This window comes from Chlamydotis macqueenii, chromosome 1 (assembly GCF_036417535.1).
Source record: "Chlamydotis macqueenii isolate bChlMac1 chromosome 1, bChlMac1.mat, whole genome shotgun sequence".
NCBI lineage: Eukaryota > Metazoa > Chordata > Aves > Otidiformes > Otididae > Chlamydotis > Chlamydotis macqueenii.
The window spans coordinates 24,024,197-24,096,285 of NC_141556.1; the positions used below are offsets into that span (position 1 = coordinate 24,024,197).

General features: G+C 41.4%; 2 protein-coding genes across 3 annotated transcripts; both read right to left on the reverse strand.

Moving 5' to 3' along the window:
- Positions 1-21,544: 21,544 nt before the first annotated feature.
- Positions 21,545-53,199, reverse strand: LOC104474737 (ADP-ribosylation factor-like protein 8B). Of its 2 annotated transcripts, XM_086739985.1 has the most exons (7): positions 52,951-53,199; positions 48,525-48,605; positions 30,990-31,063; positions 30,547-30,640; positions 28,311-28,378; positions 24,679-24,749; positions 21,545-21,935 (listed from the first exon to the last, which is right to left on the reverse strand). In XM_086739985.1, the coding sequence occupies exons 1-7, from the start codon at positions 53,137-53,139 to the stop codon at positions 21,886-21,888; spliced, it is 627 nt and encodes a 208-aa protein (XP_086596111.1). In that variant the 5' UTR covers positions 53,140-53,199; the 3' UTR covers positions 21,545-21,885. The 2 variants fall into 2 exon arrangements, with proteins under 2 accessions (XP_086596111.1, XP_086596112.1); XM_086739986.1 differs by lacking the exon at positions 24,679-24,749.
- Positions 53,200-61,812: 8,613 nt separating this feature from the next.
- Positions 61,813-66,828, reverse strand: SPAM1 (sperm adhesion molecule 1). Its single transcript, XM_010121556.2, has 3 exons — positions 65,860-66,828; positions 64,257-64,346; positions 61,813-62,427 (listed from the first exon to the last, which is right to left on the reverse strand). The coding sequence occupies exons 1-3, from the start codon at positions 66,826-66,828 to the stop codon at positions 61,813-61,815; spliced, it is 1,674 nt and encodes a 557-aa protein (XP_010119858.2).
- Positions 66,829-72,089: the final 5,261 nt, after the last annotated feature.

The window sequence follows — 72,089 nt, forward strand, 5'->3', positions numbered from 1 at the left end:
AATTTGGATGAGACCTTTGAAGGCTTGAGGGTTTTTTTTTTTTTGTGAGATGGTTATTTAAATATCTTTAAATGTTTAGTGAAACGGTGGTTTAGTTTTTGCAGCAGGTGCATCAATTTCAATCCTGGCAATTAAGCATGAAGCGCTTGTCAGACTCATGAGGCTGCATTTCAAAATGGGGGGTTGGACTAGATGTCCTCTAAAGGTCCTTTCTAATCCAAACTATTCTATGATTAAAAAAAAAGTTCTCTTCATAGCCTCCCATGGAAGCCACTCTACACCAAACAGTGAAGTTAGTTGGCGTGGTAAACCAGTCCACTAATTCTGAGTTCTTAAAATGTTTTGCCATTCTAGACTTCTTCCTAATTTGCTGAAAATCTGGTGCACATCTGGGAAGTGTTCCTATACATCACAAATCTGCTATTCATGACAGGCCACCAAGTAGCCCATCTGCATGTCTGGACTATACAGACGCACCATACACAGTCTTCAACACAAACCAGTCTCAGTCAGAGGCTGAGTAACCTCACATCTGGTGTTAGAGGCTCCTCAGTAGAGGTCTCTGGGGGATGATAACTACATGTTTAGCTTCCAAGATGTGAAAGGTGTTTTTATTTAATACAAGAATAAAAGAAAAATATTTCAAATATTTTGCTAAAAAGGGAATTGCACTGAACTATTCCTAGAGGTGGAATATGGCAGGCATAGTCATAGAGGCATAATATTGATTCAAAGCAACTTTTCTTTTACTGCCCTGATCACTTTCAACCAGGGAGGCCAAGAAATGAAAAGAATTCTTCCACCTCTTGCCCTAATGCCCAAATCACCAAGTACAGTCTCTGAGGAAATTTTTAAATGCACTTCTACACTTCCATGAAACTTTTTGGCTTAAATGAAACATACTTCAGAGACATTTTTATCTAGCAAAAATGTTCTGAACGGCTCTACTCACCTGATATCCTCATGACCGGAGCTCATTCAAGTGGTGAAGCTTACTTTCCTCTTACAAACAAGCAATATTATCTCTGAAACTCAAGAAACTCCCTACCCACCCTCGTGCTAGTCATCAGCTCCTCTGTGTCATGCCCTCTGTTCCTAACCAAGCACTTACAAAAGCTACTAACGCTTCTCTCCTCAAATCTAATAACCTGTGTTTATCTTTGGCCCTATCTGGATGCAGGCAGGGCGATACATTCATACAGCTTTGGTAGCCCGGGAGAAAAACCTGCAGCTGTTTGTGGATATTGTGCAGGCGCTCCTTTCCATCTTCCTGACCTTCTGCACCATTAATACCATGAGGATATCTCTGCCTGGCATGAGAAAGATTAACAGATCCAGTCATCACAGACCATTCCTAGGGCAGTGTACATAAAGGTCTTCTAAAAATAGCATGCGCTCACATAAGCAGACTGAACCATGACATCCCCGAACAACTGGGAGTGTGTAGGTATCCTTGACACCAGCAACTTTGGAGTGCCTAGTTTCGTACCTTAACACTATTAGAGTTTTGCTTTGTCTTGTATGATTAGATCTAATTTGGATGAGGCCTTGAGGGTTTTTGTTTGTTTTTGGTTTTGTTTTTGTTTTTGGTGAGATGCCATGGTTATTTAAATATCTTTAAATGTTTAGTGAAATGGTGGTTTAGTTTTTGCAGCAGGTGCATCAATTTCAATCTTGGCAATTAAGCATGGAGCCCTTGTCAGACTCATGAGGCTGCATTTCAAAAACAGCAAATAGCTGAGAGATGGGAAATGAAAGACTTTGATTGTTGAATGGTTTCTCTGGTGAGCATTTCCATTTGTAGCATCTATATTTAAGAGCCACTTTTGTCAAACAGGTAATCTAAGAATATCCTGGAAAATTCAGATAGGGACTGAAAAGCCCAAAGCAAAGGGCAAAGAAGTTACAGGAATAGAAGTCCTTTCTATGTCCTTGTCATAGCCTCCTTAAATGGTAAATGCTTTTACATTTACATGAATGGATTTTAATTAAATATATTCATAAATAGAATACTGAGATGACACATCTTGTTGCAAATACAATCTGTCAGCAAACAGGATTTGGAAGAGATGGTGCTCTGTCAGCTAAAGCAGATAGAGGAAGCCTGAGTCCATTCCCCTGTGAAGATGAGAGGAATGTTACCTCTGCTAACTGCAGACGACCCAGGTGGTCCCTTATTTCTCCGAGTTACACTGAAGGACCAGGCTAACGAGATTTCAGTAACAAATTTCTGATACCCCATGTTGAAACCTACTCCGAGAGACTGTCCACCTATCAGCATCCATCAGCTGAGGTAGGAAGCCTATCCCTCCTTCATCTTTTGCTGGAAGTGTCTTCATGGCAATATAAGAAGATGCAGATATATTCCAACAAAAAAATAATGTGGACATCTGCTCTGGGCCTACTTGCATTTTAACATCATAGGCACCTGTTAAAGAATAGGATCATTTTGAATAATGAATTTGAACAAACGAAGGATGGCACACAAGAAGGATGGGCTGTGTGCCAGTACCATCACTGACTGCCACACTGTGCACACACAGCCGCCTGCCATGTGTGATGGAGGTATTTTAAGCTGTGCTAACACCCCTATTTTCATAAATTTTGGTTTTGCATTCTTCCATGGAATAATATTTTTTTTTACTAACTGTTCTAAATCATTTCCAAAATGTAGTGACAACCACTGCAGGTCATTCACGGTTAAGTACAAATACTCCATTGAGATTTTCCCTTAGTTTATGTATCTGAGATGAAGTCACTTTACATGTTAGCAGGCTGTAGGTGTTCACCTTGGTACCTGGTGTGATCTACAGTGCACATTACCACAGCAAGACTTGCAGACTGGGGCCTCTGGGCTCTACTGTCCTGTAATAATGGCACTCATCATGTCTGCACAGGTATGGGAGAAGGGAGGAATAGCATAAACCCAGGCCAGCAGGGATCCGGCAGTTTTTGTGTAAGATACTAAGCAACAAATACTGGCACAAGGTTTTTGAAGATTACTTTGGTAATAAAATAACTGCAGCTTTTGGTAAGTGTATGTAACTAGCACAAAGTGACACAGGTAGTAGGTATACATTCTCCAGGAGAAAGCTATTTCCTCGGTACGCCGACTGTTTCTTGTTATACTAGATCTGAGGGGAAGTTGTCTAGACTCAGTATTGCATTCCTCCATTCATTAAGACCAAGTAAGGCCCTTCCTGTAGTCCGACTATCTGTCAGCAGGTCCTTTCTTCCTAAGACAATGATCTGTGCTTTTATCTCCGCTTAAAAATAGTCACTCTCTCCTAAAGTCAGGGACTTTACTCAACTGCCCAGTTTCTTGGAACATCTTTTCTAACAAAACAAAACAACAACAAAAATCAATTATTGTAAACTCAAATAGATCATACATCCAGACCTTGAAAAGATTGCCATATGTTTTTGAAAGCATATACACACTAATAAAAGCCAAAGCCAAATACATAGGGAAGGGATGGGAGATTCTATTCTGTCATCAGTGTTGGGAGAGAGATAAGACATAATCCTGGAGACTGTGATGTATTTTAATGAAGACCATTTCTTAACTGTTATAATGATTGACCCTTAGCCCTATATTAGTCTTTTATTATCCATCTGGAGTGCTAATTACCTGTAACATTATCTTGAGTCTTAAATACTCACAGCAAATTTGTCTCTGTGTCAGAGCATATTCTTAAACAAAAACAAGCAGAAAAAAGCAAAACAAGAAAACCTGAGCAGTATTAAATGAGTGCAGATGGGGCCTTGAACAACCTGGTCTAGTGGAAGGTATCCCTACCCTGGGCAGTGGAGGTGGAACTAGATGATCTTTAAAGTCCCTTCCAACTCAAACCACTCTATTATTCTAGGATTCTATGTTTCTATGATTTTAGGATTCTGTGATTATGTGTGGTTACATTGCATCCATCCCTGCAGTGTGGCACAGTGCAACTTAGTGCTAAAGTGAAATGCAAGAGCATGTGCTGTAACTTTGATTTACGCTACTGCTTGGGCCCTGCATTGCAGAGCTGCTGACCACATGAAATTGCTGAATTAAACTACAAATTCAATATTTATGAAAACTGAGCAGCAGAATGTATATTCTTATTCCTAGATATCCAGCATACCCTTGAGGAACTGGTATCCTTTTACATTCTTTGTTCATCTGGTGAGCTGTTAATTAAGCTTCTGGTTCCTATTAACAATTGCTAAGTGGCATATGTGATGTTTCTCATGGAAAAGACTGCAGTGAATACAGCCTGAATAGAGCGGCTCCTTTCCCCAAATTTTATATTTCACCAGTAGCTATAGATTTGCAATCATATTTCTGTTATGTTTCATTAAAGGCACAGAAGACATGTAGTTGGACAAAATTGTTTTGGGCATTAACAGAAAGATAGAGCCCAGGAAAGCTGGGGATGCAAAAGAGTTCAGTCTCTTGATTGTAGACATCAGCGTAATCAGAGGCACATCAGTTTCTTAATGTATAAAAAACTACACAACTTCCACACAGAGTGTTATAATTGCCATTTCACAGGTGGAGAACACCGGGAAAGTGAACCTTAATTGGATCGCACCCCATCCCAAGCTTATGTCCAAACTAAGTTAATCTTAAAGTCAGGCAGTTGTCCTTTTAAATGTAATGCAAGCTGCACAGAAAACATGCCCAGATGCTTTAAATGCACAATAGACAGAACAAGACAGCTCTGAACACCTCCAGACAGCAATTTAGACAGCCTAAATCAGGAGTTTGCATCTCTCAACTTTTCAGTGTACATAAAGACTCCAAGTGCCACTTGTCCCCGCATGGCAGACCAGGCAGCCAACTAGAGCCGATCAATACCAAACACTAAGCACAGGCCCTCAGCCCTTCTCTTACCACATGAAACGCAGCAGTGCCACTGCTTTTCTTCCTGCACGGCGGTGTGCTGTCCAGGGACCCTTGCCATGCAGAGGTGAGCCCCGAAGCCAGGCTGCCAACAGCCTGGAAGAGCTTCTCCCCAAGCTCTCTGCTCCGAGGAGGGTACCCAGGCATTGGAAGAGGAGGCATTCATGGTGGGAGCACTCCTCCATCTCCCTGCTCAGTCTGGACCACTATAAAGCTGGGGAATATAAGACTTGGGCTGGGAGAACGGCAGCTTGAAAGAGGATGATTTTTACCTAGAAGATTACACTCTTATTAGATGATTGCAAAGTCCTGTGATGTCTTGCATGCTTTGAGTTATTTCTGCTTTTGTCCTGGAGATGTCAGACGTTAGATGCATAAACACTCGTGGGCAGGTGTGACTCTGACCTGCAAGTGTGTGCGTGAAGCAACCTTGTGTATCCAATTGCTTCTGCTGATCATTGGATAACATGACCTTTCCTGACACGTAACGTTACTTCATCGGTTGTATATTTGCAGTATCTGGGTCTGTGCATCTAAATAAGATCTTTGTCTCTGCTGTGGTATGGCAAGACCAATAACAGCAATAACGACTGACAGGACTACAGAAACTTTGGCTTTGCAAGCAACAGTAGAGGAGATAAAGGCCCTGTCTTGCATGACTTTAAATGTTACTGTATTAACAGCTATTATAAAACCAGTGGGTGAAGACACTGTTTTTCCTATTCCAAACGTTGTGGTTCTCTTGCTGAAGGGATTAGCCCAATAAAAGTGCACATGAAGGGAACCAATCCCTCGTTCCTTTTTTCCAAACTACTGTAGCGTTGTTTTCTTCCCTTTACCCCACAGCAGACAGCAATTAATCTCTTTCAGAGGCTATATTGGTGTTGTTTTCTTTTTTTACACACTGTACTACCACAGAAGGATTGCCGTTTTAGAGGATGATGCTCTCTATTTAACTTGTAGTTATAATGCCTCTCTGGAAATATTTCCTTCATGCACCAGTGTGTTTGACTTGACTTTTTAGAAGCTCCACTGAAGAGGGAAAAAAAAGCCACTTTAACAAAACAAACAATTACTTTCTTATGATTACTGCCATTAAACAGAGAAAAAAAAACCCAACTGTGATTATTGCAGAGGAGCACAGCTGGATAACCATCCATTACTTAAAAAGTAAATTTGCAAAACAAAGTTTCCCGGCAAATCATGAACACCAGTTGAAAAGGAATCTGACTTCTTTTCACAACAATGTCAGTGTATTTTAACTCTGGAGGTTAATATATATATACGTAGAAGTCTACAGAAGGGCAAAAGCTTACCAGAGAACCTGCCTGATTTCTTTGTTAATATAAAAATGTATTGATAACTTAATAAGTTCTTGATTAATATAATACAACTGGAGAACTTCATTTATAGTTCTTTGATTATATTAGTTTACATAATTAATGGCAAAACTGTGAACTTTGGTGCATACCTTTTTGAAATTAGATTTTTCCCCTCTTGCAACGTTAGCTTAGTGCCACTGACTTCCCAGAGAAGGCAGAAAAGCTAATTCCTCGCTCAGAGAACTTTAAAATATCATATTCTGTTTGTCAGTACTTCACTGCCAGTTCATCTGGGCCAAAATTAACAGTGGTATATACTGTGTTTTCTGGATTGGAGCTCAAGTTATTGGAAACCTAAGAAGACTCAAGTCCGATCTGCTAATCTTAATTATCCTATACAATATATTGCCATAATACTAGATTATATTAATTAATTCTAAATAGCAGGTTAGGTTTTGCTTCAACACACACAGCCTGATGTACAGACTAATGAAAATGGGGGCATGATGATACTTCAATATATGTTCAAAATTTCAGCAATTTTTCTGGCACTGATAAGCTTAGTTGATTTGACCTCATAGGCTGATCACTGGATATACCCACCAGGAGAATTGTTTTTTTCCTAGTTACTAGCTGTAAAAAACATATATATGAAAGACTAACCAAAGATGTTTCCCAGACGGAAGCTTCCCAAATTCTCTGATGTCTCTTAGTTATTGGCAACTTGTTCATTTTCCATTTTAGAACAATTTCATGTCTTCCCACCCACAGCAAAGAATTGATCTCATTTTGACAAAGATTATTAAAGATGTTGTGGGTTAAATCCTGGCGTTATTGATGTCAGTAGGCATTTTGCCAGTGATTTAAGCAAAGTCAGGATATTACCTGGCTGTCTATAATGCCTGGAGCTTTATAGTAAAACTAAAGTTGTTCATTTCTCCCATCAGAGATAACTCTGCTCCCCTACTCAGCAGTCCAGGTCTTTGAACCATGCACTAGCTTTTGAAATAGAGCTCCCCATTACAGGAGAGAGATGTATAGGTTTTAATGGCCCTCCCACAACACACCATTTTTTTGTGGAACTCAACCTAATAAGGCTTTGCTGAACTTAAGCAAATTACTCAATAGTTATCAAGTTCATGTGAATATCCATAATAATTTTAGTTAAATAAGAAAAGGTTGGAAGAATCTAAGTGTTCAGGCTGTGGATTACAAAGAATATTGACAAGGGTTATTTGATCACAGTATGATGTTTGATTTCGTTGCATCTTCTTCAGAATTGGCACAATGGGGAAGATTGTAAGCAACTGGAAAAAGTATTAGAATTTAAATCTACAACAATTATTCACCTATATACCTATTGTTCTTGCTTACGCCCTTGAGATTTAATACCCTTCACTGGTTTCTTGAAACAACATATTGGAAACACATAGATTTGATGTGTGTACTAGTCTCCTGAAACATGATAATGACACGATTGCCTTTATTATTCCTAATAATATAGTTTTTACTTCTATTATGCCAAGAACATATGAAGATGCAAAAACTCTTAGCCTGAAGGGGAGATTGCCAAGCAGAGGCAGTTGGGAAATGGTTGACTAAAGCAACAAAAGAAAATATTCTTAAGATAGCTGAATTCCTCCCTGCTTCAGTCTCTTAAGAAAACAATGATCCCCAGGATAAGACTCGTAGAGAGAGACACACCAGGTAACCTTCAAGACTGTCTGAATATAAGTTAGTATTTCTCTCTATCATGTTAATGCCCGTGACCTGACTTGGGGTGCCTATTATGCTAGACATCACATATGCAGATAACAGATATCTTTCAGTATAAGGCTGACTGCCTGCTCGGAACGGTCACCAGGACACATCAATCAGTACCAGCATGGCTGTTCATCCCAGCTAGCATCTTATATGTATTTCCAAGGCCATACTGATTGTGGTGCTTCTCAGAAGCAGCTACTGCACACAAAGAGACAAATCACCACATTCCTCCATCTGTGTGGGCAGACAGTTGTTGCTATGCCATATGCTCAAAGACTCTGACTGGATGTTACTGTGCACATCGTATAACTATCCTGTCACATATCGGGTACCTGTCTGGGATGATGGACACCCCTCCAGGAGTACTGTGTCCATGGCCTCCAAAATCCTGAATGCAGTCCTGACGGCTATTCAGAGAATTTACAGCTCTCTGTGGGTAGTAAAAAAAAAATCCAAAACCAAAATAGATTAGATGAGGAGGGTAGGAAGCTGATTTTTTTTTTTTAGAAAAAAAAAAACAAAACAATGGAATTTAACAGAAAAATGAATCTTTGTCCAACTTCTCCCACCTAAAGGATGTCAATTTTATTATGATACAATAGGTGGAGGGGAGGTTGTTAGCTTGAGTACATCAGGGATTATAGTTTGCAGAACAGCAGTAAAGAAGATACTCAACACTTTTTATTTCTGTCTGTCCAAAATCTGCTAGAGGTATTCCAAATAAATGATTAACTGCTTTGTCTGGAACGGCATGAGCGGAGGCAGTATTGATCCATCCCAAACCTGTGGGCTCTTTCATCCCACCATGCCTGAAGCACCAGCAGGATCTGCCTGGTGCCTGCTCTATAAAGTCTGCCTCACAATCCATTACATCCTACACCAAGCCTGTGTGTCACTGTCACACTGCAAACAAAATCAGCTCTGTTTAAAGCTATTATTTTTTCCTTTCTTTGAGTATCGCATGATCCCAGCTAGTGTTGCAAGAAGGGACAACTTACATTTTATAAAAGTATTTGCTAAAAGCCACCACTTTAAGATTATGTACAAAAAACAATCTATTGTTTTTAAGGAATTGTGAAGAACGCACAAAGTTCCTGTTTCCACTGCTTTTATCCAAATCAGTTAAGATAGGCATAGACTTTCCATAGAGTACAAAGATTTCAACATTTTCTCTATTTCTCTCAAATTTTAAATACGGAACTACAGGTGATGGTTCCTGTTCTTTTCGCTGAAGAGACAGCATTTCAGCAAACTCAGTGGTCTGTCCAATAATAGACATAGCGTACACTCTAATAAACTGCCAAGTGGAGTCCAGGAAAGTCTCCAGAAAAAAAAGTACCCCAAGCCCTACTAGAGATTTATGTTGTTTTAAAGAGATTTATCTTGGTGCAGTACCTGAAATTCAGCTCAGGGTCTTTCACAAGCACAAAGGTAATGGCAATCTCACTATTAGTCTCAGGGGAAAATGATGAAGGTACATCAGCTGGTGGCAAAGAGAACAAGTGAGTTATTCCAGATAACCAATTTATCTTTCTGCCACTCAGCTCTCCTAGCTTGCAAATACATAGCTGTAGTATCCATCCTCAATGCTGATCGCATTATCAGGAGCAGGAAAAAGCTTGGCTTGCGTAACTACTATATTTTGTCACCTCTATATATATATATCTCAAAACACCTTAGTTTATTTTTCTCCTCCTGGAAGAAGAACAGGGGACACATTGCATTGCTTACTGGTTTTGATACAGTGCATTTATCAGAAGAATTTCTTCAGATTAAGTTTTGTGTTACATTTTTAAAAATTCAGCTTCTAATAGACAATAGAAAAGAAAAACAAGAAATAAAACTTACAGTCCATAGACTTACAAAACAAATTTCATTTATCTGTCACTGCAAAAATAATATCTGCTGATATTTTCTATGAGTCGCTGTCTCTACATGTAACGTCAACTAGAGAAAAAGAGTGGTAAAAAACATCTTTCGTACATACATATCCCCTTGTTACCCCAAAGCTATCTATTTCAGCAATATCTAGGCCAGCACTTTAATAAACACAGCAGGACACAAATGCCTCTGGGTGCCAATGAAAAGAAGTTTCTCCAACAGACAGAAAAGAGTTCTTGGCTATATCCACTCCACGTTACATGTATGTTAAAAGGACCATCACTTGTTGAAAAAGAGACCGAATCCAGTGGATAATACTCAAGGGACTCTCAGATAATAATCCCAAAGGTATAAATAACAGCTTATGCTGTGTTGCTGAAACTTCCGAAACCAAATGATGGTTCGATTGTGAAAAGCATGTGCAATTTATGCACGCTTTGGCTTTGTAGTCTGCAGATTCTGAAGTCTTTTTCTTTGAGGTAGACCTGCCAAAGACCCAGGCAAATGTTAATCCACACACATAGATTGCTAATGTTTCCATTTCTATAACAAAAATCCATGGATTTGGTGAGATTAATGAAGAAAAGCTTTTTTTCTGAGGACTGGTAGGTTGCTTTTTTTCCTCACCCACTCAGTATTTAACAGATGTCTTTGCAAAGAGAGTGGACACAAGTCCATGGAAGAGTTTGGAGGTCTTTACTGTCAACTGTGGTGACATTTGCTTAAAATATTTTTCGTACTCCCAAATCTTTTGTGAACAGGGACAAACTCTTCAAATTTATTCAACAGCAGATTTCACAAGCCTTCTCAAGAATGTAATAGAGTGATTGCTATAACACCTTGAAAACTCTTGCACTTTACACGCACGCCTCACACCCTGCTATAGGTCAGCAAGCTTCCCTGCGCTCTGCCAGTCACAGGAAGACACATCTACTTCTTGGATTCCCACACCAGTAACTTTGAAACCAACCTGTGCAGGTAGTATGAAAATGTATGCATCACTCTTAAACACTCCCCACTCTGGAGCAAGGCTCTGGGGAGTCTAAGAATTGTTAGGTTTCTCAGTTTCCTACTTCAAAAGGTGGTAACACATACAGGGAGGGGATAGCTTGACATCTGAAAATGATCTTAAAAATAGCTTTATCTTATGGCAGACTGAGGTGAAAGCAAATAAAAGTGCTTTTTTTGCTAAACACAAAGCAGAAAACACAATTTGCAAAATACAAAGACACAAATGTGCAGAAATGAAAAAAAAAAAAGAGCACTTATTTATAATAATTATCCCATACTTGAGTAAGGAATTCAGCAAGTTACCTGATGCTGATGTTGTTCACCACAATAGCCCTTCACACTGTGCTGTGAAAAGCTTAAACTTCAGGCTGAAGCTCATTAATACATTATATCTTATATTTAAATGAAAAGTGCATCAACTATCATTCTCTCTCTCTATATATATGTATGTGTGTGTGTGTACTTGCACATCTATTGTTTAGGTATGTTCTGCTGCTTTAGATTGAGAGTAGATAGGACAGTGACCAATAACTTTGGAACAACATTTGAGGTGAGTTGTCGCTGAACCCTGTCTTTGAGTGACAAGGGGACAACTGCCTGGTTTTCCTCAGTTCTCCTCCCTTTCCCTCCCTGTTGTTTCATTATTTTCTCAAATAGACCCTGCTCTGTATCAATATCTTCAGAGAAATCCACCATCCACCTCACTTCATCAAGCAGGTTGCCTATTTGCCTATTACCAATTGCCTTTCATTGTCAGGAAGTAGCTGACAGTACCATTCCCAGAAGGAACGAAAAAGCTCTAGGATTAATTACTGTCCAGTTAAATGCAGAAGACAGATTTTTCATGGCATATTTATCATCTCACAACATTCAAAAAGGCTAACACCTTGCACTCTAAATGGAAAGACAAGGAATTTGTTCTAAGAAGCCTGAATCTCGTTTTAGAGGCAGCAGAGTGGAGATGATAAGGAAGGATGGTAAGAAGGAAGTTGTTCTGGTTTTGTTTAGTAAGGAGGGCCTAAGGTGGTAGCTTCTGTAGGAAACTGCTAGAAGTTGCTCCCCTTTATTCAGTGGACTCGGCCGGGCCTAGGGCGGACCCGCTGCTGGCCAAGGCCGAGCCAATTGGTAGCAGAATGTCCCATGATAACGCCTGTGAGATAACGTATTTAAGAAGGGGAAAACAGGAAAGAAAAAGAGAGAGACGATGTGAAGCAGCTGAGCAGGGGGCAGAGAGGGGGAGGCACGAGCCTTGTGGGCCTTGCAGGCCTTACCCTCTGGCCTCCCGCCGGGCAGCCAACTGGGCCCAACTCGGCCCAGCCTGGCTGCAAGAAGTGGAGAGGAGATGAGAAATGAATAAAATGTAAAAAGGATCCTGAGAGGCATCTGCCAGCTTGTTGTGAGGAACAGCTGCAGACGCCAAGGTCAGTTCAGGAGGAGGGGGAGGAGTAATGCGGCTCCTGGCCAAGATTCCCCTGCAGCCTGTGGTGATGACCATGGTGGAGCAGGTTGTCCCTGTGCAGGCCATGGAGGTCCATGGAGGGGCAGAGATCCACCTGCAGCCCATGGAGGACCCCACGCCAGAGCAGGTGGAGGCCTGAAGGAGGCTGTGGCCTGTGGAGGGCCTGCTGGGACAGCTGTTCTGGGGGGACTGCACCCCATGGAAGACATGACCTACGCCGGAGCAGTTTCATGAAGGACTGTGGTGCGTGGGAGGGATCCCACGAAGGAGCCAGAGAGGAATGTGAGGAGTTCTTCCCCCGATGATGAAGCAGCGGCATGAAACAACGCGTGATGAACAGACCGCAACCCCCATTCCCTTTTTCACCCTGTGCCGCTTGGGAGTGGAAGGTAGTAGAGATAATGTTAAGCCCGGGAAGAGGGAGGGATGGGGGGAGGTTATCTTGTTCCCTGTCTCATTCTCCTGCTAGTTTTAGAAAAAAATGAATAGTTTTCCACAAGTCAAGTCTGTTTTGCCCGTGACAGTAACTTTAAGGATTTCTCCCCGTCCTTATCTCAAACCTTGAGCCGTTTTTCCTTATATCATCTCCTCCTATTCTCTCGGAGGGTGGGGGGAGCGAGAGAGAGACTGCGTAGTCTGGTCCCGATGGGGGCTGAACTACGACAGAAGTAGAGAAAGGTAATTGCATTGATTCTCAGCAGTTTTCTGTGCAAGATGGTGGGACAGAAATGAAGGCTTGACTCATGTGTTGCTCAAGTGGAACTCCTTATTCTTTGTAAGTGTCGCAGCAGAATTGAGTCTTGTGGATAATCTAAAGCCAATGTCCTCTTTTCATTAAAAGCAGTAGGAATCTCCCCGCTCATCTTCACGGACCTGGGCTGAAGCCTCAGCAGCCTGGCTCTGCCTCACCATTTTTGTCAGATTTAAGCCTGGCAGGGAGTAAAACAGTTCACCCAAGGCTCAGTCACCTCACAGCCTGGTTTATGAACTTGAATTGCCATGCATTTCTGTTGACTGCAATACCAAGGCTATGATCTGCTGCGGCTGCAGTGCAGGGCTGCTGCCCATCCTATCACCTTTGCTGTGAGGAAATTAGCTCTGGCAGAAAGGGAGCGTGAAGAGCTGGGCCAAAGAGCTTCCTCAGCTGCAACAGCTCTATCACCACAAAAAAAAATAATCAGTGAGGATCAAGAATGAGAGGCCAGGAAGGTGCAGCCCTGTGTGCCCGTCGGGGGCCCTGCATACAGGAGTGGCATAGGAGGAAGGGCAGGCAGCGGTAAGTGAAGCAGATAAATGAGCATCATTATGGAACAGCACAAAAAACGGTATCCAGATGAAAGGGATGAAGGAAACAGTCACATAAATCTTCACCCCCTTCGTGTATCATACTAATTTGCATGGTTGTTATTTTTGTGAGGAGATATTTTTTCCTGAGGATTCATCTGTCAGTTTTCATTAGCCCCTGCACCAGCAAACCTCAGCCAGTAACGACAACCTCCAGTTCTCCTCCCCGAAAGGTGCCATGCCCACACTTCAGGTTTTGCACAGCATGATTCTCTGTTTACACTCTCTAATAGAGCAAATCAGCTGCACTTGATGCAAAATAAGGGACTTGAGCCTCAAACTGTGACCCCGCTGACTTCAGCAGCGTTTCACTGATTTACAACAGATTGACATTGAATTTTATTGCATTAAAAACTAACGATGGCAAATATTTTACCGTGCTCATTAAAAATCCTCTATTAAAGGCTTAAAGTACAACAATTAAATGTAATTAAAACTATCCATGACAAATATAAATATATTTTGTTCTGTACTGTGTGAAAATATCTCTTGCTGTTCCCTCATCTTTCATCTCTTATTTTGAAGACATTTATTTATTAGTTCACAGCTTCAGTAAATTGAGAAAGCCTGATGCTCAGACTTCTTACATGTGATTTCTGAGTCTCATTTCTCAAATGTACTGCATGGTTATTTTGACAGTTATGCTACATTTAATTAGGAATCAGTTTTCCAATGGTTCAAATACTGCAGGATTATTTTGTTAGTGTTTCCCTCTTTTATGCTTAGTTCAACGCAGACTGAACTACAACTTTGAACTTTGTTTTGGTATGTGTAAGGCAGTGTGACAGCTTTGACTTTATTCTCAATGAAAACCAATTAATACATACCAGTAAGGAAAGCCTCAGAAAAACAAAGTCCTTTTGCATGACGATTCCTCCCCTCAATAAAGCCTTCCTTGTTCCTCAAGTCCTTTAGTTTGCCTTTTTCACAGAAACCTATAAATCCACTTGTAAAATATTTAATGATGATCATATAAACACAAAGGCAAAAAGGACTTTAAGGACCTTACTATAATTCGACTTCAAACAAATACTCTAAAGGAAGATTTTAAGCAATGAAATTGCAAATATGTATAGGCCTCACCGCTAATCTCTTTAGCAGTATCTCTTAAAAGTCCTACATGTATTCCATGCTTTTTCTCCATTCCTGTATTTCCAAAACAAAACATTTCCAGAAAGAATGGCTGGTTGTAGCACTACAGATCTGAGTTGTCTTTATTAAATACTGCTTTCTTGAAGCTACCTCCACTTACAGGCCATTCAGCTCTGATCTTTGTGTAATTGATGCAAATGAAGCATGTAATAATAGAAAGCATGTAATAATAGAAAAATGGCTTTAGGACTTTCTAGTTCTAGGAGAAATGAGAATGAAGAGAATTTGAGAAGTTAAAGAAGGTTAAGAACATGTTAGGTGATTTCGTTCTTCAAATGCACAAAAATACTTCTGCCTTGTCTACCTCCAAGCCTGAATGGATATGCTAACCTTACCTTTTTGCAGATAAAATAGCTTTACTTACCCAACAAATAGACCTAGTATATTAGCAGCTATACGGATGATACCTAGAACAGGTCATTGCATTTGCTGGTGATTGTGGGCAAAACACAAATTACTTCTGGGTGTTAGGCACATATCTAAACATCACTGTATTAACTGAAAAGTATCCCGAAACACAGAGATTTTATGTTGTATCCATTTCTTTTTCATTTAGTGCATTTACAAAAGAGGCAGTGGCTAAACCCTAAGGTTGAAACTCACAATTCATAAGGTTTCAGAACTTCATTACATGTTGGGCCATAAACACTGAGAAAATCTCAGTGTAGGGAAGACTACTCAAAGAGGTAGGACCTGAGGTAATAAAAAGGCTAAAAGACTCACTGCCTGGAATATCTGACTTCCTCACAAGCAAAACTAAGAAAATGAAGCTCTCAGGTCCTGGAAATAGAAGACAGCCCTCCTGAGTAGTTCATAATGAAAACATTTTTTTCCATTTCATTTCATGGCAGACTTGCTTTACAGTGCCAGGAATTCATCTTTCTCAAAGATGAGGAAGGTAAAACTTACTTTTTGACCAAGCCAGTTCTCCACTCCTCAGGAGGTCCTCCAGCAAAGTGGTGGAGTTTTTGGTACAACATGAGGGAATAAACTGGCTGATACACAAGTGCATGATAAAACTGTTTTCCTTCACTTAGTATGGAAGCTGAGGTTGTAGAAACATGAAAGGTGTCTTAAGGTGGCAGTCTTCAGGTTAACAGCCTCAGAGTGCTAAAGGCATCTTCCATCTGCTGCCTACCAAGCACCAAGGAAATGGGCGGACTGATGGTTTGGGTGCTGAGCTTTGGAGTGCCAAGGAATGGGACTTTGATCCAGGATGACACATACTGAAGGCTGTCAGATATGGAGTGGTATCAGGGGCTCTTAATTAACCTGATCTGGAAGCTGAATTTGGTGGCACAGTGTATAATAAATACTGAAACATATCTGGATCATCTTGCCAGGTTCTTTGTGGAGCACTTACAGATCTCCGTACAGCATGAATACAGCAAAAATATTTACAGTATTTTTATATTTATTTATATCTGCCTTAATCTCTATAAAAGAGAGGATGTGTTCGGCTCTTTCTTCTTTGCGACTAACAACGTATTCTGATTAAAATCTGATTAATTTTGACTTTATTCAAATAGACAGGTAGCCAACTAGCCATCTGCCTGTAAAGTACTTGTTTGGGGTTGTGCATGGATCAAGACTTAGTGTGTGGATTTGGCTTAAAGGTTTAAAAACAAAGGTAAACCCAGTTCACTCCTCTCCATGGACTGAAAATGAATTACTGTTTTCCCAAAGGTCTCATTTTGGCTATTTTTTGAAGAATACACTTAGATATTGTTCAACAGATGTCAATAAATCCTTTTCCTCTGTAACTGATATACATTCTGACACTTCGTGCACTACTATATACCTTTCCATGCTGTCTTCTGAACTGCAGAGGCATCAGATCACCTCTTCGTTAGCCAGAAAGTTGTATTTCTGGGTATAGAAGCAGCTCTTTATTCTGCGTGAAATTTACTCATCCCTAGGATTTCTAAGTCCTTATGCAACTAGAAAGGGGAAGAAAAGCTGACTCACAGTATCTCTGCACTAGGCTTCACCACACCTGCCAAAACCAAAATACAGCTATTTTAGTGTTTTAAAACACTCTATTCAAGTCCTACTGCCATAAGCTTGGAGGAGAAGAAGACAGAGGAAGGAAGGTACAAGATGCTGCATAAATGGTCTTGATATTGCCTTGGGACCTACTCCAGTCTCTTTTCCAGATTGGAGGGCAACTTCTCCACAGCATGCAAGGAGGAGAACCTTGCGTAGGGGTTACTTATGATGCTATCAGCATTAGGGGAGACACTGATTCAAAATACAGAAGCTCTTTTGCTCTCAAATCTCTGTAACAAGGTTCTTGGTCCAATACAGCTGTACAGTGCAGCCTCCAAATCAAGTGACATGCTGCAAACTTGCATTCTTTGTCCTTTAATTGGTAAAAAACTTTAAATACCAGCAGTGCATGTGCCTGCTTTTACATTGAAGGATTAGGGAACTTTATTGACTTGTTTTCCACTTCAGTGAAAACACTTTCCATGCAATCTATAGATAACAATGCACAAAGAGTCAGGCAACGCTGCTTAACAAACCCACTTACTTTAAGTGCACTTATCTGTAAATACCTTATTCCTGAAAAAGTATACTGCTAACATAGGCGTATCATAGTGCTTCCATTTTTGAAACTGGAAGGCAGATGAGCTACCCTCCTTGGGGACCATTTTGCAAAATTATGTGCACTAGGTGCAATCTGGTCCACTCAGTCAAAAAACAAAAGCATTTTCTAAATGCCTGTCTGTGAGCCCTAGGGAGGAGTTGTCTCTGGCAGGAGGTTTTCAAGATTAGGTATTCAGAGATGACAGAGAAATCACTCCCCTCTTTTTTCAACTCATAAGTGTGGAGCTTTGACTCCATCACAGGACGTGCTGGACACTACCGCACAGCCCATGAAAAGTAGAATCATCCAGAGCAGCAATTCTCAAACAAGGGCTTAGGCACCCAAAGAAATATTTGAATTGCTATGATGCCCCATACCTTGTCCACACTACCATGGCCTTGGAGAGCCATTGGGAAAATCTATGCAGAGGTGGCTAACCCTTCCGAATGTTTCTTTCAGCACAAATTCAAATGCTTATGCTGACACAGCTGCCTCCAGAGGAACCAAGGCCACCAGTCCACACCCAACAGCAGCAGGGCAGAGCCTGTACCACTGGATGCCATGGGACTGCCTGTCCACCCTCTTAAAAGCTGTGCTTTTGCAAAATCTCTCAGACACAAGCAGTGATCCCAGCCCCTTCTGCACCAGCCTGAGCATGCTCCCATGCCAGCAACAGGCACCTGCAAGGAGAATTACCAAACCGTGCCATGAGGAGCCTGGCACCCGGCTCACTCCAGGGGAGACTATCCAGCAGGGCAACAGCTTTCCTCATCCTGCTTCCTCCCAAAGCAGAGACCCACAGATGGCTGCTGTGAGCTGCACATCTCTTGTCCTTTTGCCTTTCCAAGGCAGCAGGCCTTGCAAAGGCTCAGCAAGCATTGAGCCCTGAAGGGCCTGCTGGCCCCGGTCCTGTTAGCTGCCATGTGGCTGTGGTGGCATTAGCCTTCCTCCCTTTCACACTGACCAGCACAGACCTGCTCAGCAGCCACAGCTGGAAAGGCAAGAGAGGCAGCATTCGCCAGAGCCAGGTGGCATAGAAGACACCATCACACAGGTAGAGAAAAGGCTAAGAGAAGGCGGGGGCAGGGGGAGGGCGCGGGCGGGTTGGACATTGCATGCAGCACACAGGCGCTGCCATTGCCTGCTGCTTGGCTTTGCCCTGGCTCTCAGTCTGCTCTTCCCACCCTGCTCCCCCTGTTCTCCTTCAGGCCAAAGTTGCTGACAAGCAGGGCACTGCCTACAGAGACCATGACCATGAACAACCCTCACAGAAGTGCTCCGTTTCCAGTCCAAGTGCTTATTACTTTAGATCACATCAGAAACAGAGTCCACTCTCCAAGAAACGTTTGGCTGCTCAGCTTGCAAGTGCTCACATTGCATGGATTGCTCTCAGAATGGATCTTTTCGCTCAAATGACCATGCTGACCAAGGCAAAGGAGACATAGAAGTGCTCTGTATTCAGGCTGAGAACATCCATAATCATGACATGGGTCAGCTGCATTGCTCCTGTTTATCCATTTTGAGATTGCTTACAGGATATCCCTTGTCAGGGATAAAATTTGATCATATCACATTTGATGACACATGATGTTGTTCTCATTCATTGTCCCACAGATCTTAAAACGATCCTTCCCCATAAGTAAGGAGGATGTAAGGACATCTCACACTTCTTTGATTTCCATATCCTGTCCCGCATCACTCCACACTGATGACTTCTGGCTCTAGACCAGGTTTGCAGGCACTCCCCATAAGACAGCGTGTCAATGTTTTAGGTCCCAAGCACAAAAATATTATGGACAGATACCATGGCTCCTGTCACTGCACCCCAGGGAATAGTATAAATGTGTCCTGCTCTTTGAAGGCATTTGAGTAAGACAAATGCAGAGGAAGAAGTGTTGCACAGACATACTACATAAACTGCCACATATTGACTCGTAGGCATGGACTGGCCTGGAAATCATGATATAGAAAACAAACAGCCAGAAGCCAGTCCTTCACCCATATCCCACTTCCCTTAATTGCCTTTAAGCCACGACATCATGGCCTGAGCCAGCCAGAGTTTGTTATGCAGGCCCTTGCAGGATCACAGGGTACGTGCTACGGACCAGGCTGGGTCATAACAAGAGGCAGAAGAGCCTCACGGGAGATGCCAGCCAAGGGGAGAGTTTGTTCTGTTTCACCAGCTTCAAAATTTTGGGGTCACTGTACACAATTCTTTTACATGTTCCATGGGCCTGCTCGAAAGTCTTGTGACAGCCAGTTTGTACACCCTGTCCTAATGCACATTTGATTTAGTATGCTGCTCAGGTGACTGAAGTACCAACATTTTACAAAACAGCTTATTCAGGAACAAATTATGTATGTACCACTGCTCTCTGCCATAAATGTAGAAATTTTTATAGTGCATTTGATAAAAAATTTGACTTGGATTTTTTTTTCATATCATTTAACTAAAATTTTATGTTCATGATTGCTTTCTACAAGACACAATGCAAATGGAAAAGAAATATGGGGAAAATTACATCGCTAGCAGGAAAAAAAAATAATAAATAAAATGTGCTGGAAGTAAAACAGATGTTTGGCATCTGGTGGTTTTGTATAGCCCTGGGCGACAGTTAAGCTGTTCCTATGCTTGGAGAAGGAAAAAAGGGAAGGGAAACATGTCTGTATCACTGCTGCACTTATACTATTTTAGGGCTCTTGCCTTTGTGGAGTCTGGGGCTATGAGCTGTGCCTAAACTGAAGATTAATCCTCATTCCTCAACTGTCCACATCCCCCAACACCACCCTTTTCCCATAGCCTGGAGGATGCTGTGCATGTTGGCCAGATTACCACCATCACACATGCGTAGGGACCAGGATGTCCGAGCACACCATGGCACTTACCACTTCCCAGTCAAAGCCAGAGCACGACAGCAGCCTCTGCTGCTCTGTCTTGCGAGCACTGAGAAGCGGAAAGCAATCACAGTGTGGTCACTCCACATACCTCCATGCCCTCCCTGCTTCTGAAACACACCTGATGTGGATCCATGCAAGGCACTGTGTTATATATTGCTGTCTGCAAAGTGGAGACTCCCTGCACAGAGGCTCCTCTGCAGACAAAGTCTGTGACCTCTCCAAACAACTTTGCTGCAATACTGTCTCCAGCGATCTAGATCTCTGTAACACGTTATGGCCATATGCAGTCTCAGAAATAGGATGTCAAAGTTGTCAGTCAGCTACAATTCCTCTTTCCCAGAAAGCTATTGAGTGTGACAGTAAACACTCATCTTGAGCTAAGCCCGTTTTGAAAAATTACTTCAAGGCAAGTTGTTGAAAAACAGACAGGCTGTTTCAAATGGGAACAGTGAGGTCACTGCCTGTGCTAATTTGCCTTAAGTTCAGACACAAGGTCACACAGTGGAAGAAATAAGAAAAAAAAAATCAGGGCATGCTGTATAATGGGATAATTTTAATAACAAAATTGCTCATTCTCATCTCTTATTCACAGAGATTCATTCAGTCAACTCAGAACCTCTCCTCCCTCCACAGCTTGTCTTTAGTTTGCGTTAGTACTTGGTGATGCGTATACCACATATAGGAAGTTAATTTCTTTGGTCCTCTCCCTAGGCAGTACTACATTGAACAAAGCAAGGGAACGATAGGAGCCAGCACCGCTTTTCTCACTCGTGCAGTCTTGGAGAACTGGCTGCAAAGTTCAGGAATGGAAGGAGTAGTCCAAAAGCACTGTGAAACTGACTTCATTTACAATAAAAACGCCTAGGAAATTCATTCATTTTGGGGGTAATAATGTCAGAAAAGATGCACGTGATCTCACCTGCTCTCTCTGTATTTCGTTCTCTGTTTAAGAGAGAAAAACATTCAGACTCTTTCTTTTCCCAACAGAGAATTTGAAATTCCCAAAGACTATTCATATGAATAATTTACATTAGTGACTGGAAAAAACAGGTAACTACAGATACACTGCTCTGGAAGTAACTTCTCACCAATTTGACAGTGTTCTGAGCATTTTGTTCAAACAAGATGCTTTTAATTATGGTTTTAATTGATCATTGATATTTAACTACAGGTGTTTGCAGGGAAAACATTCAGTGTTAATAATTATATGATACGATAAAAAAACCCCAATCATATCGGTTTCCACTGTGCAGTTTATTCAGTTTCAAATTAGAAAAAAATTACTAAGTATTTGACAATTCACATGCATAAACTCAAACACTTCAGCCAAGAAAAGTATTGATTTCTTTCAGTTTTGTGTTAAGGCGCTCAGGAATTTCACCTAGGCAGACAAGTATCTGGATTTTTTTAAAAAGAACCAAAATAGAGAGACAAGCTATAACTCAGTTTTACTTCTGTTAACAAATATGACCAAAGTGAGTCCTGGTAGTACGCAGTTGCATTCTTTATCTTTTCAGTCGTGTATAGCTGATAGGAGTCAAAGTGATTGGGAAGAGTTATCTTCAGCAAGTTTTCTTCAACAGTGTCTTGATTTGGAGTGCTGAATAAGCCACTGTAATGTTATGTCTGCCAGGACAGATAAAATAAAATTAAAAACTCAACAGCCTGTTTGCAGCATGTATAAGGACAGCAGAACACCAGTAGATTCATACAAATTTTAAAAACCCAAACAAACAAAACCCAGAAACCATAGGCTCTCATTTACACCTAATTAAAAATTCAGTACTTAAAACTACAGGTAGGTTTTTTTCTGGTGTTTTTTGTTTGTTTTCAAATTATGTGTATTTTGTATTCTCAAAGTATGATGACTGACATCAAGTTCTTCAAGCCACACATGAAGAACTGTTGGAAAAGCAAAGATTTAAGATGACCATAAAATCAACTGTAAAATCCAGACTGGAATAAAATGCAGTGTGAGAACAAAGGCAGAAATACACGACCAGAAGGAAAGAAAAGGGCAAATATCTGACAAAGCATTAAGAAGCCACTTAGGCAGGTTGTAGAAGTCCAAGGTCTCTGAAAGACAAACACTGGACTCAAATTTGATAGCTGAAACTGGTACCTCTCCTGATACAATCTAATGCATTGGGCTGGAAACTGCAGCAGTTCACAAAGTGATTCACGAGCAGATTAGACGTTTTTGCCTCAGGGCAATAACATCTGTCAGGGAGGTAGGAAGGATGTCAGGGGACAGAAACAGCTCTAGCCCTCAAATTTAAATTTGTTGCCACATCTGTCCTAAGTTCAGGACAGCACTCTATTAATATCCTGGTAGACCAGCTTAGGCATTGAGACTGCAGACAAAAGCATCCCATGACATCTAAACCAAAGCCAATAACTATATACTGATCTTCCACTGTCTCTCAGCACACAGAAACTGGCAGCCTTACATCTACACCTCCTGAGGAGACCAGGTAGCTAGGCTGCAGTTTGCACTGAAAAACGACTACTATCTCATTCAACTGCATTGACATCAATCAAAAATGCACAGAAAGCAGACAGCTCCCATTCTTCTCCTTAACAACCTAGTAGTTTCATCACTTTAATAAGTTAAATATTATTTCGTTATATTTTTAAATTATAAATGGTATTTTCCAGTCCTTTGGACTCCCTAGGTTCTTGCCCAACTTCTTTTCAGTTTCTCAAGATCTTCACCAAAATACGGCACACAGTACTCCAGTAATGCCTGCATAGTTCCAGACAGATGTGATATACACTGCCTGCTCCCATTTGTTATTCCTTTGGGTAAATATTCAGGAAACAGGTTACCCTTCCTAGGCACAACGTTACACTGGAAGATATTTTACTGATTCTCAGTTAGGATTTGAGTCTTTTTCACAGCTACTCCCAAAATTTCTACAAGTAAGTGAAGTGATCATTCTTTTCATTAATTTCCTATTTGCAAATTCCAGCATGCTTTTTTTGCATGCTTTTCTCCCCTGGACCATCCATATAAATGAACCAGGATCAAAATCCATTTTCTCCAGGATCCTTTCAGAAATTAAGTTGTTTTTACCAGTTTCTAGTCACAATGTCACTTGTAAGATCCTCCACTGCAGCTTTCCCAATTTGATGAGGATCAAGCACTGTATTTCTAAAACCTCAGCCACCCTCACTGCCCTTCACCGATGCAGATAATCCTGACGATGTTGTCCTCCTCAGTCCTTATATCCCAGTTTAACAGCACATTCTGTATATTTCCCTCACTCAGAGATAACTGTTGCACCTCAAGCTGCAGCAAACCTAGGTCTGGTCTCCTCCAAAGCAACGTACCAAAATCGTGTACACCATTTCCAAGAGAAGCCCTCACCACCTAACACGTCCCTGCAGACAGCTGACCCAGCTCTCTGAAGCCCAGGTGTCATGGCATAGTCTCCTCACCACTTCCACTACCTGGTCCTCTCTGCCTAGGATGGAAATTTTCCCTGCTGCTGGGAGAAAGTGGTTTTCTCCTATTCCCACTCCCACCGTCTCTCATTCAGCTGAGCCCTACAGAGCTGCTTAGCTCTTCTAATGAGTCTGGCTTCCTCAAGAAGCAGCTATAACTATCTATCCAGGCTGTATTCCTCCCATCCAGCATCACTCGTCTTAGCAGCCTGGAGGGGAGAAGGGTGGCACAGAGGCAGCATGTCCCCAGGCAACTGCTGCTGCTGGCTTAGCCTGTGCTTCACCCCTTTCTCCTTCCCTGTGGAGGGAACGGAACGGGAGAACATGACAGAGGAAAGGGACAGGAAAGAAAAGGAAACCAAGGAGTGAGAGAGGAAAGGACAAAAAGCAAAGGTGAGGTGGGAGACAACTTCACTGACTTCAGGATACGCTCTGTGCATCTCCAGCAGGACAGAAGCACTAGTCCCTCAGTCTGAGGAACACTACCATACAGCCACACGCACGCAAGGCCTGCTTACAAAGTAAAATAATGTACAGAGCAAAACACTTACCAAAATCTATTAAGCACCACATAATAATTGGAAGGTCTTCATATCTAGTTATTATTTTTTCAAAAGTAACACAGTTTTTGTGAGGGATTCAATTACTTTGATTTTCAAACATACTTTTCCAAGGCCCTGGTCAAATTAATTTCTTTACTTCACATGGAACTAAATAATTAGACAAGTGACTTTTAAATTACATGTGATTCTATATTAAAACAAATACAATTGCATGCAATATTTGCAACAAAATCTTTCAAAGTAAATTGAGATTTTTCAGTTATATGTTGGAGTTAGATCTCAAATCTCATTAACATTTTTAGCATCTCACCCAAAGTACAACGTATACACTGATGATGCTGTAAGAAAAGGAATCTTACCGATGTTATCCTTCTCTTTACATGAAATAGAATAGCAACAGATTTCTCTGTCTTGAATAGCTGAAAGGTTTCTATAGAAAAGAAAAAAAAAAAGTAGTGTTATAACTCCACAAAAACTGACAACAGAAATTTCCATTAAATTACATGTTTTCTGCTTTTTATTCAATGGGTTCAATTTTATCCTCAGATATTGAATTTTTAAAATATGCTACTGCACACAAAAAAAGTCAGGTTTCTTAAACTATAAAGATTAAAAGGATATAAAGTCATTTCACAAAAATTCAAATTTCTCATTAAGTCAGTGTAACAATGAATAATAAAAACACAGAAATCCATGAGCTGAAAATAACATTTTATAGTGGCAATCAAGTAATATTATGATGTCTTTCCATTCACCTTTTATTCTTTTCACTTAGAGTTCAGAGTTTTTATCTCTAATACCTCTTATAAGCAAATAACAGTACTCAAATGATCACACCATTAATCTTCAGGTTGCTTATTATATCATACTTAAATATACCAGATCTGATTCCTACCAAAAGGACACCTCTACATTTAGGAAGAAACTGATTCTTAATTAACTTCTGTTTCTTTCTGGGAATCTCCCTATCCCCCTCAGAGTTTCTCAGCACTTCGTTATTTTTTCATTTATTTATCCTCACACAAGTGACGCAGACATGCAGGAAACAAATTACACTCCTGGAGCAGATGAGAAGTGGAGGCACCCAGAAGGAATGAGTCTTGAGATCACACAAAAGACTCTAATAAAGAGAATTAGTGACCTCTCTGGACTTCAGGAGAGTAAACTTGGCCTCTTCAGGGATCTGCTTGGAAGAGTCCCATGGGATAAGGCCCTGTAGTGATGAAGGGTCCAAGAAAGCTGGTTAATATCCAAAGATCACGTCCAAGCTCAAGAGGAGCCCATCCTAATGCGTCTGGAAAAAAAGCCAGGAGGCGTAAGCAGACAAACGACAAGCAGCTGGCGAAACCCAGTCACAAAAAGGAAGCACACAAAAGGTGGAAGCAGGGACAGGTAACCTGGGAGGAATACAAAAACATTGCTCAAGCATGTAGAGATACAGTTAGAATAGTCAAAGCCCAACTGAAATTGGATCTTGTGAGGGATGTCAGAGGCAACAAGAACGGCTTCTGAAAGTACATAAGTGACAAACAGAAGACAAGGGAAAATGTGGGCCAATTGCTCAATGAGATGGGGGACCTGGTTACACAGGACATGGAAAAGACAGAAGTACTAAACGCTGCCTTTGCCTCCGTATTTACTAGCAAGATTAGACTTCAGGAATCCCAGGCCCCAGAGACCAAGGTAAATTCTGAAGCAAGGAAGTTGTACCCTTGACAGAAGAGGATCAGGTCAGGGCAAACTGGACACAGAGAAGTCCACAGGCCCTGACGGGATGTACCTATGAGTGGTGAGGGAGCTTGCTGATGTCACTGTGAGGCCACTGTCAATAACGTTTGAATGATGATGGCCATCAGGAGAGATGCCTCAGGAGTGGAGGAAAGCAAATGTCATTCTTACCTTCAGAAAGAGCAGGAAGGAGGACCCAGGGAACAACATGATGGTCAGCTTCACCTTGATCCCTAGGAAGGTGATTGAGCAACTAATCCAGAAGACCATTTCCAGGCATGTGACAGAGAAGAGGGTGATCAGGAGTAGTCAGCATGGATTCACAATGGGGAAATTGTGCTTGACCAACTCGATAACCTTCTACAATGAAATCTACAGCTTGGTAGATAAGGGGAGAACAGTGAATATTGTGTACCTTGACTTCAGTATGGCTTTAACACTGTCTCCCATACCATCCTCATAGGCAAGCTGAGGAAGTATGGCCTGGATGAGCAGATGGTGAGGTAGACTGAAAACTGCTGAACAGTCAGGCTCAGAGAGTGGCAATCAGTGGCACCAAGACTAGTTGGAGGCCACTATCAGTGGACCCCAGGGATCAATACTGGGTTCAATCCTGTTCAACATCCTAATCAATGATCTGGATGATCAGGTACAGTTTGCTCATGTTTGCAGATGGTGCAAAACTGGGAGGAGTGGCTAATACACCAAAGAGTTGTGCTGCCATCCAGAGGGACTTCCACAGGGCTGACAGAAGTCTCATGCAGTTCAACACGGGGAAGTGCAAAGTCTTGCCCTTGCGGAGGAACAACCCCCAGCCATGAGTACAGGCTGGGGGCTGACTGTCTAGGAAAGCAGCTTTGGAGAAAAGGATCTGGGGGTCCTGGTGTAGTGGACACCAAGTTGAACATATTCCAACAATGTGGCAAAAAAGGCTAATGGTGTCCTGGGCTGCAGTAGGAGGAGTGTTGCAAGAAGGTCAAGGAAGGTGATCTTTCCCCTCTACTCAGCACAGGTAAGGCCACATCTGGATTGCTGGGTCCAGTTCTGGGCTCCCCAGTACAAGAGGAATATGGAGCTACTGGAGAGAGTCCATTGAAAGGCCACTAAAATGATCGAGGAACTGGAGTATCTCAAGTATGAGGAAAGGCTGAGAGAGCTCAGACAGTTTAGTCTACAGAAGGGAAGGCTGGCAGGGTATCTTATTAATGTGTACAAATATCTGAAGGGAGGCTGTAAAGTGACAGTACAAGAGGCAATGGGCACAAATTGATACAAAGGAGGCCACCTCTGAACATAAAGTAGTACTTTTTACCTCTGAGGGTGACCAAGCACTGGCACAGGTTGCCCAGAGAGGCTGCACAGTCTTGGGTCTTGCAGATACTCAAAAGCCATCTAGACATGGTCCAGGGCACTCAGCTATAGGTGGCTCTGCTTGAGCATGTGAGTGGACAAGACGGGCCCATCTCTGGAAACGTTCAAGGCCAGGCTGGATGAGGCTCTGAGCAACCTGATCTAGTTGGGGATGTCCCTGCTCCTTGCAGGGGGGTTGGACTAGATGACCTTTGAAGGTCCCTTCCAACCCTAACCATTCTATGATTCTATGATTCTATGACCTCCAAAGGTCCCTTCCAACTTCAGCTATTCTGTGATTCTGTGTCTCCTAAGTACCAGTTTAGTTGCTTAGCCTTTGGACCATCCTTGTATACTGAAACTACACTTCTCTTCACCTCCTACTGATTAAAATTATGTGATTTGAGATACAGCATCCTACTTTTCAAAATTATTCCTATACTGGCCATTTCTACAAATTTTTGTATTTCCTTTACAATGCATCAATTTAAGTTAGTTTCAGTAAACCATAAGTATCTGCTTTGGATATATGCCAAAATACCTGAATTGCTTACATTTACAGAGAGTAGTTTGAAATGGTTCTGTTCTAATGCCGTTCAAGCATTAAACTGCCACAAAGATGTACTCTGAAAAGTGTAAGTAAGCCTACTACTATCTATGGCAGTTGTATCTTCAGTGATGGGGAAACAGGATTATCTGAAACAACTTTACAAAACTGAAATAATAGTCAAGAGAGGTTCAAATCTGCTGCAGTCTGTTATCAGACTAGATTGACATTTCAACTGCCAGCAGAGCTCAAAGTGGAATATCTGTAAATGTAAAATGGAATCTGTTATACCCAGTTATTGCCATAGACTACCAACAACTTTCTCTTACATATCAAATTTCACAGTGTCTCAGGTTTTTCACTTACAATTTCTCAATTAACTGCTTTTCATCCAGTGCACCTGGGAGGTCTCTTTTATTTCCAAGGACTAACACCTGGAAGAAATAATTCATATTCATGTTAAATCTAGGAGCAATAAAAGTTTATTTTGTCTTTAACTATTTGCTGGTATTGTTTTGAATCTTGCAGCCAAGTATTTAGAATGCAATAGTGGACATATTCAATATGACCAGCGACTATGGGAACATCACAGAAATCCCTCTCCCAGTCAGGGCCAGATGCTGGATGCACACCCTCTGAAAACTGGATCCAATTATTTCTGGGTGTATCAGTATCAGAAATCTCCTCTGGAAGTGAATCTCTCCATTCCAGATGGCATTATGGGATGTTGTCAAATTGCACTAAGTGGATTCATTTTGCATGCAACTAAACAGGAGGATAGTATGCACCAGGTACACTCAAGCCACTAGCGGATACTCAATACACAGGACCAGACTAATGCTAATCACAGGTAGGGCTCCAGAAATAGAGGCTGGGTCCTCAAGACCCAGATGTGAATCTCTCTACAGTTTTGCTCCCCTGCTTCTTAATGTTGGCATACTAAACTGCCAGACACCCAAACCACAGATCACCCAAGCACCAGCCAAATGACTGATTCCTCCTGCTCCCCTTTGAGCAGCCATGGTAGAAATCAGAAGGGCAGCCATTAGGAATTAAGTCTAAAAAATGCAGAAAATTTGCAGAATAGATGCTGGAACTTAAGAGTTCCTATGCAATACTTAAGGCTTCAAGTATAAATTAAGGTCAGATAAATGGATTGAGCACATTCTAATATAAAATAAGCAATGGAAGGTTTTTCTAATTATGTTTGCTATATTGTTTTCCAGATGTGTTATAATTCTGACTGAAGACTGTCCCATTATTATCCACAAATCTGGAACACATTAAAACTCATTACTTGCAGTCTCAGACTAATAAAGCTACCTTGAAATCTATAAAGCCAAAGCCTGACTACAATAAATTGAAGGAAGTTCAATACTAGTTACTACCTATGAAATAAAAGTAAGTGAAAAATACATTACTGCACCTTGGAAATTACCGTGCTGGTCAGGCTGGGCAATTGAAATGTGATATTATAACATATGAAAGGAAAGAAACTTAATTAAATATTTCTGAAGATACGGAAGACTCATCATTTCAGGAAGGAAAAGTGAGAAGTAAAACTGAATGTGAAGACAGTACAAAGGACAGACAAAGTCACTCGCCGTGAATAGCATGACTGTAGATTTCTTTAGGATTTGTTCAATACGTACTTTACCTACAAAAATGCAACAATAATAGAAAATCTTATTAAAAAGATGGAGAGTCACTTGAAAAATTCTCCTTCGAGAACGAACGCGCAAGAACTTTATTCTTCCAGGGATTGCATGTTGGCTGTCTGTTTACTCATCCTAAGATGACTTGCATCACTTGCACTGGCCAAGTGTCCAAATATTTGCTTACAAAAAAGGGGCCAAGCAATAGCCATCAAGTTGTGAGTAACTTCTTCCTGATTTGTAAATACTATCGTTTTCTTTCTTATGATCAAAAGCATGAACTCTTGCTTGGTGACGTCAGCACCAAAGCTCAATGCTAACCTGATTGATTCCTACTAGGTGTAAATTGGTTGATTACATTTAATTAAACAACATTAGTCTCCATCTCCATAGTTCACCAGAATTTCAGCAGAATACACTATTCTTTGACACTTCCTACTAGAGAACAGATGCATATTTGCATTTTTGCCATACAGTTTTGTTTGAAAAACTAGAAAGTCAAGAAAAAAAAAAAGTCAGAACACAGAAAAAGGCAAGCTCCTCCACAACCACTGGAAGCAGAGGACACTATTTGATGTTAGTGTCCTCCAACCTTCAGAAATCCAAATCTCACATGCCTTAAGATACTGCCAGAAACATATCTGGGTCACTGGTTCAAATCCAGCCAACAGGGGATTGACTGAAGTAATTACTGTTTGATAAGGCCACATGTGAAAATGAATTTTTTCCAAATCTATTCTGACCTTTAAACTAGAAAACATACAAACACACTGATAAGATTTTGAGTCCTCTGAAAAAAAAGTCACAATAATTTTTCTAAGAGCACTCAATGTATCAAGGCTGCGTCATATTTTAACTCCTATTTTCAAGAGTCCAGAGGAACGAATTCATGAGGATTTAGGCTACACTGTCTACATTCAGGTAAGAATAACAATCAGAATACTTACTGGAATTCCATGCAATTGTGGCTTGTCTATCAAACTGTGCAGCTCATTCTTTGAAGCTTCTACTTTTTCTAAGTCTGCTGCATCCACCATGTAACTGCAACAGGAATATAGTTATTTATCATATTGTCCATTACTTGCAGAAAGTTGCATTAAAACATCTGAGATGTGACAAATGTGTTCGCACTGACACAGCATTAAAATAGTCCTGAGTTGTGTAAGTCCTGAATTTATTAATACAGGAAGATACAGAATTAAATGTGGGCTGTGGGGGGGAAACAGCCTGGAACATGCAATTACTTATATACCTGAGTTGCTGGATGTGCAAAACACACTACTTTTATAATGTTCTTATGTGATGGAGGTGGACAGGAAGAAAAGTGTTTCTCTATTAATAACATATACTTTAAAATACATTTTGTATGGGCATACCAAAGAAAACTTACACAACTGCATTGACTCCTCTGCAATAACGCTCCCACATGCTTCGAAACCTTGGCTGCCCTCCAATATCCCATACCTGGAAAAAGTAAGAACACCTCAGTCCCAAAATTTTCTTGAACTACACAGTACTAACAGAACAGAACAGAACAGAAGAACTCTTATGTGCAGCATACAGGTTGTACTGAGAATGCCTAAATGTAGACAGTTTTGTAAGTGGCCTTCCTCAGGAGACTGGTCTTCTCAGCCCCTTCCAGTTGATGGAGGGGGACAGGCACATTTATATGGCAAGACAGTCCTGTGACCTTAGCAGCTCCAAATGTCCACCTGGGAGAACTCTACACTTTCCCACTCACTGCAAGAAAAGTCTTACTCAAATACCAAAGTGAATCCTGCAAATATACAATCTAAAACCCGGAAAGAATAGCATCGTTGTAGGAAAATAGTTATGAAGTGGGATTTTTTAATGGGGCTATGGAGATCTGAGTTAAGAATGCAGCAGGCATTCAGCAGGATAAAGTTGGGTATTAAGTAAATAAAGAGTTGGCTGGAGAGCAGATTGAGTCCACGTACAGGATGATATACTCTAGGGAGCTCCAATACCTCCACAACTCTCCCATTTGTTCATCAAATGTGCTTTAAAAGACACAGGGATTAACTGATCAGAACCAGAAAGGAAAGAGAAGTGTAGGGTAGGCCTTCAGTGATTAATCAGTGAATCTTAAGGAAAGGAAGCTCAATTTCTGCTTGGGATTTTATAAAGCTCCAATCCTGCAAATACTTCCGCATGCTATTAGCGTCCCGCAATCTGCACAAAAGTTACTTATTCTGCTCTGCTTGCGAAAATTCAGTATCTTTGGTGGATGAAAATAATCTTGTTTCAAAACTGTTTCCGACATCACAATACCGGGAAAAGGACCTAAATCACACAGGCAAGGGCTGCATAATGACGTAGCTTTTGCAGCTACATCCAAAGACAGTTGTGTTACAAGTAACACACCCATTAAAACAGTGATGAACATTGAAAAATAAAATAAATGGATCTGTTCCTATGTCAAGGACAAAGAGAAGTAATTATGTACTTTAATCTGATTTAACTATCAAAAAAACCCATGTACTGTATACGAGATCTAGGAAGTATACCCATTATAGCACAAACTAAATCCGGAAGCAACATACACAGAAGTAAAATTTTCTTAAGAGTTGTTTTCTTATTCATACTTTAAAAACCCAAATATATTAAACCTGCTGTGGCAACAAGACTTGCACAAAAGAGCAAGACTTAATAGACCTATGGAATAAGGTCTTTTTCAGCTAACGGGGACTGTATTTTTAGTTCCACAATCCATAAATTGTATCTATGTATCAATTTCTCTATCATTTTCAACACTTTATGTTCATATTTTAGAAAGAAGTATTTCCCAATTCACCACAAAAATGATTCCCTGATTGATATCTTACCGTTCTCTCTGGCATTAAATTAGTATACCACCTAAATGTCGACTGCCTTTGATCCCCTTTATAAGATCAAGAATTTTACACATTAAAGAGAGTTGAGTGAACTTCTGGCCATGAACTGGGTATCAATTATTATCTGCACTGACATTTGAAGTGCTCTTTCAAAAGTATTAATAAAATAAGCCTTTTATTTTAAAAGCTTGAAAGAGATGAGTACACAGTTCAGTATTACAGTCAGATGACAAACCTCACACCAACACTAATTATCCCAATAACTCATCAGGACCTTGAAACTATGAGTAACCATCTGGTGCACATCTGTGTGCCTGGAAAAAGAAACTAAATTATTTTCCTGGTAGATCAGAGAAGAAAGAAGGGGAAAGAGGACTGGGAAGGCCAGCAGTAAGATTAGATTTTCGGAGACTGACAGTTATTATTCCTGGTAGAGAGAAAAATCTACAAGATTATGTGGCCTGGACTAATCACAAAATAAAAAATACAAGATAAAGACATACTAGGTTTGTCTCTGATGATATACTGTATCTGTAATATATTAAATTGCACTGCACAACAAGCATTATTCTCATTAGGTGAAAAAGTCACCTTGAAACAATGGAAAGATAAGTCATTTGCAGTCAGTTTCCCTAATAAGGCTTACAGCTCTCCATTAAAGTACAACATGTAGGACACAAGATAGACCAGGTGTTTTTATTAGTGCTTGGGAACCCAGTTTATGTCAATATATTATTATAATTATCTGAAATAGAGAAAGAAACTAAATGCAGGGATTAAATAAATAAATGGTCACTTCTTTGCCTATGAAAGTGCTAACAGTGACTTTGTAATACTCTATTATATTGAATAGCCAACGACAGAGTTAACTACTTTATTCAAAACACAACTCTCTGCCCCAAACCATTTCCACTGTACATGACTGAACAGACAGAACTGTGAGAATACAAGAGGCATGCAGAGGTCTTAGCGCTAAAGAAGTTTTCTTGCACGAGTGTCGTAGTTCAGCCCCGATCGGGACCAGACTACGCAGTCTCTCTCTCACTCCCCCCACCCTCCGAGAGAACAGGGGGAGATGATATAAGAAAAACGGCTCAAGGTTTGAGATAAGGACAGGGAGAAATCCTTAAAGTTACCGTCACGGGCAAAACAGACTCGACTTGGGGAAAACTATTCATTTATTTCTAAAATTAGCAGGAGAATGAGACAGGGAACAAGATAACCTCCCCCCACCCCTCCCTCTTCCCGGGCTTAACATTATCTCTACTACCTTCCCCTCCCGAGCGGCACGGGGGGGGAAAAGGGAATGGGGGTCGCGGTCAGTTCATCACGCGTTGTTTTACGCCGCTGTATCATCGTCAGGAGAAGAACTCCTCGCATTCCTCCTCTGCTCCAGCGTGGGGTCCCTCCCATGGGCCACAGTCCTTCGTGAAACTGCTCCGGCGTGGGTCATCTCTTCCACGGGGTGCAGTCCCTCTAGAACAGCTGCCCCAGCGGGCCCTCCACGGGCCACAGCCTCCTTCAGGCCTCCACTTGCTCTGGCGTGGGGTCCTCCACGGGCTGCAGGTGGATCTCTGCCCCTCCATGGACCTCCATGGGCTGCAGGGGGACAACCCGCTCCACCATGGTCTTCACCACGAGTTGCAGAGGAATCTTGGCCAGAAGCCGAATTACTCCTCCCCCTCCTTCTTCACTGACCTTGGCGTCTGCAGCCGTTCCTCACAACAGGCTGGCAGATGCCTCTCAGGATCCTTTTTACATCTTATTCACTTCTCATCTCCTCTCCACTTCTTGCAGCCAGGCCGGGCCGAGTTGGGCCCAGTCGGCTGCCCAGCGGGAGGCCAGAGGGTGAGGCCTGCAAGGCCCATGAGGCTCGCACCTCCCCCTCTCTGCCCCCCGCTCAGCTGCTTCACATCTTCTCCTCCTCTTTTTCCTGTTTTCCCCTACTTAAATACGTTATCGCAGAGGTGTTATCACGGGACATTCTGCTACCAATTGGCTCGGCCTTGGCCAGCAGCAGGTCCGCCCTAGGCCCGGCCGAGTCCACTGAACAAAGGGGAGCGACTTCTAGCAGTTTCCTACAGAAGCTACCACCTTAGGCCCCCCCTCACTAACAAAACCAGAACAACGAGCCCTGCATGTTTTGTACATCACCTATTTTTGTATCCCAGTATTTAATACACAGGTGAAAAGTATATTCTGGCTGTGAAGTGAGAGAGGCAGGAGACTACACCTTAACAGCAGAATATACAGCTAGCTATAGAAAGAAGTTTGTTTTGTCTCGGTGTTTTTAAAAAGAGACTGGACTTCAAATTGCTCCCATGGCTTTTGTTGGTCCCTCAGGAATAAAATTTTCATAATACTTAAGAGATAATTTTATCCCTAGAAGACCAGTTGACCTCACAAATCAGAAAATGCACACAGAATCACCAAACCAAAGAGAAAAAAAAAAGTTCCTTTGATGCCCAGTACCACTGCCTCAGAGATTAAAATCTCAACTTGTTGTGGTTTAAGTTTGGTCTTGAAGGCATACATCTTATTCCTACTGCAATTTATAAATCACTATTTTATCTGTTCCTGTCTACTCCTATAGGGTAGTAATTCTTATTGTGCTTGCAGGTCTACACACTCATAAAATAATGCAATGTTTAATTTGTAAACTAGATTAATCACTATACTCTGGAATCATCATTTACCATAGTGCTTATACTTACCTGATAAATCAAATTCTTCTAAAACAGGAATCTCTGTGGTTCTCTGTCTTGTTCAATTTCCATACTTCATGTGGCTCTAAGGCTCCATCTTAAGACTGCAGCTATCAGCTATATTTAAGGAGCAATTTTTTTTTCTTTTGCACACAGGTATCATTGCAATTGAGCAAAAATGCAGCTGGGGAATATGTTCAAAGGTTTTTGAAAGCTTTCAGTTACAGGAAGGCTCATTAACACTCTACTTGTGTTTCTTTTAATTAGCTCATATTGTGGGAGGGTTTGACAGTTAATAAGAAAGTTGCAGGAAAGGAAAAGTAGTATTTTCTAGATGTCAATTTTATATTATTTTTTTCAAACATGCTGGGTAGGATATTTCTTGAGGATAGAGATGTGTACAATGACACAGTTGTATCTTGATGTCGATGCACGGGTTCAGTACCTCAGATCTCACTGCAGTCAGTGAAGCCTAGAGAGCTATTCAGCTGACCAGATGTAACATCTTCTTTAGGATCACAGAACTATGCTCCAGGCTTAATGGTACTGACTAGAGCTCCTCTGATGTTATTAAAGGAGCTTAACCCCCATTGCAGACATACAGCCATTTACATTTAGGCATCTTAATTTGCAAGCTAAGTCCAACACTACAAAAACCAAGACTCAGAAATATATCTTTCTGGTTGGAAGTATTCAGAAAATAGCAGCCATAAAACTCAATCTGAACAAACAGGTGAGGAAATTCTAAATACAGAAAAATGTTTGGGCAAAATAAGGTAGCAACATTCAATACCATGTTGTACACAGACCAGTCCATGTATACTGAGATGTGACTAAAGAGCTTACACACACACAGCAAGCACAGTCATAGCATTCGAAGACAACCCAACATGTAACTAGAAAGCATGGGATCCGTTTCTTTCAACTTCAACCACCTAAAATGCAGGCATCTAATCCAAGCGACTAAAATCTCCCTGTGGTTAATGAAGACTCTGTTTTACCCACCTTGCCTACCAGTTGAACCATTCTTGCAAAGCACACACTGCTCTGCATTGAGTTTTGACAACTGGATCAAACTGGCTTCCTCCTTTTCACCCAGCTAAGCTCAGGGGAGACAAATCCTAAATAGTCACCTACTCTAGACTGGAATCTTCATCCAGTAATACTTAGCTTCCCCATCTAATAAATAAAAAGAATAAAAAGAGCTAAATCAAATAATCTTAGAATTTTAAATAAATCGCCCGTGGATGCAAAACTATAGAGCATTACTTGTAGTACTAACCATGTAAACTATTATGGAAATTAGAACGCTCTCATAGTTCTGTTAATTGTAGTTACTGCCTAGCTATGATCCTGTATACTGGAAATGCCTTTACAGTTGCTCTTAGAGTTGAAAAAAATGAGCCACATCGCTACATTTTCTGCAGGCAATACTTCCCAGAACACTATATTATTTGAGATCAGCCTTGGTCCCTGTCGTGGTTTTGTTAGTGAGGGGGGGCCTAAGGTGGCAGCTTCTGTAGGAAACTGCTAGAAGTCGCTCCCCTTTGTTCAGTGGACTCGGCCAGGCCTAGGGCGGACCTGCTGCTGGCCAAGGCCGAGCCGATTGGTAGCAGAATGTTCCGTGATAACGCCTCTGCAATAACGTATTTAAGAAGGGGAAAACAGAAAAAAGAGAGGAGAGAAGAGAAGATGTGAAGAAGCTGAGCAGGGGCAGAGGCGCAGAGGGGGAGGCACAGGCCTCATGGGCCTTGCAGGCCTCACCCTCTGGCCTCTTGCCAGGCAGATGACTGGGCCCGACTCGGTCCAGCCCAGCTGCAAGAAGTGGAGAGGAGATGAGAAGTGAATAAGATGTAAAAAAAGATCCTGAGAGACATCTACCAGCCTGTTGTAAGGAACAGCTGTAGACACCAAGGTCAGTGAAGAAGGAGGGGGAGGAGTAATGCGGCTCCTGGCCAAGATTCCCCTGCAGCCTGTGGTGACGACCATGGTGGAGCAGGTTGTCCCCCTGCAGCCCATGGAGGTCCACAGAGGAGCAGAGATCCACTTGGAGCCCGTGAAGGACCCCGTACTGGGGAGGTGGATGCCTGAAGGCAGCTGTGGCCTCTGGAGGGCCCGCTGGGACAGCTGTTCTAGAGGGACTGCACCCGTGGAAGAGATGACCCACGCCGGAGCAGTTCCACGACGGACTGTGGCCCGTGGGAGGGACCCCACGATGGAGCAGGGGAGGAATGTGAGGAGTTCTTCCCCCAACCATGAAGCAGCGGCGTAAAACAACGTATGATGAACTGACTGCAACCCCCATTCCCTCTTCCCCACCCTGTGCCGCTCAGGGCGGAGAAGGTAGTAGAGATAATGTTAAGCTTGGAAAGAGGGAGGGGTGGATGGAGGTTATCTTGTTCTCTGTCTCATTACCCTGCTATTTGTAGTAATAAATGAATAGTTTTCCCCAAGTCGAGTCTGTTTTGCCCGTGACGGTAACTTTAAGGATTTCTCCCTGTCCTTATCTCAAACCTCAAGCTGTTTTTCCTTATATTTTCTCTCCCTGTTCTCTCGGAGGGTGGGGGGAGTGAGAGAGAGACTGCGTAGTCTGGTCCTGATCGGGGCTGAATTACGACAGTCCCTTAAAGAATCATGTTGTCGCTCCCCACTGGTGATAAAAGTCCAACTTTTAAACATTTTTTGCAACTAGGTATTTAATTTTAGTCACATCAGACAGAAAAAAAAACACTATATACACACTCCACAGTTTATATTATTTAATTTAATAATAGCATTTTCACTGAAGAACTGGAAATGGACTTAGACTTGCAACACAAAATTCTGAGTATCTTGAACTCCTGAAAATAAGCACAGAGGCATTTTAGCTGGAGGAGGTGTTTCTCAATGATCAGGGTGTGTGTGCCATATTATCAGAGACACGAGGTACAATGTTGGAAGGATCAACAGGTAGATTTTAAACAGGACACAAAAGCAAAGTCTGTTCCCTCCACATTGTGTTTTAAGGCAGGAGAACACCAGGGAATCCAGTTTTAGAGGCAAGACTGTAATCCCCTCAATCAAGACATAACACAATTCTAACGAGAAAAACAGAAGGCATCAATCCATCGTAGCCTCAATATTGTGTCCTCCCGCAAGGAGAAAGCCCTGATTCTGCGTGACCACATGCAACCCTGTTCAACATCTTTGTCAGCGACATGGACAGTGGGATAGAGTGCACCCTCAGCAAGTTCGCCGACAACACCAAGTTGTGTGGTGCCGTAGACACGCTGGAAGGGAGGGATGCCATCCAGAGGGACCTTGACAGGCTGGAGAGGTGGGCCCGTGCCAACCTCATGAAGTTCAACCAGGCCAAGTGCAAGGTCCTGCACCTGGGTCACGGCAATCCCAGGCACAAATACAGGCTGGGCGGGGAATGGATTGAGAGCAGCCCTGAGGAGAAGGACTTGGGAGTGCTGGTGGATGAGAAGCTTAACATGAGCAGGCAATGCGCCCTTGCGGCCCAGAAGGCCAACCGCATCCTGGGCTGCATCAAGAGAAGTGTGGCCAGCAGGTCGAGGGAGGTGATTCTCCCCCTCTACTCTGCCCTGGTGAGACTCCACCTGGAGTACTGTGTCCAGTTCTGGAGCCCCCAGCACAAGAAAGACATGGACCAGTTGGAGAAGGTCCAGAGGAGGGCCACGAAGATGATAAAAGGGCTGGAGCACCTCTCTTATGAGGACAGGCTGAGAGAGTTGGGGCTGTTCAGCCTGCAGAAGAGGAGGATCTGGGGAGACCTGATAGCAGTCTTCCAGTACCTCAAGGGGGCCTACAAGAAAGATGGGGAGAGGCTGTTTAGTAGGGCCTGTTGCAATAGGACGAGAGGTAATGGTTTTAAAATAGAGGGGGGTAGATTTAGTATAGAAATTAGGAAAAAATTTTTTACGATGCGGGTTATAGAACACTGGAACAGGTTGCCCAGAAAGGTGGTGGAGGCCCCATCTCTGGAAGCGTTCAAGGCCAGGCTGGATGAGGCTCTGAGCAACCTGACCTAGTCAGGGATGTCCCTGCTCCTTGCAGGGGGGTTGGACTAGATGACCTTTGAAGGTCCCTTCTAACCCTAACCATTCTATGATTCTATGATTCTAATCTTTTGTACCCTCTTCTCACACAATCATGAATCAGCCTCTAGACAACAAAATCCAAGAATTCTGGTGAAAACAGGCATATAGAAGTTGTAAGTTGTAGGAAGAACTTGCATTTGGAAGACTGAGGACAAGGACACCAGAGGTAAGGACACTGCTAGCTCAAAACAGCCAGTCAATATCTACCTTATTGATTATTAATTTAGCTTGTAGTTGAAGAACATATAACCATGAAAGCAAAAATGAGTATTTGGTCAGTATCAGAGAAAAGCCAGTAGGATGTGCAGCAGTGTGTATGTGGGGAAAAGGTAATCTAATATTGGTAGATTAGAAAAAAAAGGACATTCTCCCATGACAGATTTAACCCCACAGAGCAGCTCCCTGGTACTCTCCTCACGTGTCCCCATTGCCCTCTACCTCTCGAGTCTCAGCAATCCTGACAGACTCCCAGCATTTATCAATGAGGCAAAGCTGCTGAGGACAGAGCTAACCAGGGACAGCATTTACGGTTCCCAGATGTCCCAGAATCAGAATCCTAAAGTATCCAGACCAATTAGAGGGACAGTCTGAAGTGAGGCAGCTGAAATTTAACACAAGTTCAAAATGGTACATTTGGACAGAGGGAACCTAATGCACTAGCAGAAAACGGATAATAACGAGGTAGAGGTGCAGGACAAAAAGTCTGAGCAATTCACAAACTAAATATGTGTTTCAACTATGTTGCAGATCTTAAATCAGGATTTCCTAGCAGAAGTATCTTATGTATGATTTTGGAAGTACGTACTGCCCTGTCCTTAGTGTCAGGGAGGCTCCTATATTGGTTTTGAGTATCAGTCTATAGAACAGACACAGACAAATTTTTAAAAGTCCAGATAAGAACAGGAAGGGTGAGAATAGATTTTGAAAATACGACCTAAAGAGGGGAGAGGGGAGCAAAACCATAATGTTTCCCAGGAAATGGCTGCCAGATACAGAAGAGAAGAAAAAAGCAGCTCAATTTGTGACGACAGCAACTCATGTAGGAAAAAAGCTTTCTAACACTTAGAGTGAAAGAACACTGTCCAAAACAAGGGATATTAAAGAATTTTCTTCATGAAAGAACAGATTTTAAGGTATTTGGGTAAATATCTGATTCACCTCAAAGCACAAGTTTGGTTTAGATGACCCCTTGAGATCAGCTCTTGGTCTTCATTTTTAGGAGTCCTAACAGTTACTCTGAATGACTGGTGAGATATCCAACACTGCCTGTTCTGACTCAAGACACTGGCTTCTGGCCCCATCTGTTTGTCCTGACCACTGCAGAGGCTCCTATCTAATGCATGATCCTGTCTCACACTCGGCAGCGCACAGCTCCCAGCACAGATACAGTGTCCAAGGCTTCTGTTCACAAATAGACAGGAAGAGTACTTTCATACTTTTCCTTCTTAGTTGATCATTGAGTAATTCTGAGTGTACTCCATACTTATTCTCTGAGCCAGTCTCTGACCCTCATTTAACTCCTCTTCACAGAATCACAGAACCACTGAGGCTAGCAGGGGCCTTTGGAGATTGTAGAGTCCAGCTTGCTCTGGTCAAAGCAGGGTCACCTAGAGCAGACTGCTCCAAGGATGGAGAGTCCAGAACCTGCCTGGTCAATCTGTTCCAGTGTTCACTCATCTTCACAGTAAAAATGCTTTTTCCTATGGTTTAAATGGAATTTCTCATATTTTTTTTTGTTTGTGCCCACTGCCACTTGTCCTGTCACTGGGCACCACCGAGAAAAGTTTGGCTACATCTTCTGGCTGCATTGGTGAGATCTCCCTGAGCCTTCTCTAGGCTAAACACTCTCAGATATCTCAGCATCTCCTCATATGAGAGATGCTCCAGTTCCTTAATCATTTTAGTGGCCTTTCAGTGGACTGTCTCTAGTATCTCCACATCCCTGTTGTACTGGGAAGCCCAGAACTGGACACAGTATTCCAGCTGTGGCATTACCAGTGCCGAGTAAAATGGAGGGATCACCTCCCTTGACCTGCTGTCAAAGCTCTTCCAAATGCAGCTAGGGATGCTGTTGGTCTCTCTGCTGCAAAGGTACACTGCTCACCAGTGGTCAACTTGGTGTCCACCAGGACTCCCAGATCCTTTTCTGCAAAGCTGCTTTCTAGTCAGTCAGCCTGTAGCAGTGCCTGGGCTTGATCCTTCTCAGGTGCACGACTTTGTACCTTCCTTTCTTTAACTTCATGAGGGTTGTGTCAGCCCATTTCTCCAGTCTGTTGAGGTCCCTCTGGATGGCAGCATAACCATCTGCTGTATCAGCCACTCCTCACAGTTCTGTATTACCAGCAAGCTTGTTGAGGCTGCCCCCTATCCCATCATACAGGTCCCTAATGAAGACACTAAATGATCCCTGAGCTATATCACCAGTAACTGGACTTCCTGCTGTGGATCATAGCCCTTTTGAATCCAGCAGTACAGCTTTTCCGTACACACAAGTATCATAAATCACGCAGACATCCCACAAAAATTCTTCTTTATAGAAATAATCACTTTGACCTAAAATCAGCCCAGATATGGCATGGCCTTTTCAGACTGACCCATGCCATATGGCATAGCCAGTACCTGCTGAAGCACTGCCAGAGCTATACAGGCAGTACAGAGGCTGGTATTACTGCACGACACGTGAGATGGTGACATGACAGGTCAATTGATGTTGAATAGCAGGATGAAGCACTACAAAGCAAGAGGATTCTGTTTCTATGAGGATGTTTTGAGAGTTGGAAACTCTACTATCCAGAGGAGGGAGGAACACTGCAATGAAGGAAGCTGGAAGAGGAATGCAGAGCTGGGATACTCCTCATCCTCCTCCTCCTCCTTCTGCCCCGTCAGAGCAAACAGCAAGTAGCAAGAAGCTGGGCCTCACCCTCCGGCAGGTTGGTCTGCACTGGCATGGGCTGCAGCTCCCGTGGAAGGACACTGGTCTCTACCAGTGACAGTGGGGTGACTGCAGCCCAACCACCACGGTCCCAGTCTCCTGAGCAGCTGCTCACTGCTCCCACTGGACTGCAGTATCCAAGAGGGGTGCAGAAACTGACTGGTGGTGCTGTTTTAAGAAAACGAAGTGCAAGAGCAAGGAAAATGAAGCTGCTGCATTGCCTGTGCGTGTGCATGTCTGGTGCTGCTCTATTTCTTTGTTATACCTGAGATTATCCTAAGATCATCACTGTGAGAATCAAAGGTTGATTAGTTGGAGCTTCACTATCCTTTAAAATGACAGTTCACAATGCATGTTTTCTGAGACCCTTGAAATCTGGTTTGCTAAAAGCAATTTTTTTAGCTACTGTCTAGCTTACGGAACAGTAAATCCCACCAAAGCCAAAAGATCACTAACACTGAGCTAATCCAAAAATAAAGCAATCCCATCAAAATCAAATCACTCAGGACAAAAAACTTGCTTGTAATTAAAATTCAAATTAATTTGCTCACAAATTTATTTGGTATTAAAAAAAAAGAGATAGCCATCACTTTCATTATGAACTTCATAAAAAAAAAAAAGTTGTAACAGATACGTAACTTGTAATATATTAGGTATTTTGATGCTGGAAATTATCCTGTAATTTAATACCTCAACCACAACCTCAAAATCCATACGGTTTCCCGCTTAGACTTCAAATCCTGCCTTGTAAAACCTTTCCTCTTTGCCTCCTTCTTTTTTGGAAATAATAGGAGGCATGTTTTATGAAATACACTAACAAGCCAAAATTTAACAATTCGTGGTTAAAGCTGACAGCTTTACATTTCTGATCACGCTCAACTTCGATTGAGGAGCACATGAAACTGGCATCTTCCTACAAAATGTTTAAGCTTCCATAAATCAGTGTTTTTCTTTCAGTGTGGTTCAAATAAATACTCACACACACAAGCATTCCAGTGATGATAGTTTCATACTCTAGGATTAGAGATTAAATGAGAGAATAAATCTGCTAGCTTCTAGAAAAGACTGACAAAATAGGAAGAAAGTAAAGAAGACGGTGGGCTTCTTAGCTCTTCTTGCCTTCTGGAACTGTATGTAGCCTGGAGATAGAACTGTACTCAAGAAACCAGGCAGTGAGGCCGCACTACCATAGTACTTCCTTCTTAGTGGCCTACCTCAAAGTCTGTCAAAAAAACAGATAAAGGATTCTTACGACCTACTTGTTGGTGTTACAACTTTCTTTGCCTAAGGTGATCAGTCTCAGCCTTCTGGAATGCCATTATTTCACTGGATGACTGTTTGACTCAGAGGGTTTCTCAGCCTCACTCTTACAGTAAGTTTAATCAATTCTGTTTTGCTGTGTCCCCTGAGACCTATGAAAAAGGTCAGACACAAGACCTATCTGTTTACCATGAAGATCATTCCTGCCATGTTTGAAGGACTTCACAGGTTTAGTAAAATAACACTTTATTGAGGAATCTTAATAATAGCTGTTAGTTGGATATCATATTTCTATGAAAAAAGTAACCTGCTTTGTTGGGATAAGAAAGTTAAAGAAAATTTCACTCTAAATCATTGTTGATGAGGTTGTAAATAGCTCATCAAAGGATTCTAGCAAGAGGCATTCCCCTCATCATTTTTTCAGTCATCAACTTATCAACAATGATGTCACTCTTCTCACAGTAAAATAATTTTGGAAAATTTACCCAGCAATTAAGCTATAATATTTTAACAGCTTATCTCAATACAGGAATAGTGATGTACAAGTACTTCATCTTGACAGGCTTTTAGAGAAATAAGCGTCTACACATAAGAGCCATATTCCCCTGCACCTCTTAATTTCACTGTATGCTGTTGTAGCAGAAAGACCACGACAACTGGTTAAGATAAATTATTTTCCCATGCAGACTGGCTTCCAAACTAAGTATTATTTTTGAAACTAATAAACGTATTAATAACATTAGCAGTATCCCCTTATTCTTAACAACTCTATTATGACAATATACAACACGACTTTTGAGATCAAAGTGCAGAACAAAGCACAGTTCCACAGAAACTCACACACTACCTCCCTGCATGAACCTCATCTTGCAATATCATCTGTGCAGACAACTCCAGTCAAACTTATTGGTCATTTCCTTAACCTACTTGAACTACCTTGGCTCAAAAAATACTTTATTTTGAAAACTCTGTATACTTGTAAATTACTTTTTGTATGAACCATCAATAGCTTTCTCATTTTCTCCCACATCTGACAATTCTGTAGCAGCATCAGTATAGCACTCCAACTATCCTTGTGCTTTCTTTACATGAACTCTAATCATGGCCTTATTGTTTCTACGCAAAAGATAGAAAACAAGGGAACTGAAAGGAAATTCCTATTCCTGTGGATTAGCTACGAACCATGTTTGAACGCAGTAACTTTTTTATTGACTGTGGCATCTGTGGACTTCTTTGACCACTGGTAAAGCTAGGCAGATGTGATGAAAAGTGTACAAAATTGACATTTAGGAACAATTAAAATAGAATCCTCTCCTGGATCAACTGGGAAGCATTGCTAAAGCTCAAGTGGGAGGTACTGCTTCAGTAGAAATGTACTCTTCTGAAAGAGAAGGGAAGGCTCGGCAGGAGCCTGAAAGAATAATAAGAAAAAAAAAATATCTGTTTGGATAAGTGAAAACTTAAGACAGCTTGACTACTTCAACTGAAACAAACAGCTTTTGCTTGTGAGTCTGCATTTGCTGCTTCGTATCACAATGCTAATCACAATTTTGTCACTGGTCCTGTTCTCCTGCACATCTGCCATCGATGTGTAAGAGGTCAAGAAAGCATGGGATGGCCTTAGTATGCATTTGCACTTGTAAGGCAGTACCTCTGATGTCTCTGTTGTAAATACACGATTCGATTTGCTGTCGTAGCTAGTGTGTATGTCCATTTGTGTATAATGAACAGAATCTTGGGGGAGAAAATCTATACAATTAGTACATCAATCAGACTGTTCTTCTGTTATCAACGCCCATTGACTTCTCCATAAATTCTCTTTCATAACTAATATGAATCATGGATTAATCATAAGGACTAGAAAATGTAAGATCATCCAAAGTTTGTGAATTCTAACAATACAGCATTAAACATTTTTTTTTTATATTGCACTGATCCATATCAGTCTGTGTGCACGTACTGAACACGTAATTCTGGCAGCCCTCTAGCAACCGGCTACGTTAGCTGTGCTTAAAAGTTTGCAGCTACCAGAGTGGAAGGATGAAGAAGTTCATTTTTCTTACCAAATGGACAGACTGCATTCTTCTTGTCCAGATTCTACACTCTAAATTTGGTGTTTTGCGGCTAAGTCAACCTATTGTATCGGCCTTTGTATGGCAAAGGGATGAGGCATAAAGAAAGCAGGCAGTGGAAGAGGGAAACATGTCTGACAAGGAGAGGCTAATGGGCATGAGGAGAGTTGGAGGGAAACTCCAGAGCAAGGAAAGAGAGGAAACAGCTCTCTGCCTACCAGTATACCTTCTTGTTACACAGCATGAATACTGCCCTACAGCAATCAAAGCAGATGTTGCTGTAAATGAGGTGAAGAAGGGCCATGACCAGAAGTCAAACCTCATCATTGATGAAAATTCTGTGTTTTTCCAGCAGTTTGAAACATAGCATTCATAAGAACTAACAGAAAGTATGATGAAATAACAGCTTCCATTTACAAAAAAAAAAAAAGCTGTGTAACTGTTACTCAGCAGAATGTGCACCTTGCGTGCTCCTTCTGCCTCCTCAAAGATCAATTCAGTTACCTTTTACTGTTATCAATTCCTGGGTCTCCAAAATAAACTGAGCATACAGGGTTGGGTGCACGAATTAGGGCTGAGAGGCTTCTGATTCTGGTCACCTACATTTTCCCCAGGTAAAGTCCAACTGATGCAGGCTTACTCATATTGCCATATAAATTCCTCTATGTTTTCAGAGAGCTACTCACTGTGTAAAGTAATGCTAGTCTTGACTACCTATTCCAGTAGACAAACTCCAAAGTTGAATTGTATTTTGTTACCATGATGCCATTAATTCCTACACACTTATCTTACACTAGGCAGCAGGTACATGAATAGAAGGGTTTGCTAGATACACATAGTGAATTCCATGAAAACAATGCAGATAATTTTGATCTTTGGAATAAACTGTAAAATGAGAGCCATTGCACACTCACATTTGTAGGTGATAGTGATTCAAGAAGCTCTCAACTCATCCCTGAAGAATTTATAGAAAGTAAGAAATCAAGACAAAAATTCTTTCTGCTTTCATTATCTGCGCAGAGTGAGTGTTCTCCTCTCAAAATTTCTGAAGTTTCACTCCTATAAGTCTTGCAGTATGTGCTTTTCTTGCTACAATATGTTTTAATAAAAAATACAATAAAGGTATTTTAAAACATAAAATTGGATATTTTCTCCTACTATCACACAAAAGCTGGTTGTTCAAGGCTACAGAAAGGCATTGCCTACAGAAAAAATTTTCAACTGAAATTTTTGTATCCTAGAAGGACACAATTTTCACTTCAAAGAACAGTCTGGCCACATTGCATTGAGCATTTAGTGCTCACCATGTGACAGTTTGTTTTTTTTAAACTCACAAGCACACATACACCATCTACAGTGGAAAAAAAAAAAAGGCTTCTATCTATCTTAGGCTTCTATCAACCATTTACCTTTCAGAAAATGCATGAATCAAAAATGCTTATACGATGCTACTTTCTCTTCTTGCTCACCTGCTGTGACAAGAGTGAGGTCAGATTCGCTCGCAAAGCAGGCTCTAATCATGTACTTGTTATAATGATCATGCACAAAGTCACGAAGCTGAGGTTACTAAGGCAATGATTGTCCTCTGCTTTACTTTTACTCCATTTCATATTTTACTCCATTTTCCTTTTAAGCCTTTTACAGTCTTTACCGTGGACTCAGTTTTAAGATAGTCACCATCATTTATTTTTGGCAATCTGCCAAAATTTCCTGGGAAATTAAACTCAGACCAAATCATGGGTAATGTTAAGAGTTTTTATTTCAGTCAAACTTGACAGGAATTTCAAGAGGGTATACAGGAAGGAGAGTTGGAGTGATGAGAGGAAATAGTTGGGTGACATTAGACTTTCGATTTCAATAGATTTCAAAAGACTGGCTCATTAGGTACTGTAACACACAAGCAGTTGTACAGGAACCTATTGATTATTCTGCAAGCTTATAACAGAGAAGTAGATACACAAGCAGAATGTGTAAAAAAGCTGAAGGCCTTACAGTTATATGAAATTTTGAAGAAGTATAGCAAGAAACTAGGACCAGAAACAGACAGGCAGTCACAGTATCTATATCCCTATGGTCATTTTAGGTTTAGATTTTTTTAGTACAGCTTTGACATCTCCCAATCAACAGAAGTCAATTATCCCTTTCACTACCCTTTACCCGCTCACTGTTTAGAGTGAGTGAGTAGACAGTTAACAACTGCTTACACTCACGTTATAGGTCATTTTGGAAAATCGTCCCTGGGTTTAGGAGTCATACCAAACCAGAGGTAAAAGACTATCTCTAGAACTGAGGGAGAAAGGAGATTAAATGAAGGAAAAGCAAGGAAAAGCCAAGGTAAAGGCAAAAAAACTGTACTCCTTTCATCTAATTTTAGACAGAAGTTATTAATTCAATCTAGACTAATCAACCAAGCTCCCTTCATAATCAAACAACAGAGAGAGCCTTAATGCTACTGGAGTGATTTATCTCTATTTCAATGCCTATGCTGTGAATTACAACCAAACTGGAATCATCTATATTTCTCTACAGGCCTAAGAGATGGTTTCCTGACAACTGAATTACATTAGATATTCTATTTCCGTATAGCTCACATTATGCGAGCTAAACCGCACTCTCCGCTGAGATGCATAAGTTAGGAGTGAAGTTGCTGTAGATTGCACTTACAGTTGTGAGAGGGAGAAAGAGAGAGAAGAAAGAGGGGCACCTCTAGAAGTCACCCAAAACTCAACTCCCTTAATACCTCAGAATTTTATGACCTTTCTAGCCCAAAATAGTGCAACAAAGTTTCCATCTGGCATGAATATCATGATATCAAACAGATTAATGTAACAGATAAGTATATGACTATATGCTTTTAAAAAGTTACTTTTGAGCTAGAAAAAAAATGATAAATTATCCTATCATCTTAAAATAAATTTCCTACACTTTCAAATTCCAAGGTGAAATAACTTTGTATATTAGTTATTCACTCTGCCTTAATTCAAACATGCACACCTACCTTTATGGTAACGTTTCCTTTTGTTATTTTTCTCATATTGAAGCCTACTGTGGGAATCATATCTTCTGTGAATTGCCCCGACTAGAATACAAACAAAAAGAAAATTAAATTTATTATAAAATACTTGATACACAGCAGATTACTTTCTTGTTTTCAATATAATTTTTTTATTTTACAACACAGTAAAATATCACATTAATTTTCTACAAGAGCACTGGCCAGCACTTCAATTAATGCATTCTCACACCAAGCAAGACTGTTCATCTCAGTCCCTTTAAACAATCTTTTATTCTCTTCAGCAACAAAGATCACCCCAGAAACCATGAGACTTCCGGTAATTCTTCATCAGATCCCTAAGCAAACCAGAAAGCAGCACAGTTAAAATATAGAATCATAGAATGGTTTGGTTGGAAGGGACGTTTAAAGGTCATCTGGTCCAGCCTCCAGTATGATAAAACCGATTATACCAGGCTTTTTCCCTGTACTTTCTCACTACTGTTACCAATGGTTCAACTCCAAACGTAATAACTGGTGAAAGAGTACTCATTTAAAGAGTACTAGACGCAGACCCTTTCCTTCTGACTAGGTGACAGCAGAGGAACCCTGCTGTGGAAGCTAACAGAACGCCATTAAGACAGAAAAATACTATGTACTAACTCAGCACACCATAAACTCAAAACATAAAACCAAACTGTTGCCTCCTCCTCCAATTCACAGAAATATTTTAACAAGACAGACGCTTGTCACCATGCCAACAGGAACCTTACACACATCTACCCACTAGAGAAAACAGCCTTTGAGGAGAAGGGTGAAACTCAGAACTAAGTAGATAACCCATTATTCAATCTTTCTTTTCAAAATGTATCATTACTATCGTATTGTGTCTCTTAGGAGTGGTGCATTAAGATATGCAGATGGTTACTTAAAAGTTATGTCCACACGAAGGCCCAGGCACTCTCTGCCACATACACAGTACTCCTGGTTTTCCAGTCATCTGGAAAGGAGAGTAGGACCTTCTGGACTTGCCATTGCCCTTCCATATCAATCTGCCCACATTCCCTTCACCCATCTCACCATCTCCTGTGCCCTGGGGTTTTTTTTGGAAGACAATATGGGCATGTGGAGACGGAGGGAAGCAGGCATGCTCTAACAGGTCCCTCCCACCTGAGGAGGGATGATCAGAGCTTCAGGGTGCGCCAGAGCAGCTACATGCCTCACAGTGCAAGCACTGCCACCAGCTATCCCTGGTGCTACTGCTGGTCTCTGTATGCTTTCTGCAACTTTTCACTGTTAGTGGCAGAGAAAGAATATGCTATGCCTCCAGTTCGTGTTCATAAACTAAGATTAATTATTTTTAATCTGTGACTTTAAAAGCTGGATAACCTTTGACAGTTACCTGATCTTCTCACAAGATTTTGGGGTCTGGAATTAGATCCTCCAGGCTAGAAACAACTTCCGTCAATTACTTGTTCAACCTTACCTACCGGAACCTTCTTGCTAAAGTCTATACTATGTATCTTCCCCATCTTTTGTTTCTGAAAGTATCTTTTTTCCTCCTCTTTCCTTGCTTCAATGACTTGTCAACAGCAGTGGGAAAAAACAGTGAAGACAAATGCACTTGCAGATTCAAGCAGATACATGTACCCAGCAGTGACAGAAGTTTTTAACTGGATGGAGTGAGACAAAGCAAAACAGCACCCATCACCTGCAGCAGATACTGGCCTAATTTGTTATATATAGTACATTTATTCATGAAGAACAGATATATAAACACATATGAACACATAAACCCTGAGAATGTAGCATCATTACTCAAGCACAGAAATGCCTGGAAAAACAACCAGCCAACGCAGGTGGCTATTGCTTAAACAGACTCACAGAAGGTCAGGATTCTACTTTTGATCGCAAATTATACACCACATGTAATATGCTAAACTGGAAGATAAAAATTAAAAAAAAAAACAAACCAGCATAACTTCTCTGGTATTGGGGACAGAATACAAAGAATTAGTGTCCCCTTTATTGATCTTCAGTATTTTCAAAAATTTTTCATTAGTTGAACAGAACTAGCTACAAATAAAGTATAATGTTCTTTATATTTGCATACAATGAAGAGAAGAAAGTAGTAAGTTGAACCTTTTGCCAGCATTAGTCCAAAACCTCTGATTACTGTGTTTTGTTTCAACTGCTATAAGCACCATAAAGTAAAAAAATCAGTTCAATTTTGCTTACTGAGGAAGTTTTACATGACAAATTGCCTACACTCAAGATGTATAAACAAGTTTATTGTTGTATCTTAGTAAAAAAGATATTTACATCCCGACACAGATGAAAACAACTGATGCCAGAAGTTTGTAATGTCCTCTTTAACTGTTGCTGAATACTGAACTGATGAATACTGCCAGAACCCCTTACCGTAACGACCATGGGTCAGATTCTACTCCCTTACATCAGTGCACATCCATAGTAAAAGGCAGTGACGTTATCCAAGGTTTCCACTGGTAACAGAGGTCTAAATACAGCTCAAACTCTTCAGGGAGGAGATTGTCTCGAAGGGTGCTTACTCAGTGTTAGCATGATAGGATCTCTGAATACTATTGCAAACTGTAAAAAACAGTTAATTTCCTACCATTTGCTTTTATCATCCACTGCAGTCCGCATTTTAAGGAGCCACTATTTTGTGACAGTTATTTTCATCTCATCACAGTCTAGCCACATACGCACAAACGTACACAGAGTTCCCAATCTGTCTGCCATCCCCTTATCAATCGTATTCAATATTAATCTATTATCCATTGCCTTACTCCCAAATTCTTCATCCACTCTCCTTCAGTGATTATCATGGTGTATGGTCTCCAGATTGAAAGCTACAAAGCTTGCACTCAGGGACACTCCCCAAGTCAGAAAACATAGATGCCCTGTAGAATATTCTGAAGTGATACATTTGCTGGCAAAATCAGACTTGCAGTAACAGCAGTGCTCTGATATTTAAGATATTAGCACAAGAGACAAACACATATGATGTCATTCCACAGGTGGTATAGTACAAATGAGTAGATGAACATTTACACAAAGTTTAATACCACACAGTACTGTTAGAGGTCTCTGGACTGCTGTGTTCTTCTTTGGTCTGTTTATGAAATCAAACCAAGAAGCAGTTTAATCCTTCATGCCTTTTCCCCCTTCCTCAGCAAAGCCTGCCCTTGGGCAATGAACATCTCCAATGGGCACAAGGAGTGTCAAGGCCCGTGTTATCGACATTGCGTGAGAGCCTAACAAACGTAACTAAAATACCAGTTCCGGGTATTTTAAGGGTATTGATGGCTGATGTGTCCCAGTGCATACTTTCAGTGCTTTCTGTACTTTCCCTACCCCACTCCTTTTTCCGCTTCTCTCTCTCCGCTTCTTCACTCACATGATTCTCCTATTTTTCCTTAATCCATAATCACGTATGAAAGCAAACAATAAGTATCATATACTCATATTCATCATTGTCTCTATCTCTCTGACTTCAGGCTGTACACCTCCCAGTCTGGTTTTGATTCTTCATCCAGTAACTTTTCAGGATAAGGACTAAAGGACATCTGGAAGTCCAGATCTCATGGCAGGCGAAACTGCAATACATCCAACAGCAGCGACCACCTCGCAGAAAAGGGTACGCAATGAGAAATTAAATATTTAACATATATATTTGTTTCCATCTTCCAATGGAGTGTGAATCTTTGGGATGGGCCCAAATGCAGAAGAGCAGAGAGCACAGCAAAGATGAGAAACAGCATGGTGACAAAATGGAAAACATCATGGTAGGTGTCAGCACTAGAGAGGAACAAGACTGCAAGGCCATCCTCACAGTGGGAAGGGACCACCAAAAACAGACTTGAATGCCGGGAAAGGGCTATTGAGGAATTGTGGGAGGCATTAATATTGATGCAACTGATGGGAGGGGGGAATTTGGTGACAGGGGAGTTGTGGCCTGGGAGGATGCACAATATATTCTGAGTTATTTTGGGATACACTGGCCGTGAAAAGACAACTTTGCATCATGGGCAAGAGACCCACTGCGAGATGGGCACGCTTCGCAGTCAGTTGCAGGAGACATCTTCTTTCTCCCTCCTCAACCAATTTCACACCCAGCTGACCCTGCTGGCGAATTCTCCAGGTGGCAAAAGCTGCAAGGCCTGGCCCCCGCCCGCCGCCCCCCTCCCTCCGCAGCGCACCGCACAGCCGGGCCTCACGGCAGCCAGGCGGGGGCAAAGCCTCCACTTGTTGCCGGGGGAAGCGACGGGGAGCGGGCAGCTCCCTCTGGCCACGCCAGGCTGCCGAGCCGCCGCCCCTCGCCTCACCTCACCGCCCCGCCGCGGCCCCCCCACCCCACCACCGGCCACCGCCCTGAGCGCCCCCCGCCCCCGAAGCCGGGCCAGCGTACCGCCAGCACGGTGAGCAGCGTGGTCTTGCCCGAGTACTGCAGCCCCACCAGGGTCAGCTCCATCTCCTCCCTCCAGAACAGCGAGCGCAGCCACTCCAGCAGCCGCCCCACCAGCGCCAGCATCCCGGCCAGCGCCCCCGACCTGCGGCAGGCGCCCAGCCCCAGCGGCACCGCCTCGCTGCTGGGCATGGGAGCGCGGGGCGAGGCCGGGGGAAGCGAGGCGAAGCCGGGGCCGGGGCCGGGGCCGGGGGTCGGCGGCGGAGGCGGCGAGGCTGCGCGGGGAGCCGAGCGCCAGGCGGGGCCCTCACGTGATGGCGCCGCCACCGCCCTTCTCCCGCTGCCACTTGCTGCAGACAGGGGAGGGGTTTGGGTTGGGTTGGTCTGGCTTGGCCGGGGGCGGGGGAGCGGCGGCGGCGCCGTGCGGGGGGCCCGGGCGGGCGAGTCACGGCCGGGGGCGGGCGGGGGGGTGTCCGCGGTGGGGTCCGGCCCACGAGTCCTGAGGGCCTGAGCGCGTGGCGTGGAGGCACAGCCAGTTTTAGGGAGCTGCAGGGTGGCTCCGGGCGCCAGGATGGACGGATGTGGTCCGGCGGGGATCGTGTGAGGTCCCTGGTGGGAGCGTGGGTCGGCGGCCGTGGGCTGGCTGTCCAGCACCCCGCACCCAGCAAGGGATGGCCGGGGGCTGCGTTTGCAGCACTGGCTCATGAGTTGGTGGACCGAGTCTCCTTGACATGGTTGATTTTGCAGGTCCTTCACCTCTGGTGGTGGCAGTTCTCATGCCCCTAGGACCTCCACTCATCCCATGAAACTCCTCTTGAATTGTTCATCATGTAAGGATGGGCTTTCACATCCAGGGCTTACTGTGGTTTTATCTGGGTTCTTCTCTGACAGTTTTTGGAGAGTCTCCTTTAGCGTGGTTCCTTGCCTCAGCAAGAAACGCTTGTGACAGTGGTTTAGTGTAGTGGGAGATGAGGGGACATGCCACTTCACCAGAAATCTTCTGCTTGCATGGGATGAGCAATGCTTAGCATACAGTCTCACCACACAGCATTAGAGAGGCTTGTTTTCGCCGTAAATACAGAACTAACACTTAAGCTGGCTCCATCTGCCGGTCTCTGAAGCTGTCACTGAAATTATACATGGTGCTCTAGAAGGTGACAGTGCTGGTGGTATTGACTGATGAAGGACTTTCATACAGGTGTAAACAAGGCACTTCAAAAATTTAGTATGGATACTTCTGCTATTGAAACATGGCAAATTCATCCAAATGTTTTGAAATTTGGTTTTCGTGCTCTTTTTTAGGGATGTAATTCAGCATTTTAGAGAACTCAATTTGTGACAAACCCCACTGGTTACATCAGTCAGACCATAAAAACTGGAAGCTCTTGTGACTCTACTGTCAAGAGCACTTGGTTGTCGCCTTGCTGTAAAGGTGAAAAACTTTATGCTTTTTCATGCTCTGGTTGTAGATGCAGTCAAAATGACTCATACTGTAAATCTGAGGTTTTTTTTACAGATACTAATTTATTTACCCTTGTAATTTAATTGAACATTTCCAGAAGGAAATTGGACACTGGAGCTGGCCCTGCCACCCAATGGTATTGTTAGGGAATTATTTTTCATTGCTTCTCAGTATAAAATCTGGAGGAAAGCAGACAGATTTAAGTAGCGAGTCTCAAACAAACAAAAAGAGGCTTACTTTTTTTTTCCCCCCTCAGTAGCATAAGGTGCTGCCCTTGATACAGGTAGTCTCTTTGTCCTAATGCTATTCCCTAGCATTGGTGTTTTGGGTTAGAGCCAGAATTTTGGATGGCACTCTTAAAACTGAGGCAATGATGGTGTCTTCAGCAGTTTCAGAGTGTGTTACAGCTCTCAAAGTTTCTTGGAAAATGGTGGCATGGTGAAAGAGAGGAACCTGATCAGATCCTGCATTGAAGGAGAGCGTAGCAGAACTGTGCTGTTTTGCTTGTCTCTTAGTAGCAGCCTGATGGCCATTCAGTATGTACTTAGATCCTCACCTCAGCCAGCCGTCACAAAATTACCGGGCAGTTACCATTTACATGAAATGTAACTGCAGGGGTCACATGGGTGGAAAAGCTGATGTTCAGGAAATGGGTTATTCTGGTTGGATGGGTAAAAGGACCAGGAAATATTTGACAGGGAAAACACTATTATTTTTCTGCTATGTATCCTGTTATTTTAAAAAAACTTTTTTTTTCAGACAAAGCAATTATTGAATTTTGAGTGAATAAGTGAAATGTTTCTGGCTGCCTTAAAACTGAAAAATATAAGAATTTTTCCCATCTCCACATACCACCCAGCTGGCGATGTGTGATATAAAGACAGTCCATTTGTGAGCGTGATTTCTGGGAATGAAGTGGTTCTGATTACTGCATGAGGGAAAACTCACATAACATTGAGCAGTCTCTATTTTTGCAAGAATTTTTGCAACAATGTTTAAGCTCTGCAATAGTGCTTAAGACTCATAGTGATGGAAGCTTAAAGAAACAATATATTGCAGATACAGTAACGTATTCTGAAAAAATACGTTTCAGTCATACCCTCATAAAAGGCCAGCAGAGGATGGGCAGGTAAATTCAGAACCATTAATTCAGCTTTACACTGACTGAAGTCTTTTACAGTGTTTAGAGGCTCAAAATATAATATTATGAAAAGGTCTTGGAGGGTTTGTCCAAGGCCAAAGATCTGTTATATTGTTCTATAATGTGTTATATCTTTTGTGAAACTGTATGATTATGAAAGGCAATTCTTTCTTTTGCAGATAGTTGGTAATGGAATATTGTATGTAAAAATATTGCTGCCTTGCTGCAATTAGCAGCTCCAAGGACATTCATTCTGTAGCTGAAAGCCTGAGCTGGGGCACAGAAAGCCACAATTCATTATCCTGTGTGACTGTAGACAAGCTACTTAATCTTTCTGGGAAACATTTAACCACCGATAAAGTATTTCACTTTTCTGTCTTATCTATTGAGATCTACACACTTCGGGACCAGTTTAGCGGTGTTGTGGGGCCATGCAGCACCTAGCATACTGACTCTTCCAACTGCTCTGTCACTGAAGTGATAGTAAAGCAGCTTATTCCACTGCAAGGCTTATTTGTGCTATAAAAATTTATAACAATGAATCTTATGTTTCAGATTACAATGGTGGTGATGCCGTGTAAATACATGGTCAGCAAAGCTTGACCTCAACCAACACTGCATATGCAGATATTTCCAGATTTGGGCAGAAACAAGATGTTTGGGACCCACATCCGTAGTTCAGAGTACGACCAAAGAGATCAGATCACAGTATCTGTCCTTTAAGCATGGATTTTAGTGACAGCTGAAAATCTTAATGAGAAGGAGCCTTCAGCTGAATGAAATCTCCAGAGAGGAGAGCATGAGAAGAGGTAATGCCTCACTCTAATATTTTCAGGTTTGTCCTGGTATACTAGATGTTTAGGGGGAAAAAAAAAACCTACAGAAGAAGCCGTACATCTTTTCTGCTAATGAGGCACTGCGTCATTAGTAGAAGGCACTAGTCGTCTTTGTAGGCCAGAGTCAAGCAGCTGCTTTGCTAAAGAGAACAGAAAGACATTGAACTTCTCGGTGCAAGCGCTGTAACGTACGCTCCAGTGTCTATGTGCGTCGTCCGTGCCCTCTGCTGGCTGGAGCGTCAGAGGCGCTTTGCTGTGTATCGTAATAATTTTTCTCAAGCTCCGGGGAAGGAAGGAGTGAAAAAGGACTTCTGTAAGGATTATTGCATTGACAGAGTGGGGCAGATTAAGCTTTTTAGCTCAAGAACTCTACATTTTGAATACCTAAGTTTGGTATATGCAGCATGAAAGCTGAGGTGGTGTACAGAACTTACAGACAGCCTAAGCCTGTGTGTTATTAGTCCCAGCAGTAAGGTACTTCGTGCTCTGTTGTGACATTAACAATATTATCATTCTGGGACTGCAGGGTGCCCTTGGCCTCCCTTTAAAAGGGTGGCTGTTAGGTCCCTGCCTCAGGAAATCATCACTTGACACTGGCAAGCTATCATCTTCTCTCAACCTGCTAGTAGCCTGAGGGAACAGTGTGCTCCAGAAGGAGACTGACAACATGTGGTATATTTCTTCTGCAGGATCTTCAAGTTCTGTTGAATAAATATATTTTCTGAGATTAAAACAAAGGCAGAGAAGAGTGACTATGTATTGTCATATATATGCAGCTGAACACCACGTGCTGAAATTGTTTGCACAGAAACAAAATGTTGACTGAGTATATAAAGTAGTGTTCCACATTAATTTTCATACTGTCTGTTTGTGTCTGATTACTAATCAATAAATACCTTATCAGTTACAAACTAAGGAGTATACAAGCATACACTGAAAAATCTCATCTAATTACTACTGGCCAAGGAGAACTATAATCAACACACCGTGATGATGGTAACACATTAGGGAACGTAATGAAATCCAAAGTTAATCCCTTAAGGATGCTAATATTGATAGGTGCCCTTTACTTTCCCATATGTAACGAGGGGGCAACAAATGCGGGAAGACTTTGCAGTTCTGAGTACTACTGACAGTGAAGAGAAAAGTAGCTGCAGAAGGTTCAGAACATCTACAAGGAAAGAATTGTTCTCTAAAGACCCAGATCCTTGACTTTTGTAGACAAAAACTTAAGATTGATCTCAAATACTCTATGTTTACATCACTGTCATCATTAAGAAAAATACCGTGATGCTGGGTTAAATTTCATTGAATTTTTTACAGAAAAATAGACAGAAGGGTCTGGGATAGCCACACATTAGGAAACATTTAGAAGTGTTAAGGGATGAAGTTAGACCAATAAGCTTTTTGAATCTGTTTCCATCCACCTGTACAATGGTTTTCAATAGGATAGGAAAAAAACTACCAAGAAAGAACAATAAAAAAGGAAGTTCTTTAAGAAAGATTAAGTTATTAATCAGTAATTTTTAAGCAGTAGTTTTTTTTTGAAGCCATGCAATAGACATTGTTTTGTATCAATGTTATTCTTTGGAATGAAACTGTCTTGAAGTCTCACACCCTAATTTTGCAGGCTGGTTTGCTTCGACGGAATGGATATCTGCCAGTGCAAATGGGCCTGCAGGAGCACACTGTGAAAACCCTTCAAGTAAGTTTTAAGTGTGCATGCTTGAAGGATGAAATTTAGTTGTTTTCTTGAAAAGGTCATCAGTGCTCCATAACTGAATATGTTTTTAAATTATGTGACTGTCTTTGCTGTCTTGTTGCTTGTATTGAAAATTGATGGATAGGTACATGTATAAATTTAATCTGTGTCTGGGAGCTGTCTAGTGCATATTGCACAGGACTGAAACCTTCCACACAATTCTTTGCTGATATATGTACAAAAGAGTGTCCCAGCGTGATGCAGGGATTAAAGCAAATTTTGCTGAACTTCTTGGGATGCTAATCACATCCTAGGATGTCTACAAAGTAGTCTTATTGGCCTGTCTCTCAAAATCTCTCTCCTTGTCGTTATTTTTAATACAGAGGAGCAAGAAACTATAAGGCAGGGACTAGACTATTATTTCAGTTCTGTTCAGATTCTGTAGGTGCCAATAGCCATCTCTCTTAAAAGTGCCAGTATCTTTGGGTATCCCAGAATAAGTAACACAATAAAGCAGATCCAGATTCTTCAGACAGAAACAGAATGTCAATTAAAATTTTAGCAAAATTTCTAGACGTTGAAGGAGGGCACTGGAGGTAGTTAAACGGCTTTCATTTAGACCACTTCATCATGCTCATTTTAGCATTTCCCAGTCCCTAGGTATTGCCAGCCTGAATTCTGCCTAGAAGGAGGAAGTACAAAATAATGAGTGGCAATTAAAGTGAAAGAAATATTCCTGTAGTATTTAATCTTTTGAAAACTACAAGAACATGAACTACAAGAAACTGAAACTATAAGGCTATGGAGACAACCAATGATTACGGGAAATGCAGTGAATGGAAGGTGAGTATTTTTTGAGGGGTCTGGTTTAGGAGAATACAAGTTTGGCTTTGAACATGAGATAGTCACCAGCAATGCAAGACGTAGCACCTCTTCCTTACTCTCTGACTCCATGATGACTCTTTAGAGTAGAATACAGGCAAGAAAAATACAATCCAGAGCAAAGTAATATATTTGGAAAATATTGTAATTTTACACAGCATGTAGCTGGCCTGACTGCAATTATGACAAGTTTGTAGGATTTAAAGCATGAATTGCAGGTACCTGTAGGTAACATAAATATCCCAAATGATATTTATGGATGGAGCTTAGGTAGACACATTTCTGTGGATAGTTTATTGCAATAATCTGCTTTCCTCTCACCTTCCTTTTACTTTTCTGGTCCTGGCTGCTGTGAAGAAAAAAGAGATGGGATCAGATGGATAGGTCTAATCTAACATATCAGTTACTGTGTTCCTTTATCTTTACAGTGGGCCTCAGGAAAAGGTTGTCTGTATTAAACACCAGGTAGATAAAAACCATTGAATGGGAAGAGACTGGTCTGTCCACATTCCCTATTGCTTCACTCCTTCACTTCTGCAGTTCCCTTCCTCTGCATTCACTGGGAGCTCCTGGGTGCTCTGTCTCAGCTCTCCTGTGATTTTAACTTCTCACGCCTCCTTTTCAGGTGATTTCGACACTTTACTCATCACAAATGCTCTGCTTGCTATTGCTTGGCTGACAGTCAAAAATATTTATGGCAAGACTTGTAGATTTTGTGAAACTGCAAGTTCTCTTATCACAAAGTGTTACAGATCCAGTGTCTTTCAGAGCTCTAGATACAAACAAGCCTAACCTTAGGAAACTGCCAATTTGTGATTTAACAAAGCAGTGCAGTGTCTGAGCTAGAATTCTGCATGTCAATATAATATTTTAACCCTGTAAAGTGTTCTGCTGAGAAAATAAAACTTCATATAAGTCATACAAAATACACTAAGACATTACCAGTGATGTTTCCAGTTTTTAGAAACTCTTTGATAGTTATCAGTGAATCCAGTGTGAAAGGAAGGGACCTCAGGTACAGGAATTGTGCAGAAGACATACCATGGCTTTTGTTTACCCAAAATCAAATAACCAAAATCAAAGCTGCAGTGAAGAAACTATGTTTTTACAGAGGTAATCAAAACCAGCTGGCTTCTTTTGTGCTGGACAGTCTGCTACATATATTTTTTTTATTCATTATTCTAGTTGGAACATTGATGGCAGAAATAGCTTTGACTCAACACCATAACTGCGATAAGAAAATTGTCACTTCTTCTTGATAACTTGTTGTCTGAAAGCCATAAAACATTATTTCACAGTGTTAAATCTATTTTTCTGCTTGTCTGTTATGACTGACAACCTGTAAATTCAAAGGCAGTGGATATAGTGTATGTTTTCTGCTAAATTTAGGCATTAACTTTTCGTAAATAAAGGGCTGCTATATTGAAATCCTAGGTATTTCCATTAGTGAGGCAGGTTGTATCTGTGGGAGGTGGTGATTCATTTATGCAGATCATGCCTAGCTTTAGGGAGACTTTTTTAATCTATCCATGCCAGCAACCACTCTTCATGCATCAGAAGTCCAGCCATCTATTAAGCATCTGACATAATAATCTAGAAAGGACATTTTATCAAATGAACTGCAGTTAACTGCTTCTAAATGCTTAAATTGACTGTACTTAAGTCATAACTGGGCTCCTGATATGAAACTGGGACGGTTTTCTTCTGAGGTATCACTACTACTTTAACACCGCTTTTGGCAGTGAAATAATATTAAGCCAATAGTCTTAGTTCCATTAGTAGACTGAATCAAAAAGGTCATCCTGAGATTTGGGATCACGGGCACTGGAAGGGAAGGAAGAAAATCCCAGGTTCCCAGCACCACTGCAACTTGCAGCCTCCACAGCTGGGTTTTCCTAAGGAACAAACTGATTTCCACTACAGAGACTGCTCAGGAAACAATCGGGCATAGAGAAAGTCCCACGCTCACAGGTTTTTGTCCAAATGGCATGGACAGTCCTGTCCAGTTGCTAGGGCTGGCTGGACAGAGAAATTAGGACTGGTGACCAGTGCTGGTAGGGAGCGCAGAGGCGGATTAGATGAGTTATGAGTATTGGCCAGACAAAACAACTGAAAGCCAAGGAGGGGACATCTGAAATAAGGGGGAGGGCTTGGGAAAAGAAGAGGAGAAGAAAGAAAGAAGGATAAGCCACTACAGCTCAAATTTTAAATAATGAAGCTGTAATATTTGAAGTCAACATTTACATTAAAGCCAGAGCCTTTTGTAGAGTTATGAATATATTTAATTAAAAGAGAAACCACAGTGTCACTGTAGATATTGTGAAAAGTGGGGAAACATTACATTAATCAGATAAATTTTATGCTGCAAGGTACCACAGATCTAAAGTTAAGCCAAATATTTTTAAAAGCTAATTTTAATATGGAATGAAATTAGTTCCTGCATGGAGCATCAAACCTGTTGATTGCTGAGACTCGATGAAATCCAGGTTGGGATGTATTTGCTGGCTTAAGTTGAAGTATAGAAAACAGCATTATCAATAATTTTTTTTTTCAAATATAACTGTTAAAAATGTAAACTATAAAAAAAATTTCCTTATTCTGGATTGTCTTTCATAGAGTATAATCAGTATATTCAGACCAGTATATCTTTGGCACAAATAGTAGTTTATAGAACTAAACTGAAGAAATAAATTCAAGCTCAAGTGTCACCTATGGAGTAGAAAAAGCTGCCTGATACAGATAAGACTATATACCTTTCAGGAATTATTTTTCTTTGTAAATAAAAAACTTCAGAATGTCAAACACAGTCAGGGAAAAGAACATTTTCACTTTTGTGGGCCGTTTATATTAAGGTTTTCAAAATAAGAATTAAACAAAACAGATTAAACATCTTTATCTTATAGGTTGAAGAACTACTAAAAATACGAGTATCATTTGCAGTTGTTATATTGAGTGTATTATTTCCAAAGGTGGATTGGATGATTTCTATTTCAGGATGTGTAGATAGTGTCACCTTACTCTGAGAGGTAAATGAAAATACAGTTCTGTTAGACAGGATCTTTTCTTTAGAGGCTTCTATATTAGAAAGTGAATTTGAGGATATCTGAATGCAAATATCTTCTGAAATGCAAGCATGGAGGTAGTGGAGGTCATTTATATCAGCTCTAGGTTCACAACTGTGCCCTGCATAACAGTGACAGTCAAATTTTTCTATGAATATTTGCAGATCCTGAAATGCTGGTTGACCTTGCAGAGTGTATTTTCCATCTTTTGTCATTTGAATGACAATATTCTCAGGGTTCAAGTGAAGATAGTCACTGGAATTCCATTTTTTCCGTGCACAAGCACCAGAGTCTTGACATAACACTTGGCTACAGATTCTGGCTGCCATCGTGACATTGATGAGGTATGGGGTCAAAGTCCTCCTAAGGTAGTTGTCCAGAGTTCTACAGGTGTTCTGTGAAGAGAAAATCATATCTGCATAGTTTAGTCTGGAAACCATTAAAATGCTGTCATTCTAATAACTACCGTAGCGGATATCTATGAATGTTTCTCCTGAGGTTTTGATAACAGTTATAACTGGTTGTTGGAAGCAAGTTTATCTGAGAAGTTGCTATATAGTTCAAAGATTGCAGCAAATTTATGTTGAGTGGTTCCAGGAGATGTTATGGAAAGCACTTACATCAGAAAGCAGGCGACTTTAAGCTTTCATTTTATCTGTATATTTCATGTAGCATTTTAAATCGGATGCATGTAAAGAAGTTACATGAAGGACTGAAGTTTCTTTTTAGGTTTTAAATGTTTTGAAGGGATCTTGAAAATAAACCTCACTTCTTCAGCCTGAACAAATTTTTCTATCAAATAATCTCTGTGAGAATCTTCAATTTTCGCCTGACCTGAATAGCTAGGCTGCAGGAGTAGGGGAGCTTTCACAGTATTTTTGAATGGAAAGCATTTCAGGAGGATGGTCAAACTGAAAGTATGCTAAGATAATAGATCATTCTAATTCATTATGAAGTTAGCATATATTCTGTGTATGCTTGGCACAGTTTAATAACTAGAGGCTTTAGAAAGTCTTTCTTTGTTTCTGATGCTATGTCTCTTTAGGGTGTTTGCCTAATAACACATACAGATACAGCTAATATTTACAGCCGTGGAGATCACGTTGGTGAATCTGAGGTACATGTAGGTTTTTTGTTTCTCTTTTAGATATATATAAAAACCCTGCCTACAAATTCTGGTTGATGCAATTCCTGCAGAAGTGAGGCTCACAGTAATATTTCATTGCTGAAAGGCTACTGACTGTGATAGCTGTGGGAAAAAAAAAGGTTGGATTAGTGCATAAATACATAGTCTGACTGGGCTGTGGAAAGTTCTGTTTGTTCACACGAATCTCTGAAGTAACGCAATAAATGTTGTTGCTCATCTATGTTCTGATATTGGGGTAATGGGCAAAAAAAGCTTCAGGCGTAACTGATACGCTTTCTCAAAGGCAGGCACTTACAAAAAAGAGTCAAAGTGAGATACTTTTGGGAACTGGACCCTTCCAGAGCTGAGGATGGTTTATTTGGCCATGCTTTCTGTGGCAGGAGGCCCAGCAATGCTGAAGAGTTTCAGTTCTTTGCTATTAGAAGACTTCAGAAGAGTCTTCCCATACTGTAGTTTATTATATCTGGCTTTTTAGTTCAAAGGATTTATTTGAACATCCTTATAATGTTTCTCAAACTACATGTTTGACCTTCCTAAATCAAATTGCATTTTTTTCCCTCTTCTGACTCAGATCTTTCTTACAATGAAATTAAGCAAAGTACTGCTTACAACACACGGAACAGGCTAGAGCTGAAATTTCACAGACTGACTCCTCCTAGTGCTTCAAATATTACTGCTAAGTGCACCACTTTAAAAAGCAGAACAATCTTTTAAAAATTGTTCTGGGAAAGCACAAGTAATTTTTTCTGTACCTCATGGCTGGGTTGTAATGAAGATATAGGAATTGTTTTCTTAAATTAACTAAACAAGTGCTAACTTGCCTACAGTTATCATGGCAGCTTGTCCAGTTACTCAGAGCCAATACTGATACTTTGAAAGACTGAACTCTTATTGTGTGTGGTCAATGACAATCTTTATAAGCCTCAAGTGTGCTTGATTTTTTACTAGAGAAGACTGCTGGCAATATGGAGTCATCATTTTAAAAGTAGAAGATATGATGTAAGTAATCATAATGCTTTATATCCTTTTCACTTTATTGCTCCTTTAAAATTTCCTATAAAAATTAATTTGGCATACCTTATTTTGTGTTAAATTCATATCACCCCAGATCACAATTCCAGAAGCACCTAGTGCAGCAGATTCTCCGATGGTATTTACCAGGTCATCCTGAGAGGAAATGTGCAAAGAGTCATGCTAATGTAAGTAAGCTATAACATAAGGCCAAAGGTATAATGCATACAGTAAATTACATATCCAAAAATACTACTTTGAAGACAGCAAGCAATTATACACGATGCAAACATTCTGCTCTCAATTACACTATTTTATTCTGAGATTGAGTTGCACAGGTGATGCCAGAAAATGTTGCCAACTATATCCAATTTATATGTGTCGTCTGGTTAGAAAAACAAGGCTGTAAAACTGAGACAGTGGTTAGGCATATGACATACACTCCTCCTCATACGCTCATATACTCCTTTTAAGTTTTATATTTTGCTGTATTGCCTCCTGCATGCTCAGAGTTGGTACTAACTGGTTTCAGTAATGCTGCCTGAAGCAGAAGCTGCACAGCTCTTTTTTTTTTTTTTTTTAAACTTAATTTCAGTTACCAGAAAGTAAAAGTAGCAAGATGAAGAGCTTTCACCAACAGGAATCTCTTTTCTCCGGAAATTGACTCTGACCTTTTAGAGAGATTGATCTGGGAAATTTGTTTCTGTTCAGTTCTCATTTTAGGGTCAGCTATGAGCCCAGCTCTAACAAAGTCTTAAAGCCCATCTGAGATGGTAGAGGTCTACAAGTAGAAAAAAGAACAAGGGAAAAAAAAAACAACAAACCTTAGTGTGGGGCGCAACACTTGAAAAGGGAGAATGTAAGGATTACAGGGTTTAAATGATTAACTGGGAGCCCAGCAGGGACTCTGGCAGCACCCTTGCTTCCTGAAGGTATCCACGGAGCTGGTGGCAAAGCCTGGTGGTGCTCTATCCAGGATGTGAGAGGACACCAGACACAGTGCAGTCACCTGGACCACAGCCTCTAACTTCCCCTTCCTCAAGGCCTGGATGACCAGGAGGTGGTTCCCCAGATTGGTAGTATGTCTGATAGGGTGAGTGTATATAAAAATATGAAAGGAAGAATGTAGCCAGAACTGCAATAAGATGATTAGACCTTTCAGAGCCTAACCTTGACTAACCCATGAGATGCTAAAATACCATTTGGAAAGCTATTCGGGTACAACTAAGGACAGAATTTTCTCACTAGCTTTTAAACCTTTTTTTTTTTAAGGAAAAGAAAGACTCCATTTTATTGTTTTTTTTTTCTTATAACCTAAAAATCAGACATTAGACTAGCCTAGTTTTACTAATTCTCTTTGGAAGAGGTTACTCAAAGTTCTTTCCTCTTACTTAATGTCCTAAATATGCTTCCTAGCTTTGTAATATTTTGCTACATGTGAGAAGTACTCAGAGAATAAACCATTATTTGATAAATATAATGAGGAAGGACTGAAAAATAGATCTCTTAGTGTTTTGTTTGATCAAATTTCTTTGATGAATTTATTTAATTTTTTATACAAAATCTATGCTTTTTTTTCTGGTATGAGTTAGCATATTTGCTAAATAAGTGTCACCTGGTCATTTCTTTCCACTTCAGTTTGAAATATTTAAGGTCTAGCTCCACTCACCTGGGAGAGATACTCCTCATAGAAATCTGTGAATACTGGACGTGTATATACAAAAACTGGAAGGGGATGAGTAGAATTAGAGACATATGAAATTCTAATGGCTTCTTGAACTCTATTACGAACAAAGAGTTGGGCATTTCTGGAAGATCTTAAGGCTGTCTCTAGATAGACAGATGGATAAAGTGCTGTGCTTTCCTCCCACAACCAGTTAAGCTCATTATTTCTTTCTATTTCAATATCTAAACAGGTTCCAGTATAGTTATGTGGATTTTGTTTGTAATCATAGTTATAACAGTCTGGATAAAGGTAATATCCCCACAGACGATTTGGCTTCATTTCTATGCCCAGCTTTAAAGATTCCAACATAATAGATTTTGCTGCAGCTTCAAATTCCATTTTAGCTATAGTCCTGGCTTCAACTTCTGATAGACTGAGGTCTCTCTGCTGAACCAGTTCAATAGATTCCTGTCTATAAATGTCTTTTGATCCCCAGTTCCTTATCCACACAGGCCTCCAGTTTTCCCAGTCAATGACAGCCAAACCAGACTGTTCATCTGAAGGAATATAGAACTGAATGTCCTCTCTGGCTTTTTTTAAATGATTCTCCAGCAGCGAGAGTTGGGGGAGTCCTCCATTGAACGCTTCTCCTGTGACTTCATTTTTGTAAGGATAGTAGCCAAGCCTGTCTGGATAAAAGAGAGTGATATTTTGCCCAGTGGATGTCTTCAGTGTGCTTCCAATGAGAGAAAAAAATGTCATATCCAGCTGCACTCCAGTCCTTTCAGTACAAAGCTCTGTAGGAGCATTCCAGATAGAAAGGAAAGGTGAATTAGAAACAAGTGGGCGAGCTCTTATGTTCAGTGATGAGCAGCAAGAAACTAGAAGAGCGACAAACACCATACTGGATGCTATAGGATACGTGCAGGTAACACAGATACAGAAATTTTGTATTTGTCTTAAGTTTTCCATTGTAGCATATGCAGTGACATTACGTGCTTCTGATCAGACAAAAAGTAAATGCTCTCTGGGTGTTCGGAAAGATGGTAGTCTGTCAAAAGGTTTACCATACAATATGTTTCTTCAAATCAATACCTATTAAGCAATATTCTTTAGGTGTAAAATAAGGATGTCCTTTAGACAAGGTGCTCTGTCATTTCAGACTGCAGGAAACCTTTCAGCAACTTCTGAGACCTAATGCAGAGAAAGAGACAAATGTAGATAAAGTAAGAGATGATAAATATTTCATTTCTAACCATGGAACAAATACCATTTGTGATTTTGAATAATTGTAATCTTTGAATAAAATTCCCCTGTGAAGGGAAAGCACTTGGCCCACTTCATGGAAGTCATGGATCAGAATGAGTATGCTTGGTAGTAGTCCTGATTGTGGTGGTGACTGATGTCTCTCTCTAAATGTGAGCAGTCTCACAATGTCTTCTCTTAATCAACAATAATCTATATGTAATATTTCTCACCTATTTCAAAATAAAGTCCAGGTCTTAATTCACAAATTTTACAAAGCACTTAAGGGAAGATACAAGATAACAAAACTGGAAACTGGGCCGATGTACACATGCAAGAAAATATAGGCACTCTGTCTTCTGTACAGAGCTCTTTTGAACAGGCTCAAAAGCTGTGTTTCATCTCAGTATATGGCCATCTATATGTTGCTTGAGGCCATTTGAGATCTACAGATTAAGTGACCCCACGTCCAAGTCTGCCTGGGAGTGTAATTAATTAGGGAAGGTGAGGTTGTCCACACATCCACAGTGAGCAGTCACACTTTTATTCAAGAACATAATGGTAGTGGTGCTAGTCATGGTGCAATCAGCAACTTTTACATAATAGCCCAGTAGCTAAAGCATTCCCCTGCACACTAACTCACCTGAATCCACTTTCCTCCTGATTCTGAAATGGTTCAAACCTGGATCTGTCATCTTCCATAGAGACCTCATGATGAGGCCAAAGAGTATCTAAGGAGGATATAAAAGTGTGCACGAAAATATAGGAGTCACCGTGAAGTGGGCCTAAAGTCTCTGAGGACAGATTAAACAAAGCAAATGAGATTTTTGTTTGCATTTACTGAATTGAGGTAGCAGTGGAAACCACAAATTGCTGGTCTCTATACCTTGAATTATCTCTCTCCCTCTGCTTGTCTTTTCTGTGACTACTTAATGTAAAATTTATAAACAGTATGAGCACAGAATCGTAGATCTCTCTTCCACCAGCAGTGCATACAGACAACAGGTTGCAGTTATTATCCATTTGCATTTTTTTCATCATCCCTCTGGCTGCGTGATTTTTCTTTAATTTGTTTCAATAAAATGGCAGAACACCTCCATCTGTCAAATTGTTGCAGACCCAAAAAAGCTTGACAGTATAATGAGAGATTGATGGAGACTTGAACTGTCCTAAATCTAGCCTCAAGCAAGCTTCCACAGCAGATGTTGTTGTAGTAGTACGATGAGATTCCCTGTGTGTTCACTGAGTTTGATCACATCTGAACCTACTGAAAACTCCAGATTTGCTTTGATTGTTGGAGAAAGGCATGTGTGAATGGAATTATCATGGGGGAAAAAAAAAAGGGGGGGTGGGGGGAGCAGTGTGACTGATAGCATAGCAGCATAGCTTCTGCCAGAATGGTGAAATTTAGACCTTTCAGGGACCAAAACAATGAAAGAACCCATGTCAACAAATGGACTAGATCCTGCCTCTGGTCACGGACATAATGCTGTCTAGGGATAATTCTGGGATTGTTCATTTGAGACTAGCTTGCCTTTTCTGATGACTAGGAGGAAATCAAGGGCAAAAGGAAAAGTTGTACCAAAGGAGAAGATGATATCTAGGAGTCGAGCTTCCCAGAGGAAGGGTTTTATGTTACAGGGCTCTTCAAGAAATGCCAGAACCCAAACACTCAGCTTCTCAGATAAGCAGGTCTGTTTAGCAGACCCCACTTGGCTTCTTCCTCATCCATCATTTTGGATGTCAACAGGCAATAAGGATGTTTTCCCTTTTATTCATTTTTATTCTTTTTCTTCCTGGGCATTCTGCCAGCTCTTGGTCATTGTGTCAGTGGAGACAGAGCTGCTAGCCATTCCTTGTGCCAGGTCCCCAACCTAGCTGAGGAGGGAACAACAGCCAATTCCATTTTCTTGGCTTAGAGGTGCCAGCACATGTGAATGAAGCTGGCTTCTCAAAGACACATGCATGCACAGCTGAAAGACTGGCAAACAAGCACCAGTAGCAAGGATTCTTGGAAGAGGATTTAGCAGCAGAGGAGGAATTTTTTTTCAAAACAGAAGTTTATAGTCTTGGAGTAGGAAGTGCAAGTGGAAGGAGCAGAAAGTACAACCATGCAGTATCAGATACTTCAGAACTCTTCTGCAGGTATATGAAAGACAGGTAAGACAGGGAAGTAAAATGTAGCATAGGTGGTGAGGTGTAATGTACAGCAGCAGAGGTTAAACTGCAACAGCTTCCTCCCACCAGCCATGACAGCACCTCTGCCTCCTCAAATCATACTGCACTTGAGCCTCTAGAGCCCGGTTTCTGACCATAAGTCAAGGAATGTAAAGCATATCCTACATTTTCTACCAGGAGAGAGGTACCTTTCTCTACCAGGAGAGAGCACCTCTGTTCCACAGACCAGCACAAACCTTCAGCTAGGATTTTGGCCCTGTCATCCTCATTCCCTCAACATATTAGTACGGATTGCTTTTGCGCCACACTTGAGTGTCTGCGGTGTTATGCACGTATCTGCAAAGAGTTCTCCACAACCTTTCATGAATAGCTGAGCTCTGGTCAAATGTAATACTGCACTTTTTTGTTTAGTTTAGCTATTTTTTTCCCCCTTCTTTACAGTAAAGTTTTTCACTTCTTCTTCAAAGGACGAATTTTCATCAACATTTTGGAATAAATGAAAGCCAATGGTTTGAAGGCTAAACTACCAGTCAGAAATGCCAGGAACTGTAAAGGAACAGTGAAACTGCAGATACCTGAGACCCTAGGATTGACAGGTGTGTATGATGAGTGCTTATTGCTTTCACATTAATTAAAAAAAGAAGTTGGATCCTCTTTCATGAACAAGCTCTTTGGTTCTCTTGGGATGATGACCAAGCAGCAGCAGACAGGAGTTCTCACAATTCTGTTTTGGATTCCCTCACCTAGCCTTTCTATTGTCCGTTTCACTTATATCTTACAAAAGCCTTATCAATCACAGGAGGCGAACAACTTCTTGTTAAAGAAGCAGCAGTTGGACTGAAATCTAAACATCCATACAGGTATTTCACCATTCCACAGCTGCTGATATGAGAACAAGAGAAACCGTGCCAGGAAGCAGTTTCATAAGCTAGACTTAGATCATAGATCCAATCACCAGGAAATAAGATATGGTGCTGTTCATTTAAATTGCTCCAGGAACAATACCTCGTTTGCATGGCATCTGCTTGATGAGACCTGTAGAAAACAGGGCTTCATGCACTTCCCCCAGCTGCCCAGAGGTGACAGCAGGGAAAGGCTATCTCTCCTCTGAACTAAACAATCTCGGTTCTCTGAGCCTCTCCTCATATAACAAATGCTATAATCCCTTATTCATCTTCCTAGCAACTTCCTGGACTTGCTCCAGTATGTCCATTTCTTTCTTGTACTGGGGTGCCCAGGAGCAGACACAGCACTCCACGTGTGACATCATCAGTAGTAAGTAGAGGGGAATAAACACATTCCTTGACCTGTGGGTAACAGATACTCTTGTGGTTGCCACCCAGCAGGCTGTTGGTCTTCGTTACTGAAAAGTTACATTGCTCACTCTAGTCAACTTGCTGTCCACCACGACCTCCTAGAGCCTTTTCTGCAACTGCTTTCCAGCCAGTCAGCCCACAAGCCTGTACTGGTGCATAAGGTTATTCCTCTCCAGGTGCAGGACTTTACATTTGGTTTTGTTGAACTTCATGAAGTTCCTGTCAGCCTGCTTCTCCAGCCTGTGGAGGTCCCTCCAAATGGCAGCATGGTACTTTGGCATATCAGCCATTCCTCCCAAGTTTGCATCATTTTCAAACTTGCCAAGGGAGAACTCTGTCCCCTTGTTCAGATAATTAACAGAGATGTTAAACAGTATTGGACCCAGTATGAACCCTTAGCATACATCACTGGAAACAGGCTTCCAGCTGGACTTCCTGGCATTGATCACAACCCTTTGAGCCTGGCAGTTCAGCCAGTTTTCAGTTTCACTGTCCATTTATCTAGCTTGTACTTAATCGGCGAGAATGTTACAAGAGACAGTGTTGAAAGACTTGCTAAAATCAAGATCAACAATATCCACGGCTTTCCCCTTGTCCATCAAGCCAGTCATCTCTTTGTCGAAGACTGTCAGGTTGATCAGGCCTGATTTCCTCTTTGTAAATCCATCCTGACTACTTCCAATCACCTTCTTGTCCTTAGTGTTTAGAAATGTGTTCCAGAATCATTTGCTCAGTCAACCTCTCAGGGACTGGAGTGAAGCTGGACTGACCAGCCTGTAGTTCTCTGGATCCTCTTTTTTTTTTTCTTAAGATAAGAGCAACATTTGATTTCTTCTAGTCCTGAGAACCCTCCCCCAATCACTATGACTCTTCAAAGATTATCAAGAGTGGCCTTGCAATGACATCAGCTATCTCCTTCAGCACATGCAGGTCCTCATGGGCACATATTTTCATGTCCCATAGACTTGTGTATGTCTAGTTTGTTTAAATATTCCCTAACTTGATCCTCCCCTACTGAGAGTAAGACCTCCTTCTTCCAGTCTTTCCCATGGGTCTAAGGAGCCTGGGATCCAAGAAGGCCAGTCTTTTCAGTAAAGACTGAGGTGCAAAAGGCATTGGGTACCTCGGCCTTTTCCTTTGCCACTGGATCTTCTGCCCCATTGAGCAGTGGGCCCACATTTTCCCTAGTCTTCCTTCCACGGTTGATAGACCGGTAGAAGCCTCTTGCTATCCTTCATATCTATTGCCACATTCAGCTCCAGGTGGGATTTGGCTTTCTTAACCTCATCCTTATGCGCTCAAAGAGTGTCTCTTTATTCCTCCCAGTTCAGTCATCCCTACTTCCACTTCATATGTGCTTCCTTTTTATGTCTGGATTTTGTCAGGAGCTCCTTGTTCATTCATGCAGGCCTCCTCCTGCTTTTGCTTGATTTCCTACATGTGAGGATGGACCGTTCTTGAATTTACAGATGAGCCTTGAAAATCAGTCACCTC

Bases quoted from the DNA above. Each gene is read 5' to 3' on its own strand.
- LOC104474737 (XM_086739985.1), bottom strand. From the start codon at position 53,139: ATGCCCAGCAGCGAGGCGGTGCCGCTGGGGCTGGGCGCCTGCCGCAGG. The intron at 30,641-30,989 runs GTAAGTTTTCTT...TTCCTGTTGCAG, and splicing joins AGAGGAGTCAATGCAGTTGT to TTACATGGTGGATGCAGCAG. The intron at 21,936-24,678 runs GTAAGATTCCTT...CTGTCCTGGCAG, and splicing joins TAAAGAGAAGGATAACATCG to ACATAACATTACAGTGGCTT.
- SPAM1 (XM_010121556.2), bottom strand. From the start codon at position 66,828: ATGGAAAACTTAAGACAAATACAAAATTTCTGTATCTGTGTTACCTGC. The intron at 64,347-65,859 runs GTGAGTGGAGCT...ATTTCCTCTCAG, and splicing joins ATGAGGAGTATCTCTCCCAG to GATGACCTGGTAAATACCAT. The intron at 62,428-64,256 runs GTATGCCAAATT...TTCTCTTCACAG, and splicing joins TGAATTTAACACAAAATAAG to AACACCTGTAGAACTCTGGA.